General features: G+C 32.7%; 5 protein-coding genes and 1 long non-coding RNA gene across 7 annotated transcripts; all 6 read left to right on the plus strand.

Moving 5' to 3' along the window:
- Positions 1–4,533: 4,533 nt before the first annotated feature.
- Positions 4,534–23,639, plus strand: LOC141691799 (cationic amino acid transporter 2, vacuolar-like). The gene is made up of 24 exons (XM_074496554.1): positions 4,534–4,786; positions 5,878–6,094; positions 6,252–6,409; positions 6,512–6,657; positions 7,360–7,422; positions 7,521–7,613; positions 8,220–8,381; positions 9,010–9,101; positions 9,726–9,904; positions 10,085–10,398; positions 15,580–15,763; positions 16,332–16,533; positions 17,352–17,436; positions 18,082–18,222; positions 18,328–18,446; positions 18,525–18,621; positions 18,716–18,888; positions 19,020–19,086; positions 20,070–20,228; positions 20,521–20,788; positions 21,913–22,021; positions 22,265–22,377; positions 22,704–22,779; positions 23,158–23,639. The coding sequence occupies exons 1-24, from the start codon at positions 4,708–4,710 to the stop codon at positions 23,312–23,314; spliced, it is 3,453 nt and encodes a 1,150-aa protein (XP_074352655.1). The 5' UTR covers positions 4,534–4,707; the 3' UTR covers positions 23,315–23,639.
- Positions 23,640–23,995: 356 nt separating this feature from the next.
- LOC141689045 (uncharacterized) lies at positions 23,996–26,164 on the plus strand. The gene is made up of 3 exons (XM_074493205.1): positions 23,996–24,319; positions 24,820–25,081; positions 25,851–26,164. Exons 1-3 carry the CDS (start codon positions 24,131–24,133, stop codon positions 25,916–25,918), a joined length of 519 nt encoding a protein of 172 aa, XP_074349306.1. The 5' UTR covers positions 23,996–24,130; the 3' UTR covers positions 25,919–26,164.
- A 1,613-nt stretch (positions 26,165–27,777) lies between these two features.
- On the plus strand, positions 27,778–31,435 carry LOC141693233 (beta-glucuronosyltransferase GlcAT14A-like). The gene is made up of 4 exons (XM_074498251.1): positions 27,778–28,563; positions 28,680–28,755; positions 28,879–28,994; positions 30,730–31,435. The coding sequence occupies exons 1-4, from the start codon at positions 28,068–28,070 to the stop codon at positions 31,245–31,247; spliced, it is 1,206 nt and encodes a 401-aa protein (XP_074354352.1). The 5' UTR covers positions 27,778–28,067; the 3' UTR covers positions 31,248–31,435.
- A 278-nt stretch (positions 31,436–31,713) lies between these two features.
- LOC141689165 (uncharacterized) lies at positions 31,714–43,544 on the plus strand. 2 transcript variants are annotated; one of them, XM_074493355.1, is made up of 9 exons: positions 31,714–31,961; positions 32,186–32,254; positions 32,383–32,461; positions 36,544–36,610; positions 36,717–36,832; positions 38,912–38,992; positions 41,100–41,189; positions 41,942–41,995; positions 43,048–43,544. In XM_074493355.1, exons 1-9 carry the CDS (start codon positions 31,957–31,959, stop codon positions 43,174–43,176), a joined length of 690 nt encoding a protein of 229 aa, XP_074349456.1. In that variant the 5' UTR covers positions 31,714–31,956; the 3' UTR covers positions 43,177–43,544. The 2 variants fall into 2 exon arrangements, with proteins under 2 accessions (XP_074349456.1, XP_074349453.1); XM_074493352.1 differs by having other exon boundaries at positions 31,715–31,961; positions 43,036–43,543.
- Positions 43,545–48,460: 4,916 nt separating this feature from the next.
- Positions 48,461–49,684, plus strand: LOC141692454 (uncharacterized). Its single transcript, XR_012562828.1, has 3 exons — positions 48,461–48,706; positions 48,832–48,884; positions 49,363–49,684. It is a non-coding gene; the product is annotated as an uncharacterized LOC141692454 (long non-coding RNA).
- A 5,040-nt stretch (positions 49,685–54,724) lies between these two features.
- On the plus strand, positions 54,725–55,267 carry LOC141691800 (uncharacterized). The gene has a single exon (XM_074496555.1). It carries the CDS (start codon positions 54,725–54,727, stop codon positions 55,265–55,267), a length of 543 nt encoding a protein of 180 aa, XP_074352656.1.
- Positions 55,268–72,089: the final 16,822 nt, after the last annotated feature.

Raw genomic sequence — 72,089 nt, forward strand, 5'->3', positions numbered from 1 at the left:
ATATCATATATAAACACCCAAACATCAATTCCAATTATCAGATAATTCACCAAAATTCATATAAAAATCACATAATAATTATAATAATAATATTTGAAAATATGGGATATTACATCTGTCCTACCACCAAATATTTCAAATATTTTCATGTCCCTAAGCAACGTGTCATGACAAACAAAAAGCTAATCATGATTCTGGAGACTGAGTTGAAAGTCAAGCAAAACAAAACTGTTGAAGATGAAGAGATGATTAAGCTATTGGGGAGATACTTGAGAAATCTTGAAGCCAACTTGCCTAAAACTCAAATCAATAAGGATAACTTAGATGATAATGAGCAGAGGAAAGATGATCAAAAACCTGCTGGCTCAAATCCAAGTCAATCCTCTAAGGCAGCTGGAAGCAAGGATAAGAAGAAAGATGAGAAGAAAGGAGATGACAAGAAGAGAGATGAAAGGAGGAAGAAAAATAAAGAGGACAATTCAAGACCACAACAACAAACCCTAAAAATCCAAACAAATCAAGCTCAACCTTCAAAGCCAACAAACTCAAACATCAAACCACCTCAAACCTCAAAGCCTAAATTCCTATACAAACAAACTTCCAACACCTTTCTAAAAATACCAATCATCTCAAGCCAAATATTTTTCAAGAAAATCACAGACCTACCTTATGTCAAGCCATCACTCAAAATTCACTACAAGTCTGTTGGGAAGAAACCTAAGAAAGCTAACTATACTGAAAAAGTACAAATTATTGAGAGGGCTATACGGAATTGTTACAAGCAAAATGATTTTCTACCTCTAAACTAGTGCAACTCATATGAAGACTACTTTCAACAACTATCTGAGGAAATAGTCAGAGTTTGGGTTGTAACACTAAGGGAAATAGTCAAAGTTTGAGGGTAGTACTCCTGATGGGGAGCTATGTAAATCCTCTCCAATTCAATTGGAGGTTCCTGTTCCAAGAACAACTCTCCTCAAAACCCTAGAAGAAATTGCATTAGCAACAGATGCTAGGAGTACAATTGCCAATGATCCTATCATAGAGGAGGCAAGCATATCACATTTAAGTGACAGTGTGGTGCAAGACACACAAGGGTTTGAGGTTGTTGCAAATGACAGTAGCACAGTCAAATCCCCTCTAATTCAAATGGAGGTTCCCACTACTGGTGAGGAACAACACCCTGTCATAACCACAATGCAAATTGTGAGTTCAACCGTGACTCCTGTCACAGGTGTTTCTGGCTCCTCACAAATCCAAACAACTAAACCCTCAATTTCTCAACCAATTCATCTAGTCTCCAATTGGCTACAAGAAGCTGCACCTCAATCAAATCTTGAATATTTTAGGGTTGATCAGTTAGCTGGACTTGCACAGATCTCTCAACAACTCTTAAACTCAGATATGTCTAATCAGGATTACCAAACCATAATGCTCTCATATCAAACAGATGTCCAAGAACACAAGATAAAATTGTCAATGAAGCTGAACAGGATGGCAACTGTGATGCTTGGCTAAACAAGGACTACAATCGGGAGATGGGGGGTGTTTTAGCTAAATTCAGGGAAGACTATTTGACTATTTTGGGAAGCAATGCTAAAGCCTTAACCCCTACTGAAGTCTATTATGCAATCAATGAAGTTTCCAAAGCACAACTCAAAGCTTTCCATTTCTTTGGTAGAGCTCTAGAACCCCTACTAAATTTTGTATTCTCTCAAGGAAGAAGCTAAGCTCTTTATTAACAAAGAGCCTAAAAATTTTGTAGCAAGACATTCTTAATTTTAATATAAAATTAAGTGAATTTTGAAAGATCCCTGTTCATTATTGTTATATGTTTAAATTTCAATATTAACACATATTACTACAAGATTCAATTTATTTTGTTCACCACCATAAACAAATCAAGAAAATCAGAAAAACAGAAAAACACATTCACCCCCCAGTATGTAATTCATTACCTAACAAACACGCATGCGACACATGGGTGTTACAAAATTTTAAAAAGTTGAATACACACTTCCTAAATGTATATTTCATAGGTATTTTGGGCGGACCGTACCGCCAATCAGCATTTTGGGCAGTTACAGCCGGAAAGTAGTGTATTCTGGATATTCTTTCTTTATGATTGGGGTCGGGTTGTTCTTCGACGATTATACTAGATACGTTTGGTTGTTTAACATGTTTAATGGTTTTTTTAAAAAAAATATCCATGTTCAAAAAATATATCTGTAAAAATATAATCATTTTTTTAAATAATTGCATAATACTTTTTTTTTTATTTTTATTTGAAAAAATATGTTTTGAATCTTTTTTTTTTTACAAAAATACGAGTTTTCTGCAATTAGATGCAATCTCCCCAACGTAATAAAAAATAATCTCTAATGCAACCAAAAAATTCGATACAACTAGTTGCATCCATAGTTGATTTTGATTTCATCGTATTTTTGCCAATAATTTCACAAAACAGTAAAATCGTAATTTTTTTTAAACTATAATATTTTTTTCAATAATTTCACTATATTCATAACCAAGACTATTATTTATTTTTCACAATTAGGTGACTATAGGGGTGTAAACGAGTCAAACTGTTCGTGAGTTACTCGCGCTCGGCTCGTAAAAAATTTGAATTCAGCTCGAAAATAATCGAGCCGAGCTCGAGCTCGAGCTTTTCGAATTTTTAACCGAGCCGAGCTCGAGCTTCAAATTATTCGGCTTGTAAGATTCGCGAGCCTTATAAAGCATCTATTATTTTTAATTTTTAATATTATCTTTTTTTATGTAAATATTTAATATTTTTATATATTATTTATTTATTATCGAGTCGAACTCGAGCCGAACTCGAGTCGAACCGATCATATTCGAATTTATGTTAATATTTAGTGAATTAATTCGAGTTTTCGAGCCGAACTAGAGCCTACCGAACTTTTTACGAGCTGAGTTTCGAGTTTGAATTTAAAGGCTCGGTCGAGGTCGAACTCGAACCCGGACTATTTTAATCGAGTTCGAGCCGAGCCTGACAGTATTCGACTCGCCTCGACTCGGCTCGATTACACCATAAGTGACTGATTTAATATATTTTAGGAGTCTATATATGAACATATTGTACAATTCAAATGTAATATGCAATATATATATATATATATAATAAGGGAAAAAGCATGTTTTAAGTTCAATTTCTGTTTTGAAAAGTTTTTATTCAAATACAACTTTAACTAAAAATAACAAATTACATATTGAATTTTCAAATATAATTACAACACATAAAAAAATCAAGTTTTTTACATCAAATTTTAAAATATGTGAAGAAATAATAAAATCTACTTTTTAGTTCCAAAAAATAAATAAATCATGTTGTATGGCATAAAAACATAGAAAAATTATTTTAGTTTTTTTAGTAACTAGCACAGTTCTAAAAATTGCTGAGGCGACCCAGTATTCGACCAGAACACTCATTTTTAACCCCTCATTCCATTCGGGTTTCTAGTAATTATGTTCAAAATTGATTTTATAAAATATCGGTCAAAATCAAGTTTAACTCAACATAGTTTTATTATTTTATTTTACAACTATCCTAATAAAAGACCAAATGTGAAATTATATATGTTTCATTTTTTTCCCTAAAATATTGATTAGGGGTGATCGCGGTGCGTGTGGTGCGGCTTTTTGCTCAAATCGCAAACCAAACTTTATGTGCGGTTTGATCAAATTTACGAACTGCATCTACACCGCGTAATAAAAAAATATCATAAATCACATCACGAAAATGTGGTGTGGTATGGTATAGGGCGATTTGTGCGGTTTATTTATTTAAAAAATTAATATTTATATTCAAATATAATAAAAATGTAGCTAATGAGAAGGTTAAAAATAATATATTTTTTGATTAAAAATAAAAATTTGTCGGTAATTTGTAATATTAAACTAGTATTTATAAACAAAATTATAGTAAATAAGAACTAAATCTATAATATATAAATATATATATGTATATTATATACATATTATAAATTGTAAATAAATTTATATATATATATATTAAATTGCGGTAGGGTGCGGTTTGAACGACATTGTTAAAATGTCAAATCGCAAACCGCACCACACGGTTTGTCATAAAGTTAAATTGCAATCGCACCATAAAAAATTAAAAACCGTATTTTGCGGTGTGGTGCGGTATTGACGGTTTGTGCAGTTTGATGATAACACTTAATATTAATATTTATTAGAAATGTTATGAGCTTTATTATTAAAATTTATGTTTGATTATTTTATCAAAAATTATCAAATAATTTCTAGGGTGTTATATTCAGTATTATTAGATATTTTTATTATTTACCATTATGTAACTATTTATATGAGAAAAATTAATTAAAAAGATAATATTAATTTGTTATCGGAATACTATATGAGTTTGGAGTACTTATGAAATAAAATCGAGTAGAAGCAATTTCCGATTTTTACGAAGTTGGTAATTAAAGAAATAAAATAAAAAGAATACGGTACCAAAATTCAAAAAAAGAGAGAAAAGGGGGGCAGAAACTGGAAGGCGTGTTTGGCTGAATCGAAAACCCAGCAGTCGCAACTCAACGCGACGCGCAATTTTGAAAAGAGAGACGAGTACGCTACTACATCTACGTCTGTCTGTATATATACCCTGCTTCTACAAATTCACAATCTCCCCCAATTACCTTGTACTTTTAAACTATAGTGATGAAAATCTCGTGGACTTGTTGTGTTCTCTTCGCTTTCTTCGCCGCGCTTTCGATCTCCACTTGCTCTTCACTTAAAGGTACTCTCTTTATTTTCAATGCCCCCTATTTTACACGCACTATTAACACTTTAGTATTTCAAATATTGTTCCTTTAAGTTCAAAACCCTAAATTTATGTTTATTTTGGATTTTGTTTGTAACTGATGATTTACAATGAGGCTTTCTTTAGAAATTGGTTTAAATTATGTGTTAAAAATTTAGTGAATTGTTAGTTTTCTAATGTAGCTGAATTAGGGTTTTAAGTTTTGTTTGAATGTAAAGTTTGGGGTGATGACTCGGTGCGAGTTTGTTTGCTTTGTGAAAATGTAGGAATATTTACACTGCGTATTTCGTTCTATACTACTGCTTATAGTTTAGGACATGCCTAGGTAAATTAGCCTGATTACTAAATGCGCAATTCAGGTTCATCCACAACTAGAAACCCAGGATTGCCATCTGCTGCCCTAATTAGGTCTATGTTTGAGGTGATTAAAGTTACATTGCCGATGGCTCTTTCAGAAATTACCCTAAAGTGCTCGTATTTCTTATTAGCCTTTTTAAAAGCCTAAGAGCCTTGTATTCACTCAATTGCTAAACTATGATAGTTGACTCATAGTTCACCCTTGAGAAGAGGAATCCACCCATTTCTTTCTAGAAATTCTTTTCCTTAGTTATATTTAAGCAATTGTTGAGTTATTTTAGCGAAAAATTATGTAAAGTACCAGAGTTTTCTTATATTAGATTTATGAGTTGGGTTGGGTGACATTTTAATACAGTTTTAATATTACAGATACACCCCTGTTGCTGTGAAAAGGATTTATATGGACAATGTTCTGAATGTCGTTTTTATCTTCTTCGTAGTAACTGACCTTACTGAAACAAATTGAGCAAGTCCATATTCCTATCTTCGCTTTTCTTATTTCTACTCTTTTTTTGTAATGTATTGATGGTAGTTTTGTTATCCTTCCATGGAAACACAAAGTTAATTCAAAATTTAGTTCTGGTTAGTAGTTCAACGTAAACAAGACAAGGAAAGTTGACATATCCTTTTAATTTGATATATTGCAAATAAGTGCTTGTTGCGTGAGTTTTAGTAATAAAACTAATCATATACAGTGTCTCATATTGCAGGTCTTGATGTGGAGAATCCGATTGTAAATTTTACTCCTTCTCTCCTGGTTCGACCTTCTGGAGGATCTAAAGATACTATATCTTGTGAACGTATCCAGATATCTGGTAAATCGAGAAGAGAGCTTGAGAGTTATGCCAATGTGTATCGGCTAACTTTGGTCCCATCTGTAGTCATCCCTGAGAGATTGCATTCTAGAATTCAGATATGTTTTCACAAGTAAGAACCAACCTTCTGCTGCTTTTGCTTCTTTGTAGGAATCATCTGTTAACAACAGCCCCTTTATCCCAGAGCTCTCCAATTGCAATATTTTTTAGTTGAAAGTTTTAGGTTTCAGTATTCAGGAGAAAGTTTTAATATAGGTTTTTTTGTGCAGGAATGCTTCGCTTGGGTCATGTCATTGTGAAAATGATAATTGGAGAGGTATCCAAAATGGGCTGTGGACCTCTGTCATGTCACCTTATGAGGACAGATACCTTGATGTAAAATTTACCGGTGAAGTACTTGGGTCCGTTACAGTTACCCTTGAAGAAGGTTGGACACCTTTTATGATTGATTACGTTTAACTAATCTATTTGGTTTAAGTGTTAACTTTAACTCGTTTGAATCTTTCACCTTGAACTTCTTATTTTGCAGATTTTCAGCAATGGCGCGTTGTTTGTCTCGCACTGGGAATCGTGTTACAAGTGTTGGCACCTATTGTCAGCAGTTGGGTTCCATTTTACTATAGCAGTTCAATGGCTATAGGGGTTTTTCTTGTTGTCATTATTCTACTTTTTCAGGTATTGGTTTTATAACACATACATGGAAATTATTTTTCTATTGCTCTGTGTTTCTGACCTTTACTTCTTTACGCGTTGTCTGTAACTTCTGTATATAATATTATTCGCTTGTATAGTTTTATTATGTAACAAAAATTGATAAACCGATGTTGGTTTGGTGATATGTTTTACTATAAAATCCACTTTCCTTGTTGCCAATAACATGTCCATGTCAGTAGAGTAGTTAAATGACATACTGGGATGAATTGTATGTATATATTGTATGCTTATATATTATATTAATTTTATGCAAATCTATGAAAGTAGCCAGTTTGATTCTAATTTTGTAAAACTCCTAAGTACTCTACATGTGTTAAGATGGGGTCGTATAGGATTTGAGGTTTCGTATATGTGAGAATTTTGAATATATATATATATATATATATATGCAGTCAACCCAGTTCCACATAAGGTATTTTCTGTGAAAAATATAAAGCAACATATTTTTTGAGAATTCAGTACTGTTTTGGATTATATTTGATGATTTTATGTGACGTTACAGTCTGCCAATAGAGTATAGGTACAGCGGAAAACCATGTTTAGAGAAACAAGTAACAGCAGTTCTTATTGATCCTTTGACAAAAAAAAAGATTAGTCATTTCATATTCTTATCATAAACAAAACTTTGCATCTTGATGTACTTGTGTTTGCTTCACTGTTTAGGGAATGAAATTATTACCTACTGGGCGGAAGAATTTCTTATACCTCTCCATATACACATCAGTTGTAAGTGCCTTCTGCATTGACTTATTTATTTGTTTAGTTTTTAGTTGTCAAATATTTACTTATGCTCTGTTTCTAATTTATTTTCATCTAAATATCAGTTTGGAGCAGGATCCTACTTACTACATCAGTTTTCAATGATGATAAATTCTATTCTTCTTAATTTTGGATTCAGCGAGGAGATGCACAACCCTGTAAGTCATTTAACATGCTTATCTTTTACTTGTGCTTACTTTTTACAATTTATTCTTCTTGCACAATAGGCAACAATCTTGGTACAGAAACTTTAGAGGCAGAAGAAAATTTTGAAACCTTTGATCTGCATGCAGAGTGACAATATTGTATATTTGAATAATATATATCCAGAAGGCGTCACTTGTGGAGTGGAGTGTAGTTTGATCTCAGGAAAAAATATATTAGTGAACTGACATCATGATCCCCATGTCATGGAACTTTGAAAGTAATAGTTAATTCCTTAAAGAGCTGGTTCTGTATTTGAAGGAAACTATAAACAGGACCTTTTATGAATTTCATACACGGGTCAATTTATTGATTAGAGGGTCTTAAGAGGACCTTCCCTAATGATCCAAGTATGACAAGGTGGAGACATTACAACTAAGAAAATGCAACAGATCAGTGAACTTAGGTTCCAGTATTTAGTTAAAAAAATGAAATAAGTGTCTGTGCATATTCCTTTTATTGATTTTTATTTGTAATTATTTTTTTTCTGTAAACTGTTTTCTAGTTTTCAAAAGAGTTACAATTATAAGTTTTTTTAATTTTTGCCTGTTGGGCTACAGGTTTCTGTCCTTGTGGGGCTTTTGATTGTTCTTGCTGGAGCTGCTCTAGGGTACTGGCTTGTGCGGAAGTTTGTAATATCAGAGGATGGAAGTGTGGATGTTGGCGTAGCTCAGTTTGTGAAATGGGCCATGCGCATTGTTGGCTTTACGTGTGTATTCCAGGTGATTTACTTGTGCATTCTATTTTTTAATATTATTTGCAGTAAATATATTAGATATCATGTAGTTCCCGGTGTAACTGCATTATTATTTAACTTAGCTAGAGTATTAAAAAATTCTTCATAGTTATAGAAGGGCAAGATGTTTGCTTTCTCCTTGTTAGGGTTTATATTATCACAGTGATTGGAAGTCCTGGTATCTTTTTATGGTGTTGAGAAATGATATTATTAGGACTTACAATTGACATACAACCTAATAATTACATATATTTATAGTTCTAATATTATTAGTCAGATTCCTAAATAGATTCGCTAAAATAATTAAATATGATGCCGTGCTATATCTGTATCTCCTTCAAAAAAAATTAAACAGAAGCTTTACTTGCAGGTTAATATTCATTGCAGCAAATTATAATTACCCTTTTGGACATAGATCCATATAGACTACCAGCACCATGAAATACTTGTAAATATTTTGTTACTTTGTACTCAGTGATGGTTAATTGTGCATTCTATTTGACATGCATAAATTATTGCAGCCTTGTATGTCTCATATTTTTTGTTGACACATTTAAGAAAAATTGAAGTACATTTTCAGTATTAAGTGATAATCAGTTTTTATTTCTTTCCAGAGCACACTGGATACATATTTGGCATTGACAGCACAGGGAATCTCTTTAATGATCTGCTTTGCATTGACTCGCTTCAAGTGGAAGAACATAAAGTAAGTTCTATATCGATCTGATTTAACTTCTCCCTGATCTGTGTAAAAAGGTGTGTAATACCATTTTAATAAAAAAGTGGATATTCAATCCTTATTTGGCAAAACCTTCGAACTCTATGATTAGTCTGAGTTGTATTCCTATGTGGCATATACTCCCTTTGTGCTCATGAGATTGTCTAAAGCATAATCCCCCCCCCCTTCAAAAAAAAGGGTCCTCCTTTGTATCTCTGCATGTATGGGGGACCTTGCATTAGTTGCCGATAAGTGAGTTCTTTTAGTACTTGTTCATGAAACAAGTATAAAGCTTGCATTATAACACTCCCGGGCTGACCAATTTTGGGGTAAGGGGTTTTTCTCTGGGCGGAGTGAGGCTGCAAGGTTTTTATTTATTCAAATTCTAAATTCTAGTGTTTTAATATTTAATGAACGGACCAGTATAACTTGAAAATCAATTTAATGTATTTTAAACTTGTTTGTTAAGCTGAATAATTTATTCATTCCCTGACAAACTTTAAAATCTATAGCTATTTTTCAGACGTGTAAATATCTACTCGTTCAATAAAACAAAATGATTTCTGAAATCATCTCGTCTTCAGATTTTGTGTGTTTCTAATGTGCTTGCAGGCATCTTTTATTTCATGGATATAAAAGCCCTCAGGAGTCAACTCGTGGACGCGCAACTGCCAAACATACTCGTGCAGAATTCTTAAGTAGGCCAGGAATGACGAATCGTCATCAAAATCTCTGGAATGGCCCGAATAGTCCAAGAAGTTCAGCTAAATGGATCGATTCTCCGGTGAAAGGTATTGCTTTGGCACAAGCCCGTCTTTGATTTACCTTCTCAGGTCCCTTGCATATATTTTGTTATAAACTGCAAAATTATTGTGCAGGTTCAATATGCTGTTTTAAATTAATGATTTTATACCTCGATGCCCCTAAATATGGTTCATGACCTATCCTTTTGTTTGATCATGCTGTATCAGGTTTGGTTTCCCCTCCAACAAAGACGAAAAATCAGCAGGAATATTATTCAACCTTTCACAAGACGCCAGAGAGAAAGAAGTTCTCTAAGCAAGAATGGGAAGATTTTACAGAGGAATCTACGCGGCAGGCTCTTGGCGATTGGGCATCTTCTCCGGAGTTCACAGAATGGATTGTTAAGAATGCTGATAGAGTGAATGTTCTTCCAGATGAAAGTTCTGATGAATCAATAGGTAGTGGATCAGACTCTACTGATGAGGCTGCTGTGGAAAATAACAATAATGGATTTGGGTTCTACAAATGGCAGCAGCGCAAGTAGATAATTTTAGTAAAGACCTCTGAACATACTTTAGTTCATTTAATCCCTTTGGTGAGCCAAATACATCCGATCATTCAACATTCCGTAGTATTTGAGGTGGTAATAGGGTGGTAAAGAGCTTTAAATGCAAGTTAATCCGTTCCATGGGCCAAATACCTCCAATTTTTCATCATTCCTTAGTATTTGAGGCGATTATAGGTTGTTAAATGACATAGAAGTAGAGGTGTAGAATATTTTAGGTGGGTTGGTAATTTGTCTTTACTAGTGTTGCTCATTCGGACAGATCCACGAATCCCTTGTTGAGGCTGCAGGCCAGTAACAAAAGATGAGAGCGAACCATGCTAGCAATGATGCAAATGTGCATCTATGCTGAATTCATTGTAAAACCTGCATTTTCAATGCCTGTAAGTAAAATTTACCTTGTTTAATTCTAAACCTTGATCGACACCGCATGAATATGTTGTACATTATATATGTAATTGTATTTAAAATATTATTGTTCAAGAATGGGCAAATTTTAATAAACATGAAATAGTAGAAATGACAGAATACGCAATATGTCAGTCGAGCATTTTAATGTGGTGGTTGTATTGCCGCCAAACCGTTGTTAAATTTCCAACACTGAGCTGGACACATATATGTTGTATTGGATAGGTAGAGTCAATTATGAATGTGTACAATTTAATACTCCTACTGCTCGAGTTCAACTCTATCATCTTCCAAATCCAAAGTATGGTTCTTCACTCTTGTCGCCATTATTTCTATTAATTGCCATCACTACTGCTCTAGCTGGCTGGATATCTTTCTTTCTTTTATTCCTTTTCCCCAATCTTTCTATACTTTAGTCCAATTGCTGATGAGAAACACAGAAATAGAATCTGATAAATTTGTGGAACTTCACGCCAAATTTAGGATAATCACCATGAAATAAAAGCACCAAGTAATGTTGATTTGGGTTTCGGAATGAAGTAATTGCATGCTTTCGGAATTTTTGTAGTATATATTCATTAGTCATTAACATATAATTTTGGGACCAGTGTATCATGATATTTAATTTTGTCCACTCGCATCAAATGAAATGAGTAAAGAATGTCATAAAATTGACCTTCTTAAATAACGACATTAGCGGGACATATTTAATAGTAACCATCATTATTTCCTTAATTTAATCTTCCTTACATTCAAATTAGAAATTTAATCCATAGTTTTGGACAAATGATGCCCCATTTGCTCTTTTTCCCAATTGTCTATACAATTTTCATGATACCAGATTTCCATTTTTTAATAATTGTACTCCATTCATCCATTTTCGTTGTTACATTTGACTTTTATCCAGTTAAATTGATTAAAATTTGACTAAAATTTATTAATATTTTATAACTGAATAAAATTAAAAAATTACATCACTAGAAAATACATTTAATCTAATTAGTGTTTGTTTGGGAAATTTTAATATAAGTAACTTATGGATTAAAATGAATAAGAGACTTATAAGTGATAAATAGGTGGATATTTATAAGTTAAATAAGTTTTTGGTTAAATGTCAACATATTTTTTACTTAACTGAACTAAAATAAATAAATTTTAAATATAATTATCTTAATTCGTAAATTTTAAAAATTAGAAAGACATGTAAAAACATAAATTTGAAAAACAAAAATTAATAAAAAACGAAAAATCAAAATAAGTTGAGAAAAAGTAAGTCGTTGCAAACATTCAACTTATCAGCTTATAAGTTATAAATTCGACTTATGGGTCGACAAACACTAATCGAACAGTAATTATTGGCTTATAAGCGAATAAGTAACTTATACTCTTAATGTATAATTTTCAGTTTTTTAAAATAATATAAGAATAATATTTAATTTTTAACTAAAAAGAAGTCAAAAGATATCGAAAAAGTAAGCGTTACATGTCATAAATATTATATAATTTTTAAGCAGCCTAACCTGGATTCTCTAATCTCTTCGAATCACAAGTGATCGTAGCTCAGACGCAATGTGTTTTTGGTCTGCACAAGTTAAATCACTTGAAAGCCCCGTTGACTTTTTTCTTTAAATACAAGTTTTAGTGTTTTAGTCATGTTCATATCCTCGATGTCTGTTCAATATTAGTAGTATATATTTTAGGTTAATTATTATGTGGGGGTTTTAGTATATTTAATTTAAAAATTGATGGGTGACTCCACCGGAGTTGAACGTCAAAATAAGCATAATTTGAGTCTCTAATTCCGTGTGCTGCAGTGCTTCAAAAACTTGTAACTTTTCGTAATCAGGCATACAATATTTATTAGTAGTAGTATTTTAAGACCTACAAGTTATTGATTAGCTGTTAATGCTTAAAATTATAATTTTAGTTCGAACGTGCATGCAACTGTGAAAGCAAGCAGTCGTATCAAGGACAGCTTTGGCTACAATCTTAAACAACGAATTCCATGGAGCTCCATAACTTACAAGACAGCTGTAAAAATAGTATCGATCAATTAATTAATCAATAATACCCAATAATATCGCCTACGATGTGTAAAAAGGATATATTATACGCAGTCTTAATTTCATTCCAAAAAATGAAAAAACTGTTTTCTCAAAAGACCTCTGTACACAAATATATGTATAATAGGTGAATGATCCATAAAAATAAGTACAGTAAGCGAGACAACCATAAACAATGATACAATAATTTAGCCCATGGTCTTCTTCACATGGACTTAAAAAAATTTGTTCATTGCTCCATTGTCATAATCCCCTTCAATTTCTCATTTTGCACTACTTTTGATGTCTCAAAAACTGTAAAAAAATAGTATAAAGGATATTATTAATGTCACCACAAAAATGTTATTAGAGCATCTCTAAAATTGTGCCAAAAAAGGTGCATGTCACTCTTGTTGTCTATTAATCTGAAGACTTTTGAGTGCCAATTAAAATAATTAATTTTTGACATTATTTGACACTATTCATAAATGAAAATAATATTATATATCTTACTAAATAGATGTACAATCATATTTATTTTTAATTATATTTATTTGACAATTTTAAATACTAATCGTTGGAGTAAATTTTGATAAAAAAATGAAAAGAATAATTGAAAAAAGAAAAAGTAATATATTAATATCATTGATGAGTCGAAAATTTTGACAAATTTAGAGCATCTCCAACCATAATTTCCTGCTAGCTAAAAATCCCGCATAATACTTAGATAGGTAAAAAAAGGGTGTTGGCCATAAATATCACTTTAGGGTTAAAAATAATTCAAAATATAGCTTTTGAAAAAAATGGCCATGAATGTCACTTTAAAACGGTACATCATGTAACGTTAATGCATCAGATTCAAAACGGTACCTCGTGCTCCGTTTTGACACTTTGGTTTTTTATATATGCAAAACTGTAGATAAAATAGTGTTTTGGTACTTTGATTTTTTTATATATGCAAAACAGAAGATAAAGTGACGTTTTGGTATAAAAGCAACAAAAAAAATTATTATAACCTCAAAACGTTACTTCGTGTGACGTTTTTGTACTATTTACAAAACGGTACACGAATACCCGTTATCAAGTGACATTTTGGGACTTTATTCTGAAAAGTGATATTTTGGGCATTTTTTTCCTTGAATAGAGCTATTTTGATCCAATTCTAAAAACAACACTTCTTACCAAAAAATTTAGATATGCTTTATCTCGTGTTCAATGTTTGTTGAATATGTTAATTGATGTTTAAACCTAAATCTACACATTAATACATACACATTAATACAACATATATTTATATAATATTTAATACATAAATATTAGAATTATTATTTATATATAATATTTTTAATTTCTATAATATTATGTGTGAAAATATTATTCTCTTATTAACAAAATTTATACAAACAATATATATATGTTAATATATATATATATATATATAATACAATACAATATATATTAGTAACTTTTTATTAAATATATTCTTTTTATATTTATATGTTATTAATAATAATTATTAAATTACAATTATATATTTTTTCATGTATTGAATTAAGTATAAACTAAAATTATTTTAATATTCAAAGTTTATGTATATATATACTTATAAATCTGAAAAATAAAAATAAAATAATATTTTTGAATATAGCCCGTGGCTGTAATTTAACACTCCAATCGGAGATGACGTTGAGCGAGAAATGAGCTGCATAAATGTAGAAACCATGCACAGATAGGAAAAGGACACAGCTTGTTTTATGTGGAAAGAAAGTGACAAATATGTTATGGGAAGTCGGATCTCAAACACAGTCCCCTCAATAATTCTCCACTTTACCCGAGGACCCAATCTTACATTTTCTTGAAAATTTATTAAAACATGGACATATTTTTTTTTATATTTTTTAAAACACGTTCATACACCCGAATTGTATAACTAACATAAATTTAAGTTTTATTTATTCTGCATTATACATTTTATAGATTGCTTTATACCGTAATATCATATTTTATATTTCATTATAATAAGATGTAATATATAAATCTGAAATATATTTATACTATAATATATAATTTAACAGTCTAAAACGATTTAACTTGTAAATAATATACACAAAACATTTGTCTCATGTATCATCAACCACCTTACTTTTAACAAGATTCAAATTCTTAATTTATTACTATAAATTTTTATAAAATTTCAAGAAATTTTACAAATAATAAAATTTTAAGCCGAGGATAAATATAATCACATTAAACATAAAATAAAATTATTTCAATTTTAGCTTGAGGTCAATTTCATGGACTACTAAATTAGTTATATTTTTTCTTTGGTCTCTCAATTTATGTTAAGAGAAAACCAAACACACGCCAACTCCCAGAAACAAATTTCATTAAAAAGTGTTTTATTTCCTTCAAATATCACTCACAATTGACATCGACACCAAAAAATGTATCTATTTTTATATATCTAAATGCTTCTTCGCTCAATCTGCCCGCTTTCTTCAAGGCCATAAAAAGATTCAATCTTCAAGAATCTTTCTTATTCCCCAGGCCTTAGATTCCGCGGGCAGCTCAAGAACCTTGTTTTTTGTAATCTATCTTTGTGTATTTAAATAATTATATTGTTATATTTATATGAATATCTGAAATTTGCAAACTTTTTGTGTTGGGTAATTAAAAAAGCTGAAATCTTGAGTGACCCAGTTGTTGAATTGTGATGGGGTTTCTCTCAAATCCTCAAAAACGTAGCAAAAGTGGTGTAGAAGAAAAGGGTTTATTTGGGTTTCAAAGCTTGATTAGAAGAAAACAGGTTGACTCTATTCATTCCCAGTCTTCTTCTAATGGTGATCATCAATTAGCTAAGGAGTTATCTATTGCTCATCTTATTGCCATTGGTATTTTACTCACCCCCCTTTTGACTTTTTTTGTCGATTTTGTGTTTTTATGATTGTTGTTGATTGGTTATCATGTGGTTCTTTTGTATTGGTTTTTTTTCCCGCAATTTTGTTTGTTAGAGATGTGTATGAGACAATTAAGTAGTTATGCTAGTACTTGCGATTTTGGGAAATGGTAACTCTACGTGGTATTATAATTAAGTTTAGAAGTGGAGTTATTGGATGGTAATGTTTAAAAATGTTAATTTGGACACTCGGGTTAGAATATACTGGCTGGAGGGATGGATCTGTGGAATCCTATTGAGTAAGTATTTGATCCGGAAAAATGATCTTTTAAGTGAGGGAGTGTTAAAGATATATAATTTAGTTAAGACCCTTTGTGGAACCTCAAGGTGAGCGGGTAGCTTAACATGTTGTCATGTTCCTACCTCCCCTTATGGATATGGTTTGGATAGATGTCTCAACTTGCTTGTTGTAGTTTTGCTAGCCCATTTTGCTTTCTTGTTTATTACACTTTTTTTTCCTTGTGAATGTGCTTATTTGTGTTGCTTGTTTAACAAATTATTAGGTGTTGGTTCGACTATCGGAGCCGGGGTTTATATATTAGTTGGCACAGTTGCTAGAGAGCATGCCGGACCAGCTCTGGCTCTTTCCTTCTTAATTGCTGGAATAGCAGCTGCTCTTTCTGCTTTCTGCTATGCGGAGCTTGCAAGCCGTTGTCCATCTGCTGGCAGTGCCTATCATTATTCTTATATATGCGTAGGAGAAGGGTAAAGTTACAAACTTTTCAGACTACGATTCCGCATGGGATTAGATTACAATATTTTGATCATGTTACAGTATGAGCAATTAAGCAAATAATACCATGATATTTCACATTAATAATAATTTATCTGTGCTCTATTTTGTTTGTGGCCGACCCATTATTGTCATACTCAAGTAATTTCATATATGAGGAGGTCGAGTGATCATTTTGTTCATCTTCTGTTTCAAATATAGCATTACGCCCTTTTATATACTGATCCATATCACCCTTTTATATACTGATCCATATCAAACACATTAATATTCATACTAAATAAAACAGTCGTTGCAATGGGTTACATTACATTATGATTTATGCCTACATGAACCGAACTAGATCTAACATTATGTTCTCCCCTCCCCCAATTACCTGCTTATAATTCTTATGCTATGGTATACTATGAAGTCATCATTTCTTAAAAAACCCATGTCTGAAGCTACTACTGACTACTGAGATAAGGGTATGAGTGTTGGTTGCTGCCTTTTAAGTATACAATTAGGCAACACTAAGGAGAGCCCCTGTTAGATTAATTTTATATGTCCTTTCAGGCTATGCTCCAGTCCTAGAACATGTAACATACAGTCTAAACCTTTATAATTGAAAACCTCTGGACCAGAGAATTTTGGTAATTTATAGAGAGTTTTATTTTAATGAAGTTAAAAATACACTATCTTAACTATGTTTATCAATTTATTAAAATTATTACTTTATTGAGTATTCATTTATCGAGGTTCTACTGTATACTAGATAACTAATAGAATTAACCCATCTTATCACCTTCAGTCTAGCTTGGATTATTGGGTGGGCTCTCATACTGGAATATACAATTGGTGGTTCTGCAGTTGCTCGTGGAATATCCCCAAATCTGGTGAAGTGTTCTCGCTCATGTGTTTGGCTTTCTTACTTCGGGCTGTTATAAATTTACAAGTACCGTAAATTCAGTGATACGTTGCTTATTTTTGCTTGTTCATTTATATAATGCTGGTCATCCCTCATAGCTTTTCTTAAACATATATATTATTCATTCCTGTGCATGTATTTCTACAAAGTTGAGTTTGAGGTGTTCTAAGAATTGTTTTATCGACAAAATCTGACAAAAATATTGTGTGTAGATATATATGTATGTATACATATATATATTTGAGTTGCTTGGTTAGCAGAAACATTGATATTTTTTGAAGAGCATATGGAGAGCAATATAGAATTTACTTGTTCTGTTTAGATGGTTTTATGTTTGTGCCTAAAGGATTCCAATACAGTACTTACAAAATGGTATCTGATTCTTTCCTTGGTTTTTCCCGATGCATAACAATTTCGGTCTGACATTTAATAAGTGTACTAGTCTAGGTACTTTGAGTCATTCCTATGATATCAGAGAATTACCTCTTTATGCGGGTCTTCATTTTATTCCATTTGACGTGACCTTTAGTAACCCTTCTCCATTTTGTTTATATTGGACTGCATGGTTTAAATTCTCTGCTTCTTGGTTTCTCATCTTTATTCTTTGGTTTAGGCCTTGATTTTTGGAAATGCTGACAGCTTGCCAGTTTTTCTAGCCCGCCATCATCTTCCTTGGCTTGATGTGGTTGTGGACCCATGTGCAGCAATTTTAGTTTTTGTTGTCACTGCGCTTTTGTGTGTGGGAATCAAAGAGGTGAAGCAAGTTCTTGTTGTTTCTTTGCAATTTCCCGAAAGCAACCCTTTTATGCTTCTAGATTGTGTGATTTTTGCTCATTCATAATTGAACTTGTTATTGCAGAGTACATTTGTACAATCTGTTGTTACAGTAGCAAATATATGTGCCATGATCTTTGTCATAATAGCCGGTGGATATCTGGGTTTTAAGAGTGATTGGCCTGGTTACGAACTTCCTGTTGGGTAATCACGTTGTGTAAAATCGTCTGTTGGGGTTAGTTCGTCATATCATATTGTTTATCTTCTTTAGTTAATTTATAGGTATTTCCCCTTTGGAGTAGATGGGATGCTTGCCGGGGCTTCAACTGTTTTCTTTGCCTACATCGGATTTGATTCGGTTGCCAGTACAGCTGAGGAGGTCTGTGAAACTACATTTTGTTGCTACAGAATCTATATAATGTCATGTCGACGGAATCTTAAATGGTGAAAATCTAATTTTCCAATTTGTGCAGGTGAAGAACCCTCAAAGAGATTTACCTTTAGGTATTGGGGCTGCGTTGTCTATCTGCTGCACATTATATATGTTGGTCTCTGCTGTCATTGTCGGTCTGGTACCCTACTATGCTATGGATCCTGATACCCCCATCTCCTCAGCCTTTTCTAGTCATGGACTTCAGTGGGCATCGTAAGTAGATGCTTGGTTGTTAAATGAGATTATTGGTTGTTAGTGATTCTTCTCTAGTATTTGAGCAATCGATTTGTTTCTTTGTCTTTCGCCTCTTCTTTCTTTAAGCCGTAGATCTGCTTACGTTGCAGGTATATTATAACTGTGGGAGCTTGTACTGCTCTCTGTTCAACATTGATGGGTTCACTTCTTCCTCAGGTAAGTTACAGAGTTGGTGAATTTACTAGTTTCATTGTCTATCAATTGTTTCCTACCTAATTTTCTTCGAGAAATAGTGTAGTTGTACCAACTGTGTAGACTTAATATGCTTACAAATATTAGAAAATTTACACGATACTTATATTTTTATAACGTGTCAATGGAATTTGAGTTCAATAACAAAGGGTTTCTGTGCAGTGTAGGAAGTTTTTTGTTTTGATATTTCATTGTAGAAGTCTCGTTGTAGACAGACCTCTTAAGTATAATATTTGTTTTTTGTAACTTGTAAAATGGATGCTATATTGAAGAATAAATCTATCAGTTAAAAAATAGACATCTCTTAATACAGTATCATAGATTTAGAGATGATCAGAAAACTGATCTCACTCAACCTTGTTGAGCAGCAATCTGTAGGAAAGTTGAAAGATTTGGTTCAGTGGTGACTGGTGAGAGAAGGGCATGCTGTAAATTGTAATGGTGTGCATCCCTTGCAGTTTAAAACTGTTATGTCCTCTGGTTTCTTGTTTTTCCTGTGCTTTTTCCATTTTAAATCCAGGGTCATTGTATACATATCTGTCCACTGCTTAATGTTTGCTTTGGTTGTTATGAACCAATACTACTCTGTTGATCTCATCCTTTGTTGAACTCTATGAGAACCAGTGTTAAAATTGGCAGGAATTTATTTGATGCATCACGAGGTTTATATACATTTTGTTGTGACCTCTTCTTATGTGGCTGTTACGGGCTTTTGCTAGTCAACCTGTAAATCTGTTTCTAAATAATATCTCGTGGAGATGCTTTGGATTTTTGGTTATGTTTTAGGTTGCTTTTAAATTGTCCAGTATATGAAATCATCCTACCCTTTCTTTTTTTTATGGATTATTATTGGATCCAACTTTCTATAGTATGAATGTGATCTCTTTTCTGATACCTTTAAAGATGTAAAATATATTCTGACAATCCTTTATTTGTGTGTTTCTCAGCCACGAATTCTGATGGCAATGGCTAGAGATGGATTATTGCCATCGTTCTTTTCAGAGGTTAACAAACGCACACAAGTTCCTGTCAAGAGCACTATACTGACTGGTATAATAGCTGCAATCTTGTCATTCTTCATGGATGTTGAGCAGTTGGCAGGAATGGTATGCCCATCTTGTATATAGTCCACATAGTAGTCGATATGTTGAGAAACTTAGATATGCACACTTGTGCATGCACATAAGTCGAAAAGTTTAATAATGGATTTAATAGTTTGTTATGAATCCAGTCCTGAAATTTTCAACTAGCGCAAGTAAATATAGAACGTACTCACATGACCTCAATTGAGATAGGGAATAGGGATTTAAAAAAGAAGTTCAGAAAAGATTAATATGCGTAAAATTGTAAAGTTTCTACTATTTGCTACAGTTGACGTATATGCATTAAACTGTGCAGGTTAGTGTTGGTACCCTTCTTGCTTTTACAATGGTAGCAGTTTCTGTATTGATCCTCCGTTATGTCCCACCAAATGAGGTTCCACTTCCATCATCACTTCAGGAAGCAATAGACTCAGTTTCATTGCGATATAATAGTGTTGCGCAGGAAAGTGATGTGGAAACCAATAAAGATCAGGTTAGAAAACATGGTGAAGATGCTCCTCTTATACATGGAACAGTAACGGCACTAGCTGACCATCCTCTCATACTTAAAGAAGAATCTGAAGGTAAGTATGGTTTTCTTTACTTCGTAATGAGCAGATTGTAAATAAATATTTTCAAATAGACACACTGACCCAGTATATCCTGCTCTTCGAGCAGGGTTTGGGGAGTTTTAAATGTGCACATACCTATCCCACGCGGTAAAAGGCTCGATAGTACATGGATTTATTAAATTGCTGGATGTAGCAAGTAATTAGTCTGCCTTGTTATGATACGTCATAGTAAGTTAAGAATTTTGGTGGCACCTGGACAGTAGCAAGTAGTAACACCCATTCTCATAACACATTTCTTGCTCAGCAGAATTCTTGGGATATTATTCAGTAGTCACTACTATTACGTGCATCCAAATCTCACGTAGCTAGTATATCTCAGTAAAAGTTTTTTTAAAAGTTTATCATATGAAAATATGTTGGAAGATTGTCTAAGAACTCAACTGAGAGTTGAAAGAATACATATTAAACTATAGATTGCCTATATAGGCTGACGAAGAAAAGACACACGGGTGTATAGGCGATGCTTATACGAGACATAATTTTTATTAAGCTCCGCAAATTTGAAAGCAAGTTGCAGTGGTTATTAATGTGCTTTATTTTTCTCGTATATGGAACATTGTATATAGATATTGCTTTTGATCCTTGGTTTAATTTTAGGCAATGATATATGTGGAGTTTGTGTTGTTTTGTCTTGGGCCTTCAATGGAACCTGGCAAGTGGAAATCAGGATAATGATTTGATGGAGTAGGTATATGGATGAAATACATAAGAAGAAATTAGGTTGATTATTATATATTAATATGTTAAAATAAATGAAGAACACAGAATGAAATAAGAACGCCAATGAGCCAAGTAACTGTAATTATTATAAACATGAACTCTATACTAGTTTTAACTTCTAAATAACAAGTTACTGGAACTTAATAAAAAAAAAGTTACTGGAACTTTATCAGATGAAACACCTTTAACTAGTCTAACATCCGTAACTTAACCGGATGAAACATCTTTCCTATAGCTTATGTTTGAATTCTAATGAACTATTTAGATGGAAGATGGGTTTTGTTCTAGAAATTGGTATTTCTACTCTTGTTGTTGCAGGACTTGAGAAGGTACCTTATTTTTGTTACTTGTTGCAGTCACCATAAGTGAAAAGAACAGGAGGAAAATTGCTGGATGGACAATATTGCTTATATGTGTTGGAGCACTTGTCCTTACATCTGCTGCTTCAAGTGTACGCTTACCCGGGTAGGTTTTATCCATTGTTTTAGTCAATTGAGTCAGGCTTCTTTGATGCTTATGTGCATGCGTGATAGAGGAAGGGAGAGAGGGGAGATAGAGTAGAGGAAGGGGGAGGGGGGGGGGGGAGAGACTTACTGGCTTATCGCCCTTGAATATGTTGATTTATGTACAATTACTTATTTGAGATACTTTAATTTACATGATAAGGATTCTCACGTGCCTAACTTTAGCTTGTTAATCTGTGTGAAGTTATCTGCGGCTGACCCTCTGTAGCACTGGTGGCATCCTTCTCTTAAGTGGGCTGGCAATACTCAGCATTATTAACCAAGACGAGGCGAGACACACTTTTGGCCACACAGGAGGTATTCTTTTAAGTATAATTTTTTAGTCCTGGTTTTTTGTGAATTATTATCTTAACTGTGAGTGGAGAATTAGCTCAGTGGTTCCTATCTGTTGCCCGCTTACCAGTTGGATTTAGCACTTCATTTTTTCATATGTTAAACACCTTAAATCATAAACTATAGAAAAACACCTTCAACCATATCATTCAGCATCTATTTGAATTTTTACAAATAAGTTATTCTTTTGTTTTTCATTTACTAAGCATAATTATTAGTGGTATGTAATAAAGCTATTTTAAAATTTGTCGATCATGTATATTTATAATATGATATATCTCTTATTGCAGGGTTCATTTGTCCGTTTGTTCCTCTCCTGCCTATTGCTTGTATCCTTATTAATGTCTATTTGCTGATCAATCTTGGGTGAGTCCTTTATCTAGCAAAAACTAATTTTTATTATTACCATGCTTGAAAGTTGTATAACAACATCGTTGTATGCAATCTTGGAGGGGTCGGGGTTTATGTGTAAACAGTAAACACTATGTTTGAATTTAGTAAGATTATAAGGTCATACTATAAGACTCCCTCATCGGCAGAGTTTTGGGATTTCAATCGGCCTAGCCAGTTAGCCTTATTATAAATTATTAAATTAAATTATACAAATCACTATGGGTACAGCCTTGCAGGGAATCACACAATTACTCATCCTTTCTTATTGCCCTGTCTAGTTATTACAAGCAATTTGTTAATGTTTCTTTTCATCTTATTATCCCTGACTTGGTAATTGTTTAAAACTCCCAGTGCTGCTACTTGGATCCGTGTATCTGTATGGCTTGCTATTGGAGTATTAGTTTATGCTTTCTATGGTCGCACCCACAGCTCATTGCAGCATGCAGTTTATGTTCCTGCATTACATGTGGATGAAATCTATCGTAGCTCTGCTAGCTCCTCGGTTTAGCCATTGCACCATCCTGGCTGACATGAGAGATCCAAGTTATACGGGCAAATCATAGAAATCGTTGTACACTACACATCGTAGTGATTCCTTTAATCATCACCTGTAATCTGTAATATATTAGTCAAATATCTATATTGTTTGTAATACGTCTCTGCTGGCAGAGAACCAAAGAAGAATGTATAGAGGAAACGGATGAAAACAGTGAATGTGGTTGCCCCTTCTGCACCAAAAACACTTGAACTTGGGCAGGAATGTAGCCTGTACAGGATAGCGACAATGTTTATATTTTTCATGGAATATGAATACGAAAGCAATGTTGGTGGCATTCAGCTTTGTAGTGTATATTTCTTCCTTCCTCTGTGGTAAATACAATTCTTCTCTCCCGGCGTGTTTGTAAATGGTGGACGGAAATGTAGTTTTAATATAGGGGATTTACATGCATAGATAATCAAATTCTCTGAAGTGAGTAGATAACCATGATCACACTTTTTTTTTCTTTTTTGCTAAGTGAGCATCACGCTCTAAAAATCAGTGTTACCATATTTTATGATAGAAGATATAAATTTATGTAAAATAATAATAATAATAATAATAATAATAATAAAGTAATTTTTTTATTATTAAAAAAAAGAGAAAAAAAGAGGGCGTTAAAAACAATAATGGGGGAGGGTGAAACAAGAAAAACTGGAAAGTGTAAACTGCAAACAGCAGCATTGGTATCATCGATTAGCAAAATAACAAGCTTAATTGATCAAATATTCATTTCATTTCATTTCATTTCATTACAGTTGAAGCTTATCTTGATTCATTTGCACCATGATTTATTCTACTAGCTTCAAGACTTCATCATCTTTTTCATCAATTTCTCTGCCCTTCTGTTCATCATCAGCACACTCTGTTCATATTCACACCAATTCAAGCTTTAGTTTGAGGACTATACACCACCACCACCAACCCCTTTTCATTGTAGCCTCATCTTCCCTCAATGGTTCCATTTCTCCTCAGGTATGTGTTATTCTGTGTGTGTGTGTGTGATTCCTTATGTATTATTTGGTTGAATTTCATAAAGTTGGGAACTTTACTGGCCTAAATTCCAAGAATTGAAAAAGAATAATATCCAAATGTTTCGGAAACCTTTTAGGCCAGTGTTTTCTTGGTATTACCCTCCCTCTCCACGTTTCTACTGAATTTATATGATTGTTTTCGAAATAAGATTAGGATGAGCAGTTGAGTTAATGCTTCATACATTCCCATATTTTGAATTGCTCAGAATCTTAAGGTGTTAGTTACCGTTTATTTTGAGACTAGATTCTCAATTCCTGGAAAGATTCCCAACCCTTTGTTTGCCAGAATCTTGATTTTAGTTAGTACTAGCTTTAGTCAAATTTGGTCCTGAAGTAAAATTCTTTATCCAAATTATAATGTCAGTAATTTTACAATGTTCAGTTGTTTTTTTACTAATCTGGTTTTACATATAGTTATTTGCCTTTGTGAGTGCATTGCAGGCTGACTCACATGCTGTAGATGATTCACATAGACGTAGAAGCAGTTTGGAGTCTTTGTTCTGTTATGACAAAGCCATACCGGAAGAGATAATTGAGAAGCCAACTGGCTTATCTTTAGCTGAGAAGAACATTGGAGATAAGTTGCGATGTTCTGAGTGCCAAGCAAAAGGTGCTGTCCTTTGTGCCACTTGTTCTGGTTCCGGTCTATATCTGGACTCTATATTGGAGAGTCAAGGAATCATGGTCAAAGTTCGCTGCCTAGGTATTCCCTTTTCATTTCCTATCAAATTCGAGAACTACACCAGCTATTATCAAATGTCGGTTTATGTTCACGCATTTGACTTCTTATTTAATAACCTGGCCCCTTTAATTTTCTGGAATTCTCTCGAAACTTAAAACCAATATATTGATATCCATATAATGGTATTAGATATAACTGGGAAATATTTATAGTAAGCATTGAATTAGAATTGGGATGAAGTTCCTCTTCACTGGTAGGTATCAAACATAAAAGCAAGTATTGTTTCCAGTTTTCCGTTTCTTGCAATCATTCCCTGAATCTTACTCAGATGCAAGTTATAAAAAAGCCCTCGTGGTTTCGGAGGGGGGAAGGAGGTGGGCTGTGGGAAGCAAGATAGTAAACGACTATAAAGACAATAATGATACTTAAAATTAAAGACAGGATAAAAGTTGTCCCTAAATCAATGGTTAGGATAAAGACATGCCATGGCCTGATGCCACAGCTCAGTAGCTCACCACCCGCTCCCTTCGTCTATGTTTACTCATTAATTTTTTTTTTGCTTGCATAAAGCCACATGTAAAGTTCACTTTTGAAATGCTCAATATTCTTATGCAAGTATCATTAAAGGGCTGTGTTTAGTAAGCTCTCTAGAGGGCAAGCTTACATTTCTATTCATAATCTTTGATCACTCTGTGCTTTATTTACATCGTTGCACTATATTATATTAATGAATGTCTTAACTTGTAGTGTTTGTGAAAGACATTTACAATTTGCTTACACTCACTGGCAGGTTGTGGGGGAAGCGGTAACATAATGTGTTCAGATTGTGGTGGTAGAGGTCACGTTAAAGTTGTTTAGTTGTAAGGCTTGAGTTATTCCTGCACCAGTGTATTTTATCCTTGATTTCTGTAATCATCAATACATAGTGAAATGTTAATTTAGGTTGCAGTAATCAATATAATGGTTATAAGAAGAGTGGACAAAACGTGTTCGCAAGGATCTGTACCCTTCATTTGTCTTCAATATATACCCTTTACCTAGATTATAAGAAGAGTGTACAAGTATAAATTTGGTTTGTAGTATTCTTTGAATTGCTTTTTCCAATTTTTAGTTAAATTAAATTGTTTTGATTCGGGACTGGATGAATTTATTACTTGTTTGGGCCGGTGGTGCTTATGATGGTTGATGCTGGCGTTGGTTTGCAGTATATGGTACCAGGTGGAAGGTAGAATAGTGGGAAATGGTACGTGTTCATAGCTAGTTTTCTACTAATTTCTGAATGTGGTATCAGGCGGATTGTAGAATAATAGTAGGATAGGTACGAGTTTATAGCTAGTTTTCTTCTAATTTATACATGGTTAGGTGGTGGATGGTAATTTTGTGATGGTGTTAGGGGTACACAGGGTTTGTTTTCTTAAAAGGGTAATTAAAAATATTTACATATATCTGTTTAATATTTAATTAGATAGTATGTTCCATTTTATGAGTAGCAAAGTCTAAACTGCTTTCCATCAGATAAGTAGAAGAGTGGTATTTCTAAGTGCCCGTCTGGAAAATCTTAATGTAAGTAACTTATAACTTAAAATGATTAAATGCGAAATAAGTGATAAGTTGATAAATACTTATAAGTTCTATAAGGGTTTGGATAAATTTACTTATAAGTCAGAAGTTTTTTTAACTTGAATGAATTAAAACAAATAATTGTTAAATAAAATTATCTTAGTTCATGAATCTTAAATTAGAAAATATTTAAAAAATTTATATTTTAAAACCAAAACTTTAGAAAAAAGTGAAAAAATAAAAATAAGTTGGATAAAAGTACGTCACTGCCAACTTTCAACTTATCAGCTTATAAGTTGTAAATTCAGTTTATAAGTTGGGTCGACAAACACTCATCGATAAGCTGTTACGGGCTTATAAGTCATAAGTGACTTATAAGTATATTGACAAACAGGCCCTAAATATATATTTGAACTAAAAACCCTGATTTAACTAGTTTTATTGTACATAGTCATTAGTTATATTATCTATATCAGTTCTTGTGGTTAAGGTAGATTCGTTTCCTGTGGCTATGCTGGTGGTTAAGGAACTATGACCAGATTTCATCAGCTTTTAATAATTTGTGGTTTGTGTATATTGCACAAGACTCTCGCATAATCATGATCACTTTAGATATTAAGAAGAGATCAATAACAGGGCCAACCACACTAATGAAATATAAGTGATAAATTGTCGAAGAGATCAATAACAGTGCCAACCACGTTACTGCAATATAAGTGATAAATTGTCGGTGAGAGTTTATATTTAGACTTTATAGTTAAAAGGGGGACAGAGTACACGACTGTGTGCCGGTTCTTTTATTACGTTTATTTCCTCGTGCACAAATTTTAGAGGGAAACAATAACATTTTTAAAAATAAAATGAAATGATTCATGAAATGGCATTCAATAGTGTACAGTCCACGGATAAAGATCCATATTCGAATCAATCAATTCAAATATTCTAGGGAAAAAAGCGAACATCTCGGGCCCCCAAACCAGTGCCTTTCTGTTAACCTTAAGATATTATTTATGATATAATTTTGTAAATTATGAGTAATTTGTTTCCTCACTTGAAACTAACAAAATGGTAATACATAAATAAATCAAACTACTCTAGAACAAGAGATTCATATTAATCTAGCCCAATTTGTGGATTGTGGGTGTATCTTCAAATAAGCAATGATAAGATTTACAACTACTTCAAACAAAAAAGTGAAAAAAAAGGTTTGAAATTTAGTAATCAAGTAGTTAAATGACAGAGATGTGGCTGGATGTAAGAAAATTAACAAATACTCCAACAAGCTTCTAGCACCAATCTAAAACAGAGACACATGGGGACCTTCTCTTCCAAGAAAAGCACCCAAAGATTTACTCTTTACTCTACCTCCCATTAATTTTCCATCTTACTAATCACCCCATCTACTTCAATCCACACCTCTCTTCTTCTATGTCCAAATTTCCAAGAAATGGGAGTTAAACTCTACATTATTTCCTTCTTGATCACTTCACTTATATTCTTTCTTCTTTACATACCAACCCAACTCACAGCATTCAAAAATACCACAAGATTCAAGCCCCCCAAATCTTTTCTCATTCCAAAGTCTAGCAACTTATCTTATCCTGTCACATTTGCTTACTTGATATCTGCTTCAAAAGGTGACAACTTGAAGCTAAAAAGAACACTTCTTGCTTTGTATCACCCTGGTAACTACTATTTGATTCATTTGGATTCTGAGGCCAGTGAAGCTGAGCAACTAGAGATTGCAGATTTTGTTTCTGGGCATCCAGTTTTTGACCAAGTGGGGAATGTTTGGATTGTTGGAAAACCAAATTTAGTGACTTATAGAGGGCCTACAATGTTGGCTACTACTCTTCATGCAATGTCTATGCTTTTGAGATCTGCAGATTGGCATTGGTTTATTAATCTCAGTGCATCTGATTATCCATTGGTTACTCAAGATGGTATGGTGAGTGCCTGTTTCTTTATTATTTCTTGTATATAGTAGCATTTTTATGTTTTATATTGTCAGTCACAACATTTTTTGAGATTGGCACTGACCATTTTCCCATAACTGCAGATCTAATCCATGCCTTCTCTGATTTGCCAAAAGATCTTAACTTCATACAACACAGCAGTCGTCTGGGTTGGAAGATGTAAGCAATGTAGATACTCCATTTGTTAATAGTTTCTTGAAAAAAGTAAACAAATAAATAATTAGACATACACTAATAATAATGATATCAAATCAAATGAGTCTGATTTATTAAAATTTGCAGGAACAAGAGAGGAAAACCAATTATAATAGATCCAGGTCTGCATAGTTCAAATAAATCAGATATCTGGTGGGTAATCAAGCAAAGAAGTCTTCCAACAGCTTTCAAACTCTATACAGGTTTATCTTCTCTTCTGTCTCTTTTGGTAATTTGATCTTGTCAAATTGTCAACTGTTTAAGTCTTTGTACAAGCATGTAGCATCTTTACTTTTGGACCATTAACTTTCAAGATAATGTGAGAAAAAATACCAGTAAAGTAAAATATTGCCACCTAGTTAAAAAGTTGATAGCGATACAAATTACTAAGATCTATGTTGTAAATGTGTTTATCAAATGTAATTATTGCTAGACTTAACTTTTTTTCTTCATCTACATCTTAATGGAGAAGAGTGAATATAGCATTTCTTTTAGTTCTCTATACTGTGCCTGACCATGTGGGTAGCCAAGATAAAAGGTTCAACTTTAGCATTTTCCTTGAAAGAATAAATATGGTTTGAGTAAAATTTCTGCAAATATATAAGATGCTACTCGGTGATAAGGTTGATTAAAGTCAACTCATAATGAGCTCTGATAACGTTAGTTATCTAGATCTACTATGTTCATGCTATTTACCGTTTCGGACAAAATTGTTTGTAGACAGAAGGTTTAACAAAGTTCTCTGTTTTCAAATAAACTATATTACTAATGTAGGCAAGTGTTACTTTACTAATGTATGTAATTTCTAGTATGTAGTAAATAATTATATCTATAGGCTAGTATGTTTGTAAGAATTCCCAGTAAATTTTCTGTTTCTCACTTTCCTTCTTTTAAATAATTCAATCCACTGTCAGAATATAGAGATTTATTTTTCATATGAAATGATAAAAAACTCGTGTTTTGAAGTAATGAATATTTTCTCTTATTGTTCTGTGTCCATTGCCCTGTGCTGATTAAACTATAGGAATTTGATAAAAAGGTAAGAAAAGAATACAAATCATACGATACATGAGTGTCAGGGAGTTAATGGCACAAACAATTATAGTTACATGTAGGGCTATGCGATTGTGATGGGAAGCTAAAAGTTTTCGAAGTAGATGCCATTTTACGCTGTTTAGTGCCACTGTATGAGAAGTTCTTGGTAGGTCACAATGATATTGCACATCAATTGCTGACCCTCCTTGTTAATTGTATTAGCCATACTATCTTATGTAGTTTAACTGTTGTTTTGGCTTTTATGGACCCTGAGTCCCTGATTCAGTATGGAGTTAGCCGTTAGGACTAGTGTCATACTGTCATGTATGTGATCTTTCAATGCCAGAACAAAATTACGTTAGATGGAATTGGATGGAAGTGTCCATTTTAAATACACAGCCAAGTGTCAGACTTATAAATATTTTAACTTTTGCATAATATTGGCTCAAAAGGTGTTCGAGGCCATATCCATGTCAGAGTATATTGGTGCATTATAATTTCTTAACTTGACGCTTATCCCTATTTGTTGTATTCCAAAAAAGCAGAAATATATTGATTGTTAGATTAAGTTATAGATATATCTTACTATGAGCAACAGGCCAAATGTCACATATAGATATTTCTGATTTGGGAAAATGCATGTAACGGCATGATTTGTATTAACACCAACGAAGAGCACATCGTATCTTGTAGAACATCCAAATCTACAAATCTGAATCCAAGACTCTCCTATAACAATTAGTTTAATCATTGCTGATAGAATCTCGGAAGTGCACTGGAAATAGATATGTTTTTTCTTTCTGATAATTTTTTTTCTCAGTTAGCACCTTGGACTTTTTTTTCTTTTCATGTTCTCAATGCCTAAAAAGAGGAATCATCTTCCGTAACAAATTCTAATTGCAGGTTCAGCTTGGACAATTTTATCTAGGTCGTTTGTAGAGTACTGCATTGTGGGCTGGGACAACTTGCCAAGAACCCTACTGCTCTACTACACAAATTTTGTCTCATCTCCTGAAGGTTACTTTCAGACTCTTATATGCAACTCACAGGACTACAAGAACACAACAATAAACCATGACCTCCACTACATTTCATGGGATACACCTCCGAAGCAACACCCAAGATCTCTCGGAGTCAAAGATTACAGAAGAATGGTCTTAAGTAATCGACCTTTTGCTAGGAAGTTCAAGCAAAGTAACCGTGTTCTTGACAAGATTGATGCTGATCTTCTCAAAAGACGCCACAGAAAATTTACTTATGGAGGATGGTGTTCTAAAAGCAATGACACGAACGACGTATGTGAAGGCCTGCAGAGTGAGAAATTTGGTATTCTACGGCCTGGAACTGGTGGCAGGAGATTAAAAACATTGCTCAAGAAACTGGTATCTGCTGATAACATTAAGAAAAGGCAATGTAAATGATATCTCGTCTTTACAGAAGCACATACAAACAATAATTATAGTAATTGGTAAACCAGCAAGAAATAGAAATAGTTACTACACTATTCATTGAGATGTAAGGCGATCTATGCCAAAGTTGTTGTAAACCAGCAAGAAATAGAAATAGTTACTACATTATTCATTGAGATGTAAGGCAATCTATGTCAAAGTTGTTAATCTATCGATACCATTTTTTTTGTTCTTCACATTTCTAATCTGTGCATTTATGACGTATAATGCTTATTCTGTTCTAGATCTATTAAATATTCTCTCAAACAAAAATATCAAATACATTTCTTATGAAAATTTTAAGTACAAATCTCTCTCTCTCCCTCTCTCTCTCCTCTCTCTCTCTCTAGATTATTTTTATATATAACATACTCAACGAATCCAACACTAACAACTAACAAGTAAGAGTATTTTTATATATAACATACTCAACGAATCCAACACTAACAAGTAAGAGATTAGTTTCATATGCGTCTGAGATGGTATCTGTCTGTACATACATATCAAAAAATGCCACTTAGCAATATTTTTTGTCAGTTCTCTGAACCGAAGTACAAAACGCACGAACGTTTTCAACATAATTAAAAAAAATCGCAATTGGGATTCTCTAAAGCCCTAACCCCAATTCTCGAACATCCATATCACTTCATTCAACAACCCCCACTTCACCTTTCGACTCCAAATGGGGTAAATCTTTATACATTCATATACACATCTTTCTTGCTTATATGTTGTCTGAATTATTGACTAACTTCATTACTTTGTGTAGACTTTTGTGTTTATATGTTTTTCTTGGGGTTATGTAATGACTTATGATCAAGAATGAGAGTCTAAATTGGCATGATATTTACATTTTTTTGCTAGTTACTGATTGAGTTACTAAGTAATGTAGTTTATGTTGTTTGATTCAGGTCGAATGGCTTCTGGTGCAACAATTGTGCAATGTTTCACATGACCCAAGTTACTGATGATGCCAAAGTGTGAGTCCTTTTTCTTCAAACAGTACTTGTATCAAAGTGTAATTGGTGTTTTGCTTGTGATGTGCATTGTTTTGTATTTGCAATTCGAGTCTTTTTTAATGCATGACATATCTCATGTATTATATCAGATGTTGCTCTTTTTGTGGAAAGGTTCTCATTGAGTACAATTGTTTAGAAGAAGTACCGTTTGCCAAATATGCAGCACAGGTTTGCTCCTGGTTGATGTTTATTTTTTTTATTCCTGTTAATTTATTGGCATACTTTAATTCTGTTTTGTTGATAATATTCTGTGTTTGTAAGAGAACCCATCTAGTATCACTGATAAAACATTTGTCAACCACATGAAAATACTTTCGATAGTACATTTTTAAAATATTCTCCCTCTCATTCTTGTTTATCATTTCTTGCCATGCTAACATTCAGTGTAATTTATTTTTGGTGAGCACTCATCATCTATTCATCTCTAGCAAATATTCAAGTCATCCCATCCTAATGTTTTTTCTATCTCTTCGAAATCTTTTTATGGTGCATTAAATCATCTATTCGATTTTTTTCTACAGTTGTCCATGCACAACACTATTTTGTTTCAGAACATAGTCTTATACACTTATACATTTGGTACACACATTTTTAGATCTTTTATTTATAATGAAAATCAAATGGATGTGAGAATAAAAGATAATGGTGTTTGGATATACAAGTGACATCATTGGATGATTATTGACATTTGGTAAAATTGCCCAAATAGAAGAGGAGGGTGAATGATGTTTAGTGGATTGCGTGTATTTTGCTAATGTATTTTTTGAGAGAGTGAAAGATAAGCGGAAAATGAGAGGAAACTGATGTGTTGGTGCTATATATATGAGCTGTAAAAAGAATGTGTATATTTGAACCAGTAGATTACATTTATTTCAATGGTAGTTTAAGAGGTCTCCAATTTAGACCAGTCTCTATAAAATCCAACTAATTATAGGGTTAATTATCAAGTAGGTCACTTACTGCATTCAAATGTATCAAGTGAGTCACCGATTACACAACGGACTCAAATGAGTCACGTATTTGAAAATTTGTATGAAAAATATCACTCTATCGTTAGTCAAAATTTTTAAAGGTATTATATATTGAGTTTTGCATATTTTTTATGAATAATATTACATCCAAATGAAAGGTTCCGAGTTTACTATTTTAGATAATATTGTTAGATTTTTAAAATTTTATCAACTATTTATTTTTAATTTTTTGATTGTTTTATTTGATTTAATTAAAAATAAATATTAGATAAATTTTAAAAATCTAAAAATATTATCTAATATACTAGAACTCAGAATCTTTTATTTGGATATAATATCATTCATAAAAAATATGTGAAACTCAGTATATAATACTTTTAAGAATTCGACTAACGATAGAGTGATATTTTTTATACAAATTTTTAAATGAGTGACTCATTTGAGTCCGTTTTGTAATCAGTGACTCACTTGATACATTTGGACGGAGTAAGTGACCTACTTGATAATTAACCCTATATTAGTTTAATATATTTAGTTGTTACATGTGGGATTTAGTTGGATGTGGAATTAGTTATTTTAATTGTAATGAGGTCAATTGTTTATGGGTCTTAGTTTATTAGGCTTTTCTACTACTAGGTTTTTTTAATCTTTGAACAAGTGATGTGATCTCAATCTCGCATATTATTCTAGAATCGATCATTGAACTAAATATTTTAAATTTCTTTGTTAATGGATTGCGATCCTTATTTTTTCCCTTTTGCGGTTGGCAAACCTTAGAAATAGTGACTATTATGCCGCTAAATCATCTAATTTATTTATGTTCTTGTTTTACTTCTTTTGACTCAACTTGATAATTCTTGTCACATCATGTTGGCTTATATTTTGGATGCGAGCATAATAACAATGGCATTTATAATCATAACACTACGATGCCATTAAGGTTTTTATGGCTCTGCCGCCAACCTTCGCTCTAGCTTCACATATGTGTAGATATTACTATATACAATTATAAGTTAAGACTTATTTCTTTGTTATGCTTTCACTTCAAGACTTATCAACCATCAATTATCTTGCAAACGATATACAATTGATACGTTTTGATATAAACAATCAATCACATACACATTTGTCCCCTTAAGACTATAACATTGAAGTCTTGTTACCACGAGTAAAAGGTTATTTGCGAAAATAATTCTAAATAACATATATTTGTGTGATTAGGAAAATCATTTTTACAATTTTGTAAGATTAAAAAGTTACCTATTAATTGCATATGATTGATGCCATTTACGATATATATGACATATTATGTACATTTCATGTCCAAGACCGTCCACTAAGATGGCGATTAATAAAACAGAGAATTTCCAAAAAAAAAGATAGAAGGAAAATCGACTTCGAGTGTAAAAGAAGGCAAAGTTGTCTTGGTCCATTAAATGTGAAGTCCATTTAACAAACATAGAAAATGAATGGGATTAGGTTTTTACTACCGAGCTTGGATCCAAATATAGATCCCATTTACTATGTTCTTTCTTAGAAAGACGTTACTTTATTTTCTTTAACTATAAGATCAGAACCCAAATTCATGCAACGATAAGGCATTGTCGCATTTGTGACGTTGATGCGCCGTCTTTGGTGCCCGCCATTTAATGTGATGTTAGAACGATAATGTCTTATCCATGTAAGAATAAAAACCTTAATGGCATCGATAGTAGTTTGCCATCTGTCTGCCTAATCCTCTAAATTTGGTGTTTGCAATTATTTATCGCAACACTTCCTTTCAATTCCTTGACCCCTTAATTTGATGCCCATGGATGGTTGGATCCTTTTGTAGTATATATATATTTTCTCTACAATTAGATTGAGGATTTCTAAAACAGGCAATCATACTTGCACTTGCACCAGAGCGTGGGTCGATAAAACAATCATCCACTAGCATAAATCCTCATATGGTTTTTACCAATTTGATTTGGAGTTGTGCCTACTACAAATAATTGACAAAGTTCATGAAATTTTTTAGAGGATTGGGTGAAAGGATTAGAACCCTAGCTTTTCTGTGTGCAATATTGGAGCGGGGGGAGAAAGAGTGTGAACCAAATGTTAGTGACTAAGTTACCATACCAGAGGCAAGGCAAAATCGTAGTTATAGACTATACAAATGAACTTAACCTAAGTTCTTTCAATGTCCAAAAATAACATGACAAAAGAGTATTTGAGTTCGTGTGATGGGGAACGGAAGTGTAAAATTCTTATATGCATTTGTTAATTAGTTTATATATTTTTATTGTAGAAGGAAAATGTGCGAATTTCTTAAAAAAATAGTTATTTTATGATAAAGCTGAATTGTTTACATGTTTGTCCAATATGTTGTATTTTAAGGTTTCTACGGTATTCGCCGCAATAACATTAGGACAAGAACCTTCTCAACTTTAGGCCGTTATGTAAAAAAGATATCAAAAAGAGTTATGCCTTCCTTGTATAATTCATGTATTTCCCGTATTAAATAAGACTTGATTATTGGAATACTGTTGAATATTGAATTGAGTCTCTTTCATGGATTGCGATCTATTATAATAATCTAATATTAATTGATATACTGAAGATCGAAACTAGTGCCATAAATCTTGCATCTAGGATTTTTCAATTATTTGTTTCACACATAAAATATATTATATGTTAAAAATCGATGCGGTAAGTCTTCTTTAGCATCACTAGAGAACTCAATTGGTAAAGTGTAAACACAGTGGAAGGACAATTTATAACGTCTAATTAAAATTAGTTGGCACTGTATATAAGATCTCGTTATCTTTTCTCTCTCACGTATTTTATTGCCATAATGCCTTCGAGTAGTAAGTCATTATTGATTCAGAGACATCGTTATACGCTTAATGACTTGTGAGTCAAAGATTTGTATTGTGTGCACTTTTTATTTTTGAACTTTTTCCCTAGAAGTTTTTTCGTTGTCTTGATTAAAACAATTGAACTAATAAAAGATGATATCATTTGCTTCAGTAATTAACTTTAAGTGCAGAAACAATATAGGATAAACGTGATATATCCTTAAAAGGCTTTAGACAATGTCCCGCTTTCATACATGAAGATGATTCCATATTTTCATGTAAGACTTGCTAAATCAAAAAGCAAAATTATAGCTAATTAATCACATTGTTTTTTCCTTTAATATTTTGATTAAAGATGGAGTGAGTTAAAAGGTATAGAAACACAATTCTTTATCTCTTTTTATGTTTTTCTCATTTGTTTCATCTTAATTTGTACAAGAGAAAATCGGGTGTTCGAGGAATCAACAGAGATGAGAAAATGCATATCAAGGAGAATGTTAAGACTGGTAAACTTTATCTTTTTAATTTTAGGCAAGTAATATGCTTTATACGTGGTACATATTATATCTACCTCTGCATCTTAGAATGTTGGTTTTTGAAAAAAAAATATAGGAGCCAAGCATGTAGTCGTCGATGATAGTGATTCTTATGAATCGCATGGGAGTAATAACGAACATGGCGATTCGGGTGAAGAGTTAGACACCTTTTCTGATATCGATGATCGTGAGGTATGTAATGAAGTTTTTGTATTTTTATTACTTGTGTTTATTTCTTTGTTGATTTTTAAGGTTGTCTTGAGTGGGATTAAGAATTTATAAGTTTCTAGGATGTAGAATCAAAAACTGGTCAAGATAAGGTAAAGTCAATTTGAAAAAGGCTAATAATTCTGAACTTTTAATCATTAAAGTTAGTTGAGATAAAGTAGGGTTATCAGTGACAAATTTAACATATAGTAATTAATTTAATTCTTAAATATTATATTCAACTAATCGAACATGTAACTATGGGAATTAGGACATTACAATTTATGTTGGGAATCGTAAATAAACCAAATATAACTCCATATGTTCGTTGATAATCGCATTTACTTGCATGGTTTCAGTTTAGATAAGTTATTATTAAGCTTACATAATTTAAACCAATCATAGACAACTTATTGTATAGTATTTATTTAAAGTTTCCTAGGAAAACAATAAGAATACAGATGTTCTAAATGTTAAATTTACTTACTATTAAAAAATAAATCATATAATTAAAAGATGAGACTGAAGTTCGATTTTTCATTACTATAATAGATAACATACTCCTTCTATCCTAAATTAGTAGTCAAATTTTGAAAATTTTATGCACATTTCGAAATTTTAAATGTTATGTTTATTTTTCAATCGTATATATAAAATATTATTTTAACTCGGTGTGTAGGATGAATAAGTCAACATTGGAAATGACAAACAATATAGGGCTCCATCGGAAAAATGGTCACTAATTTGTGTTGAAAATAGAGATGGACAACTAATATGAGAGAAACCTTTTTTCCTAAAAAACTACTAATTTGGGACGGAGGGAGTAATTGTTTTCTTATAATTTTGCGAAAAAAACAAGAATATGATTACTAATGAGTACAATAAGTAAGATCATGTTTTTTGTATTATAAATGGGATATAAAGTGTCCGATTTCTTGCGATTACAGTTAGTTAGAATATTTATTTGTTATCAAAAGTGTCTTGAAGTAAATAAATTATATAATTATAATGAAAATATAAAATACGGGAATATATATGCTTTAAGTAGTACTAGAAATTATTTTTCGAAAACATCAAGTCTTATTAGTAAAAGAGGAGAATTTCGTTCAAAATCTAATGATTACAATTATATATGATAATCTTTATTTATTTATAAGAGAACATCTAGGGGTTCAATTCTCAATAATTTTGATAAAGCGAATGGTATCTAATTTTAAGCAATGCCTTATAGTTATTACTTATTACTTGGTACTTAATAATATAAATACAATATAATTTAATTATAATAAAAATTAGATAACGAAAGGCAAAATAATATTAGCTTAAGTATGATCTTTTTATGATTATTCTGGGGGGATCTTCGGTCATTTTTCATTTGGACCTTACCCCTCCAAAAATTCAAAGAAAATTTCAAAGTTTGATTCCCGACTTTCACATAATAAAAATATATTTACTTTTATTAAAAGAAGAGACCTAAATTTAATAAATAAATTAATATTTTCTTTTTATTATAAGATGACATTAAAATTTCTATTCCTAATTAATACAATATATAAAATAATATTTATTTATAATCAAGAAAGATCTATAAATAAATCTGGTGGTCCAAATCCATGGTAATGACTAATGGAAATCGGAGGTCATGGACTACTTACCCAACATAGTACTCCCCGGCCGTTTTCGAAGAATAGATGACTTAGATTATTAGAAAAGATTAAAGATGCCATGCTAAATTATTGCCACTCATTAGCGAGCCTCAGTAATTAAACATGGCTTGTTCCTAGCCAAGATGCAAACTTCTTTTTCATAAAAACTTATGTTTTACAAAGTGTTTGAATAATATTTTTCAAAAATATCAAGACATAATTTAAAAAATATATAAAATAATTATTTATTAATATACTTAATAAAAATTTAAATAATTTTAAGATAAGAACATAAAAATATTCGTATTTCTGCAACAGAGGGGATATAAGTTAGTATACTTAAATTACTTAATGATAAATGAGTAAACATAAAGAGATGATAGCTAATTGTTGTATTGTTGCTCATTGTTTCGCATAGATTGATAGCTACATTCACAGTGAAAAGGAGAAGCATTACAAAAAGATCATCTGGGAGGAACTGAATAGAGAATATATTCAGGTGATTTGTATAAATACTTTCTTGCTTTAACATTTGCCCAGAAATTGATGCGATAGTGAATTAGAGATAGAAATGAGAGTGACTAGTTTTGTTAGATGAATAAGTGGACTAGAATTTTATGTCTTGTACATGGAAACACCGGTTGATATAAAATGTGTACCGATTTTTTCTGGATCAGCTAGTGCTAGATCTTGGCAATGTTGTTTGGCACTACCAATAGAAACAGTAGAAAATATTTATATATGTAACATGACCTTGATAAGGTAATAGACATGTTCATGCATCTATTATTGTAATTACTATATTAAATTTATTTTAATTGTTGCTTACTCTTTGTATAATTATATAATGAGAATGATATTGTACATATAGCTTGTTTATATTTAGTATGTATTCAATACTAATATTTTATTTAAATAATTATATCTTTATTTGTAATATATAATAAATTCACATAACATATGAAAATTATTTATGTTCTTGATATTCATTTTCAATGCTACGTTGTTGAGAAAAACCAATGCTTGAATATTTGTTTTTTTTATTCGAAACAAAGAATTGGGTGTGATGCATATATGGTTTTTTGAAAAAATAAAAATTAACTGAGTGTTGAAAGAATTAATAAAAATTATATTTTACTAATGTTTAATGTATTAGTTTTTTGACTCACTTTATTTCGTGGCATTATTCGTTAGTTTCTTTGTAGTAGTATTTCTTACTTATGGTAATTTTAAATTGTCATTTCTTATTCGGTATTAGGAATTTTCTAAAAGCGAATGATGACTTTCCTAATTGGACACATCTTTTTTTTTTGGTCATAGAAGTAGAGTATTCTAATAGTGAGATATTTTATATTAATCTATTGGAGTTTTCGTTTGCAATCCTATACTAATTAAGCTTTAGATTAAAGAGTATGACCATTCTTCCGGTTATCTTGCCAATAACCATAGTTTATAGAGTTGGCCATCAACTATCGACCCGACAAAGCACTGGTTCATTTTTAGCAGTTCAACCGGTTAAAGCCAAACTTATATCATGGAATATTTGAATATGTTATAATTATTTTAAGATATTTAATGTCAACTAATTATGTACCTTATAAAAAAAATAACTTTGTATACTGTCTTATTCATAAATAGTAAGCATGATTATGACTTATTCATAAATAGTATTCATGATTCTGACATAGAAAACAATCAAGTACAGATGACAACTCACTCTCACTATGTGTGTTTGTGTGTATGATTTGGATACTTGAAAATCTTTTTGCTTATTCTTCTGAAGGCAATAACTATTTTCATGTGTAGGAACATCTTCAGGTCAGGTCATCTGTCATCTGACCCCTATAGTCTTTTTACGATCTAATATGTGCTATATATATATTGTACGTCTACAACCATAATTTCTCATTCCATAACGTCATATTACAAAAATTCAGAAGTACGTCTTTTTGTTATATATATTTTTCCTCCTATAAATTCTCATCTTCATTCTCTGGTTATGAGGTACTAATTTCTTAACTTAATTTTTGTGTTATATCCTAGGTGTTTATCTGTTAACTCCCTTGTTCTTTAATGATATGCTAACTGATATTTTAGGTATTAGTGATATGCTAATTGATTTTTAGTTATTAATGATATTCTAATTGCTGCTTCTTTTTCTTGCTTATTTCTCTTTTTTTTTTAAAATTAATTACTTCAAAATTTAATCTAATTTTCATAAAATTGTATTTTTCTCCTAATTTTTGAATTAAGATTTTAAGTTAAAGTTTATATATGTCATTTTGTTAGAAAAGTTAAAGAAAACATTACCCGCTGCATTGCTGAGCGCTTGAGCTGGCTGTGCCACTGCATTTTAATGTGTGTGTAGGTGATTTTTGATAAAATTATGCTTGGTAACATAGCATATATAAATTCCATGAAATTGTAAGCATGTAAAACCTGTAGTTGACCTAGCTTGCAAGTCATCGTTCCAATACAGAGGTCTGAAGTTCAAGTTTTTGTGGGAGCATTGAAGTTTGAAAAATACAATCCAGAACTATTCAGTTTGATTCAGCTAAATCAGCTTGTAATTTTAGTCCTATTTGCCTTTGAATGTCCATTTACAGGGGCAAAAAAGAGCAAAAGAGGCTAAGGCTAGAAATGCAGTTCCCAACCGAACTGCTGCAGAAGCTGCACGAAGAATGCTGGTGAAAAAGGTTTGTTCAACGTAAAAAAAGAAAAAGAAAAAGGTTTGTTTTTATAGATGCTTGAACGCAAGAACCAGCGAGTTTTTCTCGACTCTCATTTAAAGTTATGCTTTTTTTAGTAATTACGGTGTGCATAAAAATGACATATACTAAGTGTGGAGGTTTCAACTGATATAAATTAAATAATTTTCGAAAACAAAACTGAAAAACAAATAACTTATCGGTTTTTCTATGGTGTGCCCATGGGCACACAATAAGCAAAAACTTTTATAATTTTGGCTTGTTTTGATTGGCTTCTACCTTCTTAATAGTGGTGGACACCAATTACACCAATCAAAATGCTCCAAATTTAGAGATTTTAGTGCTTAGCATGTGCCCATGGGCACACACTAGACAAACCCATAACTTATTACATGTATTAAACCTTTGGACATATTTTTGCAGAGCAACCCTTACAACTTGAAGTTTTACATTTTATACTTGAGTTTAGAAATTCGAGTCCTACTATGGTATAGATAAATGCTTTCAGGATTAAGTGAATAGTGCACCTTACTGATTCATCTATCTTGTTATACGCGAGAAACACTTCTTAAGATACTCATAAACTGTATACCTCATTACATTTTGAAATTTAAGTGATTCAGGGATGCATGTTCTTACTGGTGTCTTGTATGTTACGTATTTAAAGGGATTCTGATGTTAAATTATTTCCTTTATCTATTGTCATCTACTGATTTTTTTTGGTTTATTTCTGTCTACAGACACTCGAATCGAAAATCAATCATGCCGTACTGGATGAACTTTTCAACGAATCTGTATGTGATCATCCTTTCATCTTTGTAAACTTGAATAATTGTTAAGTTAGATCCTTGTTATGGGTTTTAGAGAGAATCAAGATATACATGGGAAGTAGGAAAAAGAGTGAGAAGATGAACATTTGATAGCATAGACTCGTAATTTTTTTTATTCTCATTATTTATAGCTCGTACAACTTAGTGCTGACTTTCTGTAAAAGAAACATTGCGCTTAGTTAATATATCCATCAACGTCTTATAATTATACAAGTAACTCATAATCTACAAGACTACAGCATGATAGAAGATTCTATATATCTAAGCCAAACTGTTTGCTGTTTCAATTAATTTTATCATGAGGAAAAATGTAACTGACCATTTGTCGGACTCTGTTACTGCTGGACATATAGAAAAGTGCAGGTTCAGAAGTCCCAAAACGGACCAATAGTTTTTTTACATCTTGAAGGATCTCAAGCCTCGAGGAATTAGTGTTGCTCACACATACCACTAGTACAATTTTTATAATGAGTACATGTTTATGGTCAATAGATTATATAATGCTTGAATAGCAGTTTTAGAATGGCGACTACTTGAAATAATTAATATAGACTCGTAAGTTTCCTGATATACAGTATTTTGTGCAAGTCCACTTGCACCCACTGTATGTTTACTGCAGAAGATGTTTGATTTAGTTGCCTGCATACTCAAATTGATCACTTTTTGATGAATCCTTCTCCTGTTATTTGTAATTTAAATACTTCTGTACATTTATGTGCTAAGAATATACGATGCCAATAAAAACCATTTGTAGGAGTTTAATATAGCCTTCACGCAGCAGTGCAAAATGTAATTTGCAAAATCAGTGCTATTTGTTTGTTTTTTTGCTGCACCTGCATGAATTCTCTTTCAATACTCATAGGATGGATGTGCAATACAGGTTATTCACTTTTTATTTCCAGTTTCTTCAGAAAATGATATTTAAATTGGTCAAGAGCTTTTGTTAGTCTGTCTCACACTCACTTGTGGATCTTTACTGGGTGTAAATTCACTTATCCTATCAGCTTTCTCCCCAGAACGCCAAGAAAAGCCGTTCTGGTGAAGGGGGCCGTTCTGGTGAAGATGGTCATTCGGGTGAAGGGGGCACAAAGGCAAAACGGAAGATTGAGGGGAGGACTTCAAAACTGGGTTCAGATTCTAAATAAGATGCAACAGAGGATTTTGCAGAATGATATGCTTGGAGCCTGTGTACATGAAATGAAGAGAAATGATATAATTACAATGTTCATGGTGGATCTGAAGATTCTTAAGCAACCTGAGGTAACCATTAAATCAATATATAAAGATTACCTACAAATTCACCTTCCAAAGGTGCTGAAGTGATGGATGGCTAGTGTCTGTGTTTTGAATGTTGTAACATGTTTAATTAGTTGTCGAATTATTAAAATGCAGAAATAATCTCAAAATAAAGTTAATACTAGTTAGTATGTCATATACATGTCCATTTCTATCTCTAGCATACTTGCTCTTTTATTGCTCATGAAATTTGAAATCTAATACCAGATAGAAATTTTCCGTAATCTGAGGATCTTGTGGCAACTGTGATTGCTGGGTTGCAGTCTTGCAGATATATAACGACCAAAAAAAATGGTGAAAAAGTGGCTTCATAATTTAAGTTTGTTCTGGTGACCTGTTATCCTCAGGGTGAAAATAGATATCAAGTATAATGTTACATTATGCTGGTTAGAGAAATAGGACCATTTTAATGTAGTTTATGCATGAAAAGCCAAAAACTGGGTGTGAGGAGAATTTTATTAGTTTTAGCGTTTGTGAAACCTAATGCTAGAAACCACTATCACTATTGTGTAAAGTAGAAAAACTTCACCCTTAAACACTGAGTTATCTTAGTAGAGGATGTATGTGCTTGGGCTAGTACTTGAAATTAAACTCTTTCTTGGTTATGTTAAAATGATTAGCTAGTGTTGTTAATGAGTATCTACTCCAAGCTTTTGGTTAGAATAAAACATTAGTGCTGACTTGTATCCATGGATTGAACTTGTATTATTTTCAAAAGTAAGGAAAAAGAAGTTTTATTAAAAAAAAGGGCAGTTGACAAATGTTAGAACATAATAATAGCAGAGCAAAAGCTGGCCTCCCTCCACTATGATATAGCAGATCTTTAGTTACCCCCACAAATATCTGTAATAATAGTGCGTTGCATTTGCACACTACACTATTTAATCTGTAACCACTATAGAAGTACGTTATCGATGTTGTGCCATATAACTACGTGTTTCGTTAAACTTTTCGTAATATAATATGTAACAACATACGTTTGTTTCTGACCCGATATTCTTATTAAAATATATAATAAAATTAGATCATCTGGGCTGTTGTTCACTCTAGGATAATCACCTGAAATTATGTTCCTAATCTCACATAGTAGTACATATTCCGATAATTACACATGAAGAAGAGATAAAGGGGATGAGAGAAAATGGGTGGGGAGGAAGGGATAGTCATAATCAACATAAAAATAGTGGGTTGGAATATTCTGAGATGAAACATGAGTCATTTTCATAATTGTTTTGGGTGAATGGGAAACACCACTTCGGCTGGGTGGTCTTTCACTTTCCATCTGTCGGTGTCTGTGTGTTTTGTGACATAAATTACAAATATTGTATCAACGTTGCTATCGCCTCGTGAACTAACTTTCATATATTCTCTTCGATCCACTTCCGATACGTCAACATGAAATATAAGTTGTTTTCAAATGCCTGATTTTTTTTAACCTAAAAGATTGCCAAATCAAACCATTGTCCGGCAAATGGCCTACAGCTTCAAGACGATTCTTTGGATTAACAATTAAGAAATGCGTATTGTGTATTGTTAATTACTTAATACAATCAACATTCGGTAAAGTAATTGAACTACAGTTTGCATGTTTTATATCCCCCCAACAAGACTCGGAGATAATCTAAATACAACAATTTCGGCATATACATGTAATTTTAATGCCTAAAATTTTATCATGCTAACTAGATACTAATGAATATCTAATAATACTCTTCCAGTCTAATAATACTCTGTCCGTATGAGGTGGAGCCGGGCACAATGTGTAGTGGGGGCCAATATTTTCTTGAAACATTATGAAAGTAATAATTTATAACTAAAAATAGTAGATTTCACATATTTTATGATTAATAGTTGCATTTGTAAGTTCTTATTAAAATCTAGCAAATTGAAATAATTTTTATTTGTAAAAAATTATGGTTGAATCCCAGGGATCATCAAAAAATTAATTTTCTGAGTATTACTAGACTAAAGTTCGGTCCGTTTTGTTATTATTACAAAATTATTTATGTCTAATACATAATTATTTAGTTTCATGGATGGAAGTTTTTTGAATCAAATTAAAGGTTTGATCAATATTAATATTTTATAGTTAGTTTTTCATGCCCAAAAAGAACTAATTTTGAAAAAGCTTATAGGAAGATTTTATTCAAGTAAATAGTACGAAAAATTGAATAATATACCTATTTATCAAATAGTTTTATTCCAAACATTTAAATTCCATTGAGTCAAAGCAACTAATTCAATTGGGTAGTAATAATTATTTTAAATCACAGCAGCTAGTTAACCTGCTAATAAGTGTCAGTATATGTCAATTTATGGAAGCATCAAGTGTTCTCAATTAGATTTTTCATTTCCATGTAGCAGAAACTGGCATGTAATACACACACGCACACAGTTTAAACAAACATGCACGTATATAATGCACGAATGATTAATTAGCAGGTAAGATGCCGGGTAAGATTAAAAAAAACAATTATTAAGAGTTAATTAGGCCGATGCTTGGAACTTAAGAGGTAAGTTGCTCGTAATAATAATTAAAAATCAACCCGAGTTTATGTTATTTTACTAATTTTTCAGATATTTCACATTCCATTCTACATAAAAATTATTGAACATATAATCATCAAAATTACATTATAAAATTTTAGATGACCACTAAAATTGCATATACACACTAAAATATAAACAAAAAACAATATATTGGATTAACAAAAAATGAAACAATACATTTGAAATTATTTAACAAGAATCAAGCAAAAATATAAATGGGTACATACCTGGATGAAAGAGCATGGACTTGAAAGACAAGCAGATGGATTACTCGTTGATATATTTATTCTTTGACAGCAGAATAGAATTTCATACAAGATGATTTAACTTATTTGTGTAGGCTAGGCTGGTAGAGCTTGTTTGGGGAGAATTGAGAAAGTGAAAAGTTATAGAGAATAATATCACGAGAAACTAAACAGTCATAATAGAATAGATTTAGTTTAATTAGTAAATTTTGAATACAAATATTTATGTTTATTTTCCTTTTTTTAACCTGATTAAATTTTGTAGTTATTTTGTTTTTTTTATACTTAAAAACAAGGTTAAAACCTTATCAGATTACATAATAATGGTTAATAAAGTAGTAATTATATTTACTTTATTTTATTGAAGTACTAGTAGTCAAATATGTTATTATTTTATTTTAATGTAGTATAATAAAATAATTTAAATATATAGTTATAAAAATTTAAATTAATAAGTTTAACATGATCTTTATTATAAAAATAATAAGAATGGTACATGAATTTAAAAATGAAAATAAATGAAAATAGAAAGTAAAAATAAAATAAAATAAATAGAAAGATAGTGACCCCAGATTATTTAATGCAGTGTACGAGTCACGTGTACACGTCATTTTGTAAAAACTTAGAATTACTAGGAACTTAATTAGGAGCCCCTGACCGTTTGAGAAATTTGAGAGAAGTCCATGGCCCGTTTGGGGTTTCATAAAAAAATCAATTTATAATTTAAAATTAAAAAGTGACTTATAAGGGATGTGAATACACTAATTTATTTAGGTGTTTGAATAATTTTAAATATAAATTAATTATAAGTTAATAATGTGTTTGATAAATTATAACTTATAAATTTATAATTTTTTTAAAATAAAATCAAAATGCAAATTAAAAATTAAATGAGCTAATAATTTTAATACATGAATATAAAAAAAAACAATGATAATGACATCGGGATATTACTATAATCCTATTTGGGGTATCTTAAAATAAAAAGACTTACAGTTTAAATTAAATAAGTGTCACATAAAATGATAAGTAAATTAATTTAGGTGTTTGGATAATATTATTCATATCGACTTATGTTTAATAAAATCACAATTTATAAGTTTAAAAAAATTGAAAAATTAACATTTTAATATAATAACTTTGATATTTAAATATAAAATTGAAAAAAAAAGTTATGAGAATTATAATTATCAAGCAGGAAAGGAGAGAAAATAATATATGCAAAATGTGGGCAGCTCAGAACGGGAATGTACCCATTAGCCAAGATTAAGTTTTCCCTCATTTATCCTGTTATATGGCCATTCATCTTGGTTGGCCAAACACTCTAGTAAAACAGTTAATGAGCTTTTCGCCCTCATAAGGTGAAATTACCAGTTGTCAAACAGGCGTTATGTGCCGAATTTATAACTTAAAATTAATAAGTAAATTATAAGTGATAAGTGGATAAATATCTATATGTTATATAAGTATTTGAATAATTTTATTTTAAAAATATATTTTAAAATTACACTTAATTAAAAAGTAAAAAATCAAAATAAGTTAGGAAAAAATATTACTATTTTTTTTATGAAATAATCTGTATTTTTTCGTATTTTGTATTCAATTATATTTCAAAGTGGAATAATTTTTTTAATAAAAGGGTTAAAATGGAATTTTTTTATAGTTGAAAGTCGAAATTGTTAAAAAAAAATGTTTAGGGGTTAAGATGAAAAATCTGTTGAACATCTGCTCAAAATGTAATTAAGTATTGGCAAATTACTATTTTAGCCCTGACCTATTTAAACTATTGGTATCAAATTGATAATGATCTAAACTAAATGATACACTATATAATTAACCCTTCTATAAATTAGAGACATGATCTAGAAACTAATACATTTACTTGATACGCACTAAAAGCAAGTCCAATAATATCCTACTATCAACACACTAAAAACAAGTCCAATAATATTCTACTAAATGTCAATGTCCTATGTCTTATAAATATAATAATATTTATAAGTTACAAATTTCACTTATAAATTAGGTAAATAAACTTTACATAAATTAACTTAACAGCCAGTTGACAACAGGGTTTTGATGATCTCTTTTTAAGACGGACGGATCTTGTTGTTGATACGTGTTGAGTGTCAATGGAGCTTAATTTAAGATAAGAAAAAGGAGGAGGGGATAATGATGATAGTGTTTGGCAAGTGCGCGGCCCTCTAAGACGCCAATAATTTGAGGTTTGACATTTTATGACATGTTACCAGAAGTTGACAATCCATTTTTTGTGCTCCATACCATTAAACAATTACTCAATATATACATGCATCCTCTATATAAAGGAATAATTTACACCTTAGTTTTGCATATGTGCTCCTCACCAGCCTTACCTCCCTCTAATCTGTAATTATCAATAATCCTTTCTAATCAGATCGAACGTATTATAGTTTGGTTTTTGTACGTAGAGGTTAAATTCACCATCGATCCTTGTAGGTGGATATGATCAATATGATGAACAAGTCATGTTTGCTGCATCTGTTCCTCCTATTCCTCACTTTCTCTCTTCTTCTCTCTACCACTGCTGCAGTTCCCACTTCCAGTAAGTACTATACACCACTCTCATTCTAGCTTTGATTATAAGTTCAAAGAGGATATATTTTGTAACACAATGTATAATATTAAGCAAGAAATGATGGTATATATATAATTGTGCTTCATCGACAGGAAGCCTTAAATCGATCAAGGATACATCTCCACTTGAAGGCTTACATGCCGAGGTCTCTCTCTCTCTCTCTCTCTCTCTCTCTCTCTCTCTCGCCCTCCCTCTCTCGCCCTCCCTCCCTCCCTCTCTCTCTCGCCCCCCCTCCCTCCCTCTCTCTCTCTCAAAATAATTAAGTAGTATTATTAACAACCTCTCTCTCTCTCTCTGTGTGTGTGTCTGTACGGGATTTACATGTTGACTTTGATCTTTGTGACTCATCTAAACTAGTACTGTATTAATGTAGTTTACATAAAATTTTGTCCAATATTCAACTTACAATGCAGTTTATGCTTTTAACTTTACGAATCAGTTTCTAAAAGAATTTGGAGGAAAATTGTATTCACGGACCTCTTACTCCAAAACAAACCAACTCTCACTCTAGATATGCATTGTAATTATGAAAAACATATATTAGTATATCTTACTATATTGAATACACCAAGGATAATAAAATATCTGGTTACTCAATGGCTGAGCCCCTGCTGCTTGTGCAGGTAATGGCAGAGAAGGAAGAGCTATTAGTGGTTGAAGAATTTGCAGTGGAGGGAAGAATGGATTTGCAAAATACAGATTACCCAGGAACAGGTGCCAACAACCGTCATGACCCAAGGTCCCCTGGCAGATTCTAATCCAAACCATGCCAACTCCATTAGCTGCGCAGCCATTAAGCTTTCTTATAATTTCATGATAATGTTGTGTTATATTATCTATGTGCATGTATATTAAGGTTCTAATATTTGTTCCCTCCTAATTTACTTTGCTACCTGCATTTTGTAGATCGTTTTATCAAATTTATTGCATATTTGTATTTACGTACCTTGCTGTATATCTACACTCAGGTAATAGATAGTTTACATATTTTTTCGATAGTAACAAATTCGTACCAGAATAGGATTAATATAAAAATGTCAATGATATGCTATCTTACAAATAAATAACTAACTAGCATATAACTTACGCCAAACACGGGCCTGGCAATATATCAAATTTGATGTATAAAGTTTTTAAAATTTCTTTTTTTAAAGATCAATAAGTAAAGTATATTTTCTAGTGATTTCATTAAAATGTACCGTTCGGGAATGAACTAACGGGAGTTTCTCCTTTGAATGGATTTGTGAATGAATCGTTTGTAGTTGGTCAGATGGCTACAAATGGGGCAAAGGTGCGTAAACTTGATCAAGCATGCAAAAATAATCAACATCATGCCTTTTACTTTTGACATATTTGGAATATTGACATCTAATGCGGTTGAGTTTCTAAGAAGAGTGCAGAAAATCATGAATAAAATTTTTATGACTACAGGCTCGACTGAATATGTTTTTCGTATGATATGATTTACAATTCAACGAGATATTGCGGCGCAGTTTGTTGTTCGCTTATCTTGTACACTTGTACAAATTTTTTTATCCCAATAATTTATTTCATTAAAAAAATGTACAAAAAATAACATTGTAGATAGTTTATGTTCAATGGATATTTGAACTTTAAATTGATTATTTATAGTTTTACAATTTGTTTTAGATAACAAATATTTTGATTATTCATGATCTCTACGTCAAATAAGTTGTTTTTATTCAAATTTGTGTAGTTCATATATGAGTGTAATGTGATTTTGCATTTGATGTAGAAGATGTCTCAGCCTAATCATAATTTTTTTCGTGTTGAAGTGTCTGTATAATATTGTTAAATTATTTATGACCATGTTTAGTTAATAAATATATGCATATCTACTACTATATGTATTTTAGAATATGTTATTGTGTGTCATAAGGTTGTTGTTACACTACATACTATTTCTACTATAGAGACTAATGTAGCAATATTTTAGTCATTGTCATTTTTTAATGTATTAATTCAACCCTTTTTCATATACATATTCAGTAATCATACATACTGGCTTGATATGCCAAACTATTTATAAATCAATAAAATATTCATAAATATTAGTAATTAAATTTCTAATGCTTTAAGTTATTATAAAATAGAGAATACGATAATTTATATGATCAATATATTTACTTTTCATTTTTAAAATAAAATAAATCAAATTAAATCACAAATTTTTATGTGTATAAAAGTTTCATTCATTAATTATAATTTCAAATTTGAAAAAATAAATTAGAATATCAAATTTTCTCTTTAAGAATTTTCCTGTATTAAAAAATTACGAACATATAATTTAAATTATAATATTACTCAATATTTTGTTTTAACAAAGTGAAAATAGAAAAAAACAATTGGTCGAGTATAACGCCCATAATTTTATCTGATCGTGCGATAATCATGTTAAGTCCACAATAAATCAATCTTACAATTTTGATATATTATTTATTAACCTCGTCTTATAAAGGTCTCGAGTACATTAATCCATGTGAATGTAAATTGATACAAATACCTTATTTCATTGATATAATTTTCTCAACAATCCAATAAACAAACAATCTAAATCTGCTAATTGAAAAATGCACTTCAATTCGACCGAAATTTGATACATTTGTGAAAAATAGTCAAATTTTGTATTTTTTTAATGATCGAGTAGATTCTGATGCTATGTTCGAAATAAGCCAAAATACACAATCTAAATCAAAAATCGAATTAATTTATGAATTATGTATACATATAACACTACTCCACTTACAGCATAATTGTTAAGTTATTTAATTTTTAGTGTCAATTTGATTAAATTACTAAAATTTTAGCATTCAATTTTTTCTAAAAAATATATATCATATATTTTTTAACTATATAAATTTTATTGAATAAACACGCAGCAAAAAGTTATTTATTTTCCCTATCGTTGCGAACACAAATATTTGACATTGTTAATTAATTATTATATATACTATCGTAAATTTTAATAAGATATTTATTTAAAAACATATTACATTATTTACTTAATACATGCTATATCTTAATTTATTTATATTTTTTTTCGTATAATGACTATCGTTATATGTTAAATATTGATCAACATCATTATCTTAATTGCAACTTTAACTATTTAAAAATATATAACTGACTAAATCAATATATAGATAATGTAAACACATGACTAAAAATGTTATTTCATGAATTGTAATAGAAAAATGAAATTTAACTCTCTAATGACACACACATATTAATGGATAGACCGGGGTTCGATTCCCGCCAACAATTTTTTTTTATTATAGTAGATATATGGGCAAATCCGTCATTTCACTGAAATTAAAAAATCTCACTAATATTATTCATTTGTTCTCCTATTATATATAGAAGAGATGATTGATCTACTAATAAAAATGAAATTCATCATATTCTATTATTTTTCTTGCCTAAATTAGAAATTTTGACTTATTAAACTTTTTCTGAATTCAACTTATATTACTATTGTAGTTAACAAAATTTTAATATCCTTATATATATATATATACTAATATATAACCCGTGCGATACACAGTTGTTTTTATCATATATATTGTAAATTCTAATTTTGATTATACCTCTTAAAAATACTATTTTTTTTATAATTTTAATATGTTGCCGGTAAGATTCGTACTTTATAACTCTTAAATAATACTAATTTTTAAGAATAAATCTAATGGTCAACAACGACCGACAACCCAACTTTCAATGTTTCGTCTTTAATATAATAATAATATATATATATATATATATAATATAAGTCTCCTATTTTAAATATAATAGAATTGATAGACAATTAATTTTAGGTGTCATGTTTTAAATATGATATTAAGTGTCATAATATAGGTGTTCTATTTTAAATATTAGAATTGATAAAAGAGTAATTTTAGGTGTCTTATTTTAAATATAATATTAAGTGTCCTATTTTAAATATAATAGAACGACCAATAACCAACAACAAAATTTTTAATATTTCGTTTTTAATATAATAGTATAGATATAATAAAATATATTAAAAATATTATTAAAAATTATCTCAATTTTTTATTTAATTTTAATATTTTAATTTATAAAAATTATTACATTCGTGCATACCACACGAACTAATTTACCTTTATATATAAAAAATTATCGTGATAGCAAACGATTTAGACTCTAAATTTTAGAGTGATGAGCAGTGTCAATTTTTTTCGTTGACACGAAATGATGAGCAGTGTCTAGGTACAAAAATAAGATAAAGACAGCTGACTTTTTGAAGAAGAAAATTGGGAATGTAAAAATGTATCAAATTTAATATCAAAAGTTAGATACTCCGTCCTTTTATAATTGATTGTAATTTCTAAAATAATGGTCAAATAGTAAATCTAGTGTTTGGTGTAGAAATTTTAATAATGCATTAAATATTTTTTTTCTTCACCTTGGTTATAAATACATGGTTTTAGGGAATGTAAAACTTACACAAAATATTTCTAATATATGCTCTATACCTCCCTTTATTAATATTCTTTTCATCTTAGATTTAGTAGCCCCTTCTAATCTATACTATATATACTATAATAGCCGGAATAAAGATAATTTGGTTCAACGGTTTGGTTCAACGATAATTCCCTAATTTTGATTATTACAAAATAGATAAATAGTGTTATATATCTAATAAACTACTAAATTATTAAATTACTACTAAATAATAAATATAGTATACTTATCCTACTAAACTACGAATACAATTTATCCTATTATTAAAAGATATAAATAATAATGTTATATATATGCTAAACTACTAAATTGTTAAACTACTAGAAATAATCTATTTATTCTACTAAATTACGACCACATGTTATTCTATTATTTTTATTATAAATTTATAATCATTATATATTTATACAAATATTTTAAAAATATAATATAACTGGATAAATAAAAATTTAAAATATTAATGGAAACCCGTGCATCGCACGGGATTTATGCTAGTATTATTAAAGCTAGTATATTACAATACGTTATCAGCACGAAGCCCTGCTGGGTTGACGTGGTTACATCCTCTACATATAATTTAAATATAATATATGATCGGAGTAGACGTGGGTACACCCTCTACTAATAATTTAAATATATATGGTCGGAGCACCACCTATTAAAATTATTTTACGGTACTATTTAATTTTGGGTAATGCCAAATTATAGTGGGAAACTTAATTTATAAATTGCATACTTATCGGAAAATAACTTTTGTGCCCCAATTAACTTATACATGATTTTTTCACTTAAATTTATTATTTTTCGGAGATAACCTGAATACACAGACGTCCGTATGACGGGTAAAAATCCATTTGTCATTCTATATATAGATATGTTCATAATATCAATGATAATAATGATATACACAATGATTATTACGTATTTGTTAACATACTCGATTAACTAACATTTATGTAATATTTACCTTGATGAATTAAAATTTAATAATTTTCGTGTTAATTCAGATTTAGCATGACAAATATTACAAGCTTGTCGTTCGTTGCCTTGGACATTTCTAGCGATAATTATTTATCATTGGTACAAGATGTAAAGTTGCACTTGAGTTCAAAGAAATTAAGCGATACAATAAAGGCAGAAAATAAACTCACGGCTGAGGAAAACTTTACCTCTATAATTTTTCTCCGACACCACATGCATGAAGATTTAAAATCCGAGTACTTAGAAGTCGAGGATCCCTTTATTTTATGGGAAAATCTAAGGGATAGGTTCGATCACCAGAAACTAGTTTATCTACCTGCAGCTAAAAATGATTGGGCTAATTTAAGATTTCAAGATTTTAAGAGTGTCTGAGCATATAGCTCTACTTTGTTCAAAATATGTTCTAGTCTTATTATGTGTGGTGAGAAAGTTACGGAGAAAAGAAAACTCGATAAAACACTATCAACTTTTCACCCCGACAATATCAACTTAGCAGAGATGTACAAGGAGCGCAAATTTACTAAGTTCGGGGATCTTCTATCAACTCTCCTTGTTGCTGAACATAATCATGAATTGGTGATTAAGAATCATCAATTTCGTCCAACAGGACTCGTCCCATTACCTGAAGTAAATAACATGTCATTCCAGCAGAATGTACGTGGAAAAGGGTATAGAGGTGGACAGGGCCAAGGTCGGTATCGTGGACGAGGTCGGAGCCACGAGCATTTTCGTCCATATAACAACTCTGGTCACCGTAAGTGGCAATCTGAATCACAGGGTAAAAGAAAGGCACCACAAGGAGGAAAAACTGAAAATGTTTGCTATAGGTGCGACATGGATGGGCACTGGACACGTAATTGTCATGCCCCAAATCATCTTGTTAGTCTATACCAATCTTCTCAAAAACCAAAAGAGAAAATGGTAGAAATAAATTTCGCCAACAACAACATAGATGATTTCCCGAAAATCAAAATTGGAGGAATAAGCATTAATGGTCCGAATGAACCTAACAAAACTCCTATATGGGAGGCTGAAGATTAGTTTCATATAATTATTATAGTAGTGTATATTGTATGCTTTATTTTGTTTGAACTATATAGTGTGTTATGTTCTTATCAAATAAATTATGTTTCTTAATTATATACAGAATGTATTCTGAAGATATACGCATTGCTTATTGTGGTACAAGTCATATGATTCTACAGATGCGAAAATATTTTACCCATATAACCAAAACGAAGCTCAAGTTGGAACAATTTCCGACGTATCTAATTTAATCGAAGGTTTTGGAAAAGCTAGTTTTGTCCTCCCTTATGGTACCCGCATACACATTCCAAATGCATTATATTCCAGTTAGTCTACTAGAAATCTTCTTAGTTTTAAAGATATCCGACTCAATGATTTTCACATCGAAACTACCTCTGAGACTGATAGAGAATATCTTCTTATTACTTCCGCTAATCCTAGAAACAAGAAAATCTTAGAAAAGTTTCACTCACTTTTCTCAGGATTATATATGATAAAAATTAGAACTATTGAGTCACACATTGTCATTGCTTCCAAACTCGTAGATCCAAAATCTTTTGCACTTTGGCATGAAAGAATAGGTCATCCTGGCGTCTCTATGATGCATCGTATTATAGAGAATTCTATTGGACATCCTCTTAAAGATTTTAAAGTTCTTAAAGTTCTTTCCAACAATGACCTTCCATGTTCAATATGTTCTTTAGGAAAATTGATTACTCGACCATCTCCTACTAAAGTTCAGCTTGAAAGCCCAACTTTTCTAGAAATGATCCAAGTCAACATATGTGGACTTATACACCCATCATATGGCCCATTTAGGTACTTCATGGTATTAATCGATCGATGACTCAACTAGATGGTCTCATGTTTGTCTTCTCTCAATTCGTAATGATGTTTTTGCAAAATTACTTTCCCAAATAATCAAATTATGAGCTCAATTTCCAGATCATTGCATTAAGTCAATTCGTTTAGATAATGCCGGTGAATTCACATCTGTAACCTTTTTCGACTATTGCATGTCTGTAGAAATCTCAGTTAAACACCCAGTTCATCATGTACATACACAAAATGGGTTATCCGAGTCTTTTATCAAAAGACTCCAACTTATTGCAAAATCGCTGTTGTTGAAAGAAAAATTACTTACATCTATTTGGGGTCACGCAATACTTCATGCTGCTAATATTATTAGTATTAGACCAACTTCCTACAACCAACATTCTCCGCTACAACTAGTACTTGGTCAAGTTCCTAATATTTCTCACTTCAAAATTTTTGGATGTGTTGTATATGTACCGATTGGTCCACCACAAAGATCGAAGATGGGAGCTCAAAGAAGAGTAGGTATATACATTGGTTTTGATTCCACATCTATAATTAGATATCCGGAGCCTCTAACTGGAGATTTATTTACCGCGAGATATGCAGATTGCCATTTTGACGAGTCTATATTTCCTCCCTCAGAGGAAGATAAATATTCGAATAAAGTTAATCCTGACATAACATGGAATGCATCAGGATTATATTTTCTAGATCCACGTACCGGTTAGTGCGAACTTGAAGTTTAAATAATTATCCATATGTAAAATATCGCAAACCAAATGCTTGACGCATTTAACGATTCTAGAAATAAAACTAAATCTTATATACCTGCAGTAAACACTCCAGCTAGAATAGATATACCAATTCAAAAATCAAATACAAAAGAATTGATTACAGAATCAAAGCCATGCCTGAAGCGTGGTAGACCGGTTGGTGCAAAAGATGTTGCACTACGAAAAATAAAAATAAAAAAAATTGCCCCAGAAGTGGCACATGCTCCAGAAGAAGCAAATATCCGTGAAGTGGTATTATCTCCTGAAGAGATTCCAGTCCCCGAAGATACGAAATTAAACAATCATGAAATTTCAAATTATATGCATGATATGAAATTATGGGATCAAAGTATAGCCATAATCGATGATGTATCGTGTATTTTGCGGCATTGGGTGTTGACATAAATTGTGATCCTGAACCACTAATTGTAGATGAATGCCGTCGAAGAAAAGATTGGCTAAAATGGAAAGACGCAATCCAAATAGAATTAAATTCATTGCATAAAAGAGAAGTATTTGGACCTGTTGTCCAAACACCAATCGGTGTGAACCCTGTTGGGAATAAATGTGTATTCATAAGAAAACGAAATAAAAAGAATAAAATAATGAGATATAAGCCCGACTTATAGCACAAGGGTTTTCTCAAAGGCCTGACATTTATTATCAAGAGACATACTCGCCAGTGATGGATGAAATTACTTTTCATTTTATAATAGGTTTGGCTTCTAAAGAAAATTTTAAACACGTCTTATGGACGTCGTTACTGCATACCTGTATGGTTCACTTGATAGTGAAATTTTAATAAAAATCTCAGAAGGGTTAAAAATGGATGATTTCAATAAACCTCGCATATATACTCCATTAAACTTCAACGATCATTGTATGTACTGAAACAATCTGGTCGTATGTGGTATAACAGACTTAGTCGTTATTTACAAAAGAATGGGTATATTAGTAACCAAATTTCTCCATATGTTTTTATCAAATAAATCATAATATGGTTTTGTGATTATTGTTGTATATGTGGATGATTTAAATCTTGTAGGAACAGCTACGGAGGTTAATGATGTTGTCATATACCTAAAGACATAGTTTGAAATGAAAGACATTGGAAGGATAAAATATTGACTTAAGATACAAGTCGGACACTTGTCAACGGGAATTTTCCTCCACCAATCCACATATACATAAAAGGTCTTAAATAGATTTTACATGGATAAATCTCATCCATTGACTACTCCAATGGTAGTTAGATTTTTAGAACCTGATAAAGATCCATTTCGACCATAAGAAGATGGTGAAGAGATTCTTGGTCCTGAAATCCCATATCTTGGAGCAGTTGGTGCACTTATATGTCTTGCAATTAATACAAGGCCAAATATTGCATTTGCTGTGAATTTATTAGCTAGATTTAGCTCTGCTCCGATAGATAGACAATATAATGAGATCAAGCATATATTTCTTTATCTTCGTGGAATAATTGATTTTGGGTTATTTTTCCCGAAAAACTCAACATCTCAGTTGATTGGATATGCAGATGTTGGATATTTGTCAGATCCTCGTTTTGGCAAATCACAAACTAGATATGTATTTACATATTGCGGTGTAGCAATTTCCTAGAAATCTACGAAGCAAACTATATTGGAAAATTAGTCGGAACTAATTGCAGTTCATGAAGCCAATAGAGAACGTATTCGGTTGCGGTCTATCATCAAGAATATTCAAGAATCATGTGGATTACCAGACATCACAAGAAATCCTACTGTCATGTATGAGGACAACACTGCATGCATTGATCAACTCAAGGAAGGATATATCAAATGAAACAGGATAAAACACATTTCACCAAAATTCTTCTATACTCATGAGCTTCAAAAGAATGGTGAAATTGATGTTCAACAAATTCGGTCATGTGACAACCTTGCTGATTTATTCATGAAATTATTACTGAATTCAATATTTGGGAAGTTACGACATAACACTGGAATGCGTCGACTCAAGGATTTGTTACAACAAAATTCAGAAAATGATTAGTTTTTCCAAAGGGAGGTTGTACTCTTTTTCCTTCGTTAAATTTTTATCCCACTGGGTTTTTTTTTGAACAAGGTTTTAACGAGGCAATCTATGATCAATGTTAAATGACAATCAAAGGGGAGTGTTATAATTGATTGCAATTTCTAAGTTAATGGTAAAATAGTAAAGCTAGTCTTAGAAGTATAAATTTTGATAATGCATTGAATGCTTTTGTTCTTCACTATTGAGTGGCATTTATGACACTTTATTATGCTCTAATAAGCTTTGAATTGATGCATTTCTGCTCAAGTTGTTAAGTTTTTTAACGTGTTTTCGAGTGTTTGTGCATTTCAGGCATTATCTAGGTAATCAGGTGAATTAGCATTGTTTTGGTGCTAATTTGATGTCAAGGTGCTGTTGGAATAAAAGCTCGTTGAAGCCGGCTCGAAGCTGCAAGAAAAATGGAGAAAATAATTTCTGGCAGAAGCCCAGCGCGCCCGCGCTGATCAAGCGCGCGCCCGCGCCCGAAGTACAGAAATCCAGCGCGCCCGCGCTGATCAAGCGCGCGGCCGCGCCATGTCGGGATGACAGATTCCTGTTTCTACTTGGTTTCTGAGAGAAAGAATTCTACACTGCATGAGGCTACTATATAAACATCTTTAGGTCATTTTTATTAATATATCAAGATATATCAAGTCAGAGACGAATCAAGGAGAGCCGTGAGAAGACCGTATTAGCACGATTCAACGAAGACGAAGAAGATCTTGTTTTTACTTGTGAATCTTTATTTTAAGTTGTATTTGGATGCTAGTTTTCTTACTTATGAACCTTACTCTTGTTTCGTACTTGGTTTTATTTATTCGTTATAAAGACTACGTTTGTTATACCATATTTTCATCGGAACCCACGTTGATGATGAGTCCGATTATGGGCTAATCGTTTCCGTGGGGTTCCAACGGGTTTATTTTTGGATTTCTTTAGTTAAATTGTTTGATGCCTTAGTATGTGGTGATTGTATGATATCCTAGTATTGGTTGTGCGTATTCGTCTTATGAGCGTCGTGAACTTATAAGATAGTGTGTTAATTCTTAATGAAGCGAAAGTGAATTTAAGGATTTAGAACTTGCCATGCTAGCATAGGTTCATGTATTTTTTATTCATGATGTGTAGGTAATTTTAACCTGTTGTGAATATGTTGTGCACTTGATGATTACCTAAACAAAACATCTAAGTAGATTTTACTTAGTGAAATAATGTAGCACTCGACGGATAAGAATTATAGTCCCGACGGATAACTCAGTTTGAGTACCGACGGATGAGTAATTTATTATCCATCGAGTGAGTAGCTTATATAATGATAAGTTTGTAGCACAGTGTTGTATGCACCTTTGTATAGAATCTGTAGTAGCATATAAGTCATGTTGACTTTAACTAGATATGCAGAATAGGTTGATTAACTGTACATAAACAATGTCTTGTAATTCTGTATAAGTGAAATGAAGTCAAGTGCCAAAATAACTATCAACGGATGCTTAACAAAGCTTCGACGGATGATCAAATGACTTTCAACGGATGTTCAAAATAGCAGTCGACGGATGATCAAGTAAGTCATTGACGGATGATCTGAAAGTCGACGGATGATAATATCAAGATTCAAACATCAGTTGAACAGTGAAAGCTGACACACAGCCGTCGAGATTGGATACAAACACTGTGGAAGCCCATTAACTGGGTAATAAAGGACGAAAAGCAGCAAAGATCAAGACTGTTAGATTTTATATTTATTCAGTTCTTTTGACTTTGTAATCTTGGTAATATATATACCAAGAGAGTAGCAAATATAAAATAACTAAGAAAACTAAGTGAGCTTAGAAACAAACACAGAAAAATCTTTGTAAGCACTATCTTTAGCATTTCCCAGTGTTCTTAGTTGTTCTATCTTGTAAAAGCAGCTGTGAGCATTTCTGCACACAGAGTTCTCTCGATATATTAATATATATCTCTGGTGGAATTGTTTAAATCCACCAGAAAGTTTTTAAAGACTCTTGTTTTGATTCATTAAAGTTTATATTCCACATTGTGCTAATCAAAACAGATATATCTATGATCGAGTTGAACATTTTTATTTCAAGAAAAAGATAAAGAATTCCATTCAACCCCCCCTTCTGTAATTCTTGCTATATTGTTAAGGGACTAACAATTGGTATCAGAGCAAGCTCTTAATCTACAAAGAGTTTAAAGATCAAAACAATTCAGCAAGATGAACAAGAAAGATGTTGGAATCAAGATTCCTTTTCTGGATAAAGATAATTACCATCATTGGAAGGTAAAGATGCATCTTCATATGCTTTCTCAAAATGGGGCCTATGTGGACTGCATAGAAAGAGGCCCTCATGTTCCAATGAGAGCTGCAACAGGAAATGAACCATCAGTTCCAAAGCCAAGGCATGAATGGTCTGATCCTGATCTTGAACAAGTCAGGAAAGATAAAAAGGCCATGAACATTCTGTTCAATGGTGTTGATGCAGATATGTTTGATAACATCATCAACTGCAAGACTGCCAAGGAAGTTTGGGACACAATACAGATAATCTGTGATGGTACTGAGCAAGTAAGAGAAAATAAAATGCAGCTCCTGATTCAGCAATATGAGCATTTTCACAATGAAGAAAGTGAGTCACTCACTGACATTTTTAGTAGATTCCAAAAGCTACTAAATGCTCTTAAATTGCATGGAAGAGTCTATCAGACTAAAGACTCCAATCTGAAATTTCTCAGATCTCTTCCAAAGGAATGGAAACCAATGACAGTCTCATTGAGAAACTCACAAGATTATAAGGAGTTTACTTTGGAGAGACTGTATGGCATTCTGAAGACCTATGAGCTTGAAATAGAGCAGGATGAAAGAATGGAGAGAGGAAAGAAGAAAGGAGGATCCATTGCACTAGTTGCTGAACTGGAAAAGGAGAAGGAAGTGAAGATGGAAGCTGTGGAATCAACTTCAAAGGCCTGTGAAAGCAAGGGTAAAGGGCTAGCTGCAGAAAGTGAAGATTCTTTGAGTCAAGATGACATGGAGGACATTGATGAGCACCTAGCATTCCTTTCAAGAAGATTTGCCAAGCTCAAGTTCAAGAAGAACTTTGGAGCTGCCAAGCCAAATAGAAACATGGTGGATAAGTCAAAATTCAAGTGTTTCAAATGTGGCTTGGCAGGGCATTTTGCAAATGAGTGTAGAAAGTCAGATTCTAGTAAGAAGAGATTTGAGTCTGTGGATTATAAGCAAAAATACTTTGATCTACTCAAACAGAAGGAAAGGGCTTTTATTACACAAGAGAATGACTGGGCAGCTGATGGTTTGGATGAAGATGAGGAGATCAGCTATGTCAATCTAGCCCTTATGGCCAAGTCTGATGAAACAGAGACAAGTTCCTCAAGCAATCAGGTAATTACTACAAACCTTGCACATTTATCTAAAGCTGAGTGTAATGATGCAATAAATGACATGTCTACGGAATTGTATCATTTGCGTGTTACACTTAAGTCCCTCACTAAAAAAATGCTAAAATCAAAGAAAACAACTTGTTTTTGAGTGAGAGGAATAATGTGCTTGAGTCTCAGTTTGTTGAGTTTGAGAAACTAAAAATTGAGTGTAGAATTGCTAAGGAGGAATTAACTGAGTCCTTGAAAAAGGAAGAAATTTTAAAGAAGCAGCTCGATCGTGAACAGGAGGTGATTAAAGCATGGAAAACATCCAGAGATGTTCATGCTCAAATCACCAAGGTTCAAGGAATTGAGTCCTTTTGTGATGAAGCCTGGAAAGAGAATAAGGAGAAACTAGAACCTATTTTGGTAGATGGATTGCTGACAGATGTAGACTCGACGGATGATGAGGACTATCCGTCGGATAACAAAATGTGTTATCCGTCGAATGATAAAAATCCTCATCCGTCGGCTGTGAACAAACCCATTAGTAAAGCCAAATTAACCAAGCTAAATGAAAAGTATGGGTCTGTTTCCAAGAACTTTGTTTCAGGGGAGTCAAGTCAAGCCAAGAAAGGGAAAAAGGCTAATGTTGGTCACATGACTGTCAAACAGTTGAGTGACAGACTTGAGATGATAGAGGTAAAAACAGAAACTAAAAGGAAAAACAATAGGAATGGTAAAGTAGGGATTAACAAATATAACAACTACACACCTGACAAATATGCTCCTAGAAAAATCTGTGTCAAATGTGGTAGTGTAAATCATTTGTCTGTTAATTGCAAATCTGCCATGCCTACTCCCATGTCTGTTCAGCCTCAATTCTCTAACATGAATGCCATGCCTCCTATGCCTGTTAATGCTATGCCTACACAGAACATGAATGCACAGTTTGCTAATATGCCATTTGCACCTAATCCATATTATGCTGCATACAATATGCCTCAAATGCCATTTAGCATGCCTTACTGGAATAACATGTTTGCACCAAGCATGCCATTTCCTGTTAGCCTTAACATGCATAATAATTCTGTAGCATCTAGTGGTTTCAAAGGCCCAACCCAAATGACTAAGGAAGAATCTGAAATTCCTAAGTCAAATGAGTTAAAACCTAAGAAACAGAAGAAGAAAGCTAACAAGGCAGGACCCAAGGAAACTTGGGTACCAAAATCAACTTGATTTGATTTTGATGTGTGCAGGGAAACAGAAGGAATCTTTGGTACTTGGATAGTGGTTGTTCAAGACACATGACTGGTGATTCTACCCTGCTCACAGAGTTTGAAGAGAGAGTTGGCCCAAGTATCACTTTTGGAGATGACAGCAAAGGTTATACTGTGGGATATGGCTTGATTTCAAAGGACAATGTCATCATTGAAGAGGTTGCCTTAGTGGATGGTCTCAAACACAATCTGTTGAGTATCAGCCAGCTTTGTGATAAAGGCAACTCAGTAACCTTCAACAAAAAAACTTGTGTTGTGATTAATAATCAAAACAATAAAGTGGTTCTCACTGGTGTGAGAAGAGGAAATGTGTATCTAGCTGACTTCAACTCAAATAAAGCAGAATCTGTAACTTGTCTTCTCAGTAAAGCAAGTCAAGATGAAAGTTGGCTATGGCACAAGAAGCTATCCCATTTGAACTTCAAGACCATGAATGAGCTGGTAAAGAAAGAGCTAGTTAGAGGCATTCCTCTGGTGGAGTTTACAAAGGATGGACTGTGTGATGCCTGCCAAAAAGGGAAGCAAATTAAAGCATCATTCAGGAAGAAACTTGATTCAACAATTGAAGAACCTCTGCAACTGCTTCACATGGATTTGTTTGGACCAGTCAATCTCAAAGAAAAGATTTTGCCTAGTAATTGTAGATGATTTCTCTAAGTTCTCTTGGACCTATTTCCTAAAGTCCAAAGATGAAGCTAGTGAAATCATCATCAATCACATAAGGCAAGTTAACAATCATCCTTATTTCAAAGTTAGAAGAATCAGGAGTGACAATGGAACTGAGTTCAAGAACTATGTCATGAGAGCATTCTGTGAGGAAAATGGGATCTTACATGAGTTTTCAGCAGCAAGGACTCCACAACAGAATGGAGTAGTGGAAAGAAAGAATAGATCTCTTATTGAAGCTGCAAGGACAATGCTTGAAGAATCAAAATTACCAACATATTTCTGGGCTGAAGCTGTCAACACTGCATGCTACACCTAGAACATCTCTCTGATTAATCAAGCAAAATGCAAGACACCTTATCAATTATTCAAGAACAAGAAGCCAACTCTGAACTTTCTTCATGTCTTTGGCTGTAAATGCTATATTCTGAGAAATCAAACTGATCAAAATGGGAAGTTTGATGCTAAAGCAGATGAAGGAATTTTTGTTGGATATGCTGTTGGTAAAGCATATAGAGTCTACAATCTAAGAACCAACATTGTTGTTGAATCTATACATGTTGTGTTTGATGATAAAAAGATTGAAGGACTAAAAGATGGAGATTACCATGAGAGCCTCAAATTCGACAATGTTGAGATGGTCAGTGAAGAAAGTGATGATGAAAGTGATCAAGAAACAGTGTCTAAGGATAATGCAGACAAATTTACTACAAATGAAGCACAAAACTCAACATCCGTCGAGTTACATAATGCTTCATCCGTCGGAAGGCAATCTGTATTATCCGTCGGAAGACAACCTGCCTCATTCGTCGATACTCAAAATTCACCATCCGTCAGGTTATCAAAAGGAGCAGGAAGTCAAGGCAGATCACCCATGGAAAGCACCCCAATTTCAAAGCAAAGATCCACAAACTCAGGGGGAGTTTCTAGCAATCAAAACTCAATCACGCATCAAGACAACATTGAGGTCTCTTCATCTAGGGCTAATCTACCTCAACCTAGAAAATGGACAAAAGATCACCCCTTTGAACTGATTATTGGTGATGTTTCTTCCAGAGTTCAAACCAGGAGAGCAACTCAAGAAGAATGTCTATACAGCAGCTTCCTGTCTAAGGAAGAACCAAAGAAGGTAGAAGAAGCCTTATTAGATCCTGATTGGATTTTAGCTATGCAGGAGGAGCTAAACCAATTTGAAAGGAATAAAGTATGGAAGCTGGTACCCAAGCCTAAAGGAAAGAATCCAATAGACACCAAATGGGTATTCAGAAACAAGATGGATGAAAATGGCATAGTAGTAAGGAACAAAGCAAGATTGGTTGCTAAAGGCTATTGTCAGCAAGAAGGGATAGATTTTGATGAAACATTTGCTCCTGTTGCAAGACTTGAAGCCATCAGAATCTTCTTAGCCTATGCAGCCCATGCCAATTTCAAGGTCTATCAAATGGATGTCAAAAGTGCCTTTCTGAATGGAGATTTGGAGGAAGAAGTGTATGTAAGTCAACCTCCTAGCTTTGAAGATCCAAATTTCCCAGAGTATGTCTACTATCTATTGAAAGCACTTTATGGACTGAAGCAAGCACCTAGAGCCTGGTATGATACTTTATCAAAGTTCCTTTTGGAAAATCACTTCACAAGAGGTACTGTAGATAAAACTTTATTTTTCAGAAATGTGAATGGCTCTAGCATACTTGTTCAAATTTATGTAGATGATATTATTTTTGGCTCTACAGATGAAAAACTTTGTAAAAATTTGCCAAACTGATGCAAAGCAAGTATGAAATGAGTATGATGGGAGAACTAACTTACTTTCTTGGTTTACAAGTTAAGCAAGTTAGTGATGGAATATTCATTAGTCAAACTAAATATATTTTTAATCTTTTAAAGAAGTTTGATCTGATGGATTGCACATCTGCAAAAACTCCCATGGCCACTGCAACTAAGCTTGAACTAAACACTATTGAAAAGTCTGTGGATATTTCAAGTTATAGAGGCATGGTTGGCTCACTTCTGTACTTAACAGCCAGTAGGCCAGATATAATGTTTGCTACATGTTTGTGTGCTAGATTTCAGGCTGATCCTAGAGAGTCTCATTTGATAGCTATTAAAAGAATTTTCAGATATCTCAAAGGAATACCAAACCTTGGCATTTGGTATCCTAGAGATTCTGGGTTTGATCTAACTGGTTATTCAGATGCAGATTATGCAGGTTGCAGAATTGATAGAAAAAGCACAACAGGAACCTGTCAATTTTTAGGAAACAAGCTTGTGTCCTGGTTCAGTAAAAAGCAAAATTCAGTTTCTACTTCTACAGCTGAAGCTGAATATATTGCTGCTGGCAGTTGCTGTGCACATATTTTATGGATGAAAAATCAATTGCTAGACTATGGTTTGCAAGTTGAAAGGATTCCTATTTTCTGTGACAATACAAGTGCAATTGCCATCACTAAAAATCCAGTGCAACATTCAAGGACAAAGCATATAGACATCAAGTACCATTTCATAAGGGAACATGTAATGAATGGTACTGTAGAGTTACATTTTGTTCCAAGTGAGAAGCAACTTGCAGATATTTTTACCAAGCCACTGGATGAATCCACCTTTTCTAGGTTGGTAAGTGAGTTAGGTATGCTTAATTACTCTTGAATTTATCTGAATTATTCTTGCAAGTTGAAAAGAAGCCAGAAATTTAGTTGATTTTTAGTCTTGGATGAAATTTTGGCTGAGTCAAAATTTGTCTCTCGACGGATGACCATTATCCATCGGGTTGAGTCATCCGTCGATATACAAATTGTAAATAAAAATTAATTACTTTTCTGGAATATTTTAAAGCTCGACGGATAATATTTTATCCTCATCCATCGAAGTGTCTAAATCTTAACCGTTAATTCCCTGAACATTATCCATCGAGTATACTTACAGTTTATAAGCATTACACGACGGATAATGGGTGGAATTTTTAAAGTTTATTTTAAAACGGTAATTTTAGGCAGTTTCTATTGGGTAATTTATTTCTCTTTATTATTTTTATCCGTTGAGTTTGAGCAAAGTATAAAAGCCTATTTCATTCTAATCATTTTCTTTTATCATTCTCAAATTCAACTGTCTTATTTCATTCTCTCTCAAGCAAAAATCCTCTTTCTCTTCAAGCTTTTCTTCCCTAACAATGGCACCCGTAGTAAAGATCATGTCACAGACTGGGTTCATCTATGAGAAGAACAACTTCACTGCCTTGGTCAATAAGGGGATTCAGCAATCTGAAGACTATCATAAGATGATGGACTTCGTGAAGAACTGCAAGTTAAGTTTTGCTATGTTGGAATCACCCACAATTTATTGTGAAGTTGTTGAGGAGATGTGGACAACAACAATCTACAACTCTACTGACAAAACCATCACTCTGACCATCAAAGGTAATGTTTTCTGTATCAATAGTGATGTCATAAAAGCATGTTTCAAGATTCCTGATAACAATGTTACTGCATCACACACTGACACTGATATTGTCAATATGCTAAATTCCATTCATTATGCACTTCCTACTGCAAAACTAAGTGAAATTAGAAGACTAGGTCTTAGGAAGGAATGGAGTTACTTGTGTGATTTAGTAACTAAGGTCTTTTCTGGAAAAATCAGTAATTTTGATTCTGTGAACATTTCCATGCTTAACATGCTATACATGCTAGTTACAGACAAATATTACAACTTAAGTGATCTGGTTGTGTATGAGTTAGGTTATAAACTAGGTGACTCAGCCAAAAGAGGAAAGAATATTTACTATGCTAGATTTTTTATGCTTTTGGCTAACCATCTTTGTGAAGAGATTGTACTTGAGAACCCAACCAACAAATTAGCGTGTTGGGTTCAAGAGAGAAGAATCATTGCAGATCTGAACAGAGCCAACCATCACAAGGATGTGCCAATGTTCTATTTTCCTGTAATGATGGCACCTCAGGTAAGTGAGGTAAGTTCATCTACACTCTCAACTATTCCAAACCCTTCTATTTCTTTGACTTCAGGCATAACTATGACAACTGTGACAATGACCAAACAGTTGCCTACCAAAGCTGCCAAAACAACTGCAATTCTTAAATCTAAATCAAAGAAAACCCCCTCTGGTATCTCTCAAAAGGTACCAGTTGAAAATTCTACCAAACACAAAGAGGGGAGTGTGAAGGAGGGTAAGATAGGTGAGGGAAGGGGTGAACATCAAAGAAACCCCAAGGATAAGGTTGGAGAGATAAGTGAATCCCAGCCTAGCCACACTGCAGTTTCCCAACAAACTGCATTGCTTAAAAAGGACAGAAGCTCACTTCTAGCTGCATCCTCCCAAAAGGATGTGGCTATTGAACAAAGCTCTCATCCAAGAGCACAGGCCAAGAGGGTTAGGGACACAAGCCTACACCAAACTTACACTAGAAAGAAGAAATCCAAAACAACTGGGGATGCACAGGACACACACTTAGTGCAAACTGGTGCTAAAGACACAGTCCATGCACCTTCTCAAATTCAGATTGATGTGGCTCCAATAAATGTGGAGTCACAGCCAAAATCTCTCTTGATAGAAGCCACTGAAACACAATACTCACCAACCAACTCACTGGAAGTGGACATGATAAACACTTCAATTCCTGATTCCCCTTCTTTAACTCTGTTGGGGAAGCCAAAATCTAGTGCAAGTGAGCATCATCTTTTAGATGATTTGTTGGCTCACTTGCCAATTCTTTCTGATTCTATTGTGACATCTGTGCCTCAAATAACTTCAATCAACACAGAGTCAACAATAGTTTCTCTTCCCACCTCATTCATTTCTACTCTCTCGATGAATATTGCTCATCCGTCGAGTAGTGATTGTATCCCGACGGATAAGCTTAACAGCAGTTATCCATCGGATAGCTTTACCACTCACCCGACGGATATCATTTATCCGTCGAGTGTCTCTGCACAACTTCAAACTTCAATAATTTCAAGTGCAGAAGATTTGGTGGTAATATAATCACTCTTAGGACTGAGAGAGGAGAGTGTATTGAGTGAGAGGCTGGGTTGCTCCCAGGCAAAAGGAGAGGAAAAGAGTGAATCTCAGCAATCCATTCATTCAGGATTGGCAAAAGTGAGTGAGAGGAGTCCCACCTTAGTAGGTGAAGGTGAGGGTGTGAGGGTGGGGAGCCAGGGTGAGACCCTGATGTAACAAAAGAGAGAACATGAGAGAAAAGCAGGTACTGGAGCAATAAGGATGGAGCCAGCCATTGCTAGTGAGTCAATGATTGTGGATGATGCTGAAAAGGAAAGACAATTTCCGCAACATTACAAAGCTGTAATTGATAACATTTCCTTGGATGCTGACACTTTTACTCACCCTGTTTTAGCCTATCAACTGTTGGCTGCTCAGGGCAATGTGGAGGCAGAGCAGACTTTACACTTAGTGCATACCACAGAATCTCTTCAAAGAGATAAAGCTGTTGTCAACAGGATGCCTCCTCAAGCTGGAGAGCCATCTGAAGAATTTGGAGTAAATTCTGATGATGATGACTCTAGTTCTTTGAATGGAAGCATGAACTTAGGGGGAGCTGAAGGCCAAAGTTCTGCTTTAAGTTTACCTGAATGGGCATGGGCAAAGGACTTTACACCAGGACAATTTGAGGTGTCTTTGGTAAGACAAGTAACAGCTATTCAGCAAGCCCTTCAGGAAGTTTCAGATGCTGGTACCAAGGCTGTTCTTAAAGCTCATCTAGACTCCTTGCACTTAATGAAGATCCAACACTCCAGACAGAATATCAGTGTGGATGAATTGAAAAAGGAGATAGCTGACTTAAAGACATACAACTTTGAGAAACTGGATTCACTAATGCCATATGGTACCATGCATGATTTATTACAAAGGTTGAGAAGAGAATCAGAATCTGAAAAGAAGATAGCCAAGCTGGAGACCAGAGTTCAAGTTATTGAGAATTCAGTGGCCCTACTTCTTCAAAATCAACAGACTCAGACAAATCTTCTCATGCAACTGGCTAAAGCACAAGGCCTAACTCCTTCACTTGATGATAACAAAAAGGGGGAGAGAGAATCAAGTAAGGGGGAGAAAGGACCAACTAAGGGGGAGAACATTATAGTTCAAATCAGCAAAGTAATTGTACCTTCAATTACTATCTCCAAGCCACCAGTTGCAGATGGTATAGATCTTATAAATGCAGCAACAACAAGTTTGAAAGATGCTGATAAAGAAGAGTTGACTCTGATCAACTGGAAAAAGATTGATGAGGAAATACAGAGAAAGTTTCAATTAGTCAAGGAACCAGATCAGTCAGCAATCCATCACTCTCATGTCAAGCCAATCAATATGAATGAGATGAGCATGAACTATCTGGAGAAAGGACAATCTTCCTGCATCAAGACTACAAAGGCTGAGATGATTCTTAAACCAAGGGCAAACTATCCAAAGTCATCTTTGAAGAACCCTATGGATACTGTGTATAAGACACCCAAGCCTGATGAAAAGAAGCTTCTGTCAAGATCTATTCTTCTCTACAAAGATCCAGCTGATTCAGCCTCAAGAGAGAGAATTGCAAAGATATTCAGAAATGGGAAGGAAATTTGTGTGGTAGCTGGACATCCACAATTTGCTCAAGCAAAGGAAGAAGAAAAAGCCAGATTGAAGCAGGAAAAGAGGCAAGCTGCTCTAGATGCAAAGAAGTCTAAACAAAAGAAAGAACAGTTTGCTATCTTGACCAAGCTACAAGCTGTGAACTCTTCTCAACAAATTCCCTCTCAACCAACTCAAGCTACTGGATCAAAGAAGAAGATTGAAGAACAGAAGAAATCTCCAAGAAAGAAAGAATTGGCTAAAAGAATAAAAAGAAAGTTGGATATTGTTAACAAGGAATTGGAAGATCAATTTCCAATGGAATCCACTAAAGCTGAAACTCAAGCATCAAAGCCCTCTGTGGTATTTGAAGACATAAGGGTGGTAGACCCCTACAGGAACATACATGGAGAGCCTATTGTGCCAAAGGATGAGCCAATAGAGTGGGATAAATTACCAATTCCTGACTTCAATTTGCCAATTCTCACCAAGCCAAGAAGGACAAAATCAAGGGCAGTCAAGAAAGTGAAGCTGTCACCTCTCAAATCCAAGGCAGTAGTCAAAGCTCAACCCAAGATCAACAAGGAAGACTACTTGTACTTGTGTGACATCAAGGAATTTTCAGACCTAAACCTTTATCTGGAGGAGCTGGATGAGGTAAGGGCAATTGATGCATACAGAAACCTACCTGAAAGGTTGGTATTCAAGTACAAAGGAGGAAGGGAGATTCAGTGGCCTCTTCACAGGATACTTCAAGAAAGCTAAGCTGTGTTGATCAAAGTCTATTCATCCTTCAAGAAAAACTTTGGGTTTAATGTAACTGCAAGAAGATTAGTATTGAAGAAGATTGAAGAGCTAAGGAGTGTTAGAGCCAAAGATGCACTACCCAAAACTCTTATCATCCCATACACAGGGAGAAGAGTGCATCTAAGGCCCTACTGGCTGATGGAATTCATGGATGACAAGGGTGTGAGAAGATTCTTCAGACTAGAAGACCAATTGAGTATCTCTAGCAATGAGACTCTTTTGGAAATGCAAGAAATGTTAGATCTCTCAGAATCTGATGAATTAGAATTCCACAGACAGCTCCAGAATCAAATTGAAGAAAACAACAGAAAGCTTGGAAGAAGATCCAGACCTTCAAGAAACTAGAAAAATTGGCTCAGGCTAGAGGAGCATCTTGAATTGACTGTGAGCCAAACCTTGTATACCTTGTTTAAATTGAAGCACTTTCAGTTTTATCTACTTATCTTTAAAGATATATGTTTAGGATGTTTTGTTATCATCAA

This window comes from Apium graveolens, chromosome 10, assembly GCF_009905375.1.
Source record: "Apium graveolens cultivar Ventura chromosome 10, ASM990537v1, whole genome shotgun sequence".
In the NCBI taxonomy this organism is placed as follows: Eukaryota; Viridiplantae; Streptophyta; class Magnoliopsida; order Apiales; family Apiaceae; genus Apium; species Apium graveolens.

Excerpts from the sequence above, each read along its gene's own strand:
- LOC141691800 (XM_074496555.1), top strand. The coding sequence starts at position 54,725 with ATGTACAAGGAGCGCAAATTTACTAAGTTCGGGGATCTTCTATCAACT.
- LOC141689165 (XM_074493352.1), top strand. Across the intron at positions 32,462-36,543 it reads TTGCCAAATATGCAGCACAG|AGAAAATCGGGTGTTCGAGG; the intron begins GTTTGCTCCTGG and ends AATTTGTACAAG. Across the intron at positions 36,833-38,911 it reads CTGATATCGATGATCGTGAG|ATTGATAGCTACATTCACAG; the intron begins GTATGTAATGAA and ends TGTTTCGCATAG.
- LOC141689045 (XM_074493205.1), top strand. The coding sequence starts at position 24,131 with ATGATTTATTCTACTAGCTTCAAGACTTCATCATCTTTTTCATCAATT. Across the intron at positions 24,320-24,819 it reads ATGGTTCCATTTCTCCTCAG|GCTGACTCACATGCTGTAGA; the intron begins GTATGTGTTATT and ends AGTGCATTGCAG. Across the intron at positions 25,082-25,850 it reads GGTCAAAGTTCGCTGCCTAG|GTTGTGGGGGAAGCGGTAAC; the intron begins GTATTCCCTTTT and ends ACTCACTGGCAG.
- LOC141693233 (XM_074498251.1), top strand. The coding sequence starts at position 28,068 with ATGGGAGTTAAACTCTACATTATTTCCTTCTTGATCACTTCACTTATA. Across the intron at positions 28,564-28,679 it reads TCCATTGGTTACTCAAGATG|ATCTAATCCATGCCTTCTCT; the intron begins GTATGGTGAGTG and ends CCATAACTGCAG. Across the intron at positions 28,995-30,729 it reads AGCTTTCAAACTCTATACAG|GTTCAGCTTGGACAATTTTA; the intron begins GTTTATCTTCTC and ends TTCTAATTGCAG.
- LOC141691799 (XM_074496554.1), top strand. The coding sequence starts at position 4,708 with ATGAAAATCTCGTGGACTTGTTGTGTTCTCTTCGCTTTCTTCGCCGCG. Across the intron at positions 17,437-18,081 it reads GTGGAATATCCCCAAATCTG|GCCTTGATTTTTGGAAATGC; the intron begins GTGAAGTGTTCT and ends TCTTTGGTTTAG. Across the intron at positions 19,087-20,069 it reads TGGGTTCACTTCTTCCTCAG|CCACGAATTCTGATGGCAAT; the intron begins GTAAGTTACAGA and ends TGTGTTTCTCAG.